The following is a 72,089-nucleotide window of genomic DNA, read 5'->3' on the forward strand; positions in this document are numbered from 1 at the left end:
TTCTTCTTCACTAAATCTTGAAGTTGAGATTCTTTTTCTTTAAAAAGGATTTGTTTTTGAATCTCCACTTCATGACTAGTGGCAACGTGAGAGAAAGAGTTAAGGTCTTGATGAATGAAGAAAGTCTTTTTAAAATCATTTTCAATGGGAAAGTGACTCTCTTCAAGCATAAGCCCTTTGGAAGAAACATTATCCTCCTTACTCTTCTCTAAGAGTGTTGGTTGTTGTTTTTCATTTTCTAGCCACTCTTTAACCTTCTCTATACTTTTCTTTATTTTTTCTTTCTTTTCTATTTTCTTTTCTTTTTCTTTCCTTCTAAGTTCCTCCTCTCTTGTTGTATTTTCTTGCTCATGCAAACTCCCAGGAACTCTAACTTCTTTGCCTTTTTGAGATCTAGTTGGAACAATCCTAGGTTGGGATCCACTAGTTTCTCTCCTCTCAACTAATTTTGCAAGTAGTTGTTTTATTTCCTCATTATTTTTTTCAAACTCTTTTTCTTTTCTTCTCAATTCTTCCTCTCTTTTTATATTTTCCGCTTCTTTTTTTCTTAGGTACTCTTTGAGTTGCCTAATTTCTTCCCTAACACTAGACCTAGTACTACAAGAGTTATGACCATGGACACTAGAATGATCACTCATCTTTGATCCAAAAAGGTTTTCACAAAGTGTTTTCAAAAAGGTTTGAAAAAGTTTTCACAAAGAGTGAGTGATAAAAGGGTTTTCACAAAAAAGGATTTTCAAGGTGCAAGATAGGTATGAAAAGGCCTAAGTGTACAAAGTGAACTATCAAGGGAGGTGGACTACTAAGAATCACTTAAAAACCAAGCCTTTTCAAGTAAAAATCACTAAGCCTTTTCACACTTTTCTCACAAAAACAATTTTCACAATACTAAGGTGTGTGATGTGCACGCCCCCTAGTAGGCAAATGAAGCCTTCTAAACGAAACAAATAAACAATGTAAAGTCCTAGGCAAATATACTACCAAAGCTTTAAAGAATGCAAAGGAAAGCACTTAAAGCATATGCTAGTCGGTTTCCTAGGTGAAGGTTTTCAAATCACCTTCAAACTACACGAAATTACTACCCAAAAAAATGAAGAGGTTTAAAATGGCCAATTACAACCCAAAATGGAAGAAAGCAAAGGCCAAATACAAGAAGGCCAAAAATAAAACAAGAACGAAACAAGTAAGAAAAAGAAATTGTTGAATCTCCAAGTCTTCAAATCTCCACCCCTTCACAATGAACACCCAAGGTTAGCCTTTCAATGGTGTTTGCACTCTTTGATTTGGTGTGATCCTCCAAAGTTCCTTGAACTTAAATCGGACAGCCCCTCCACTCAATCCACCAAGAAAGTGTGTGGTGTTTAAAAGCTTTCCTCACCTAGGTCAAGAAGAAAACACAACCCAAGAGTACAAGAGGCCAAGGAAGAAAACTAAAAAGGCACAATTAAAAAGGCTAAACTCAAGTGGATTTGTTGAGACAAACTTAAGAGTAGAGAGAAAGACTCAAAAACTAAAATTAAGGCACATTAACAAAAGGCAAGCACACAAAAGAGTAAGTCCTAGAATGACACTAGAATAGAATTTATCAAATAGGCTTAAAAGAAAGTAATGCACTTAATGTGTTTGATTAAATGTCTCATAAAGTCAATAAGCATTGTCCAAAAGTCCAAGAATAACTCCAAGTGCCAAGGTATGAAAATTTGGTCCAAAACTCCACAAGTCTAGCAAAGGTTCCCTTTTTCTTTTGTCTTTGATTCTTTTGATTTTGTTTCTTTTGTTTCTTTTGACACTTGACTAGGTCACGGTTTTGAGGTCCAAAAGTCCAGCCAATACTCTTTTTTTTTTTAATTTTATAGTTCTCCTTTGCTTGGGTTTTACACTTGTGTTTGTTAGTTTGATGAGTAAGTCCTTGGAGTATCCTTTTAGCAACTTACAATGGCTTAAAGAGACAAGTTTTGAGTGTCTTCTTAAGGTTTTTAATGTGCAATGTCCAGCAACAAGAACTTGCACATAAAAGGAATTTTCATACTCAAAACATCAAACAATACATAGGCATGTTAAGTGCACCAAGGAATATACAAAGTGGCCGAAAATTTTAAAGCAAGTATGTACAAAGAAATTAATCACACATGATATTTTAGGAATGTAGAACATGCTAGAACTAATTAGCATGCATGATTGACTCTCTAAAGCACATCAAGGACTCACGGCCATTTTATCAAACAAGTGGCGTGCATGTCATTTTTTGTTCATTTCAAAGGCTAAACATAAAAACTTGGAATTTCTTTCAAGGTAGTTCAAAGGAAACAAGCTTATGACAAATCCATATGGATTATAAAATGAAAAACATCATTATATCATGCAGCCCAAAAATTTCCAGCAACTCAATTTTAAAGAAAAAAATGGTAGGAACCCTAGCAAGGAAGCCTAAAGCACCAAGATGATTCACAAGAATGATGAGGCATGAATCAATACATGAAAAGGAGGAATAAGAATCATGACATATGACAAGATGATGATTCAATCATGCACAACAATTTAGACATTCAAGGAGACACAAATGACATGACCGAAAATACCAAAGATGGAAAAGTTACCCTTGAAGAACCAAGGCTCTAGATACCACATGATGGCATCCTTACTTGCATGAACTTGAGATGATGAGCAAGGAGGAGGACGCCTTCTCCAAGGATCAAGTTCTTCAAAGGTGGACCAAGGTTTTAGGGTGGATGATGATGGAATGGACGAAAATGAAGGTTGGGTAGAAGGTGTTTGAGGAAATGCTTGAGAATGGTACTCTAGGGTTGGCTCACTTCATGATGATGAAGGCCACTTCTAGGGTTGTTTCTCTCAAGGTGGAGATTGTAGGGTTTGGCCAAAAATAGCCAAGGGTGACTAAGGAAAGATATAAAGGCACTAAAGGCTCTCTTTATATTCAATATCCAAAGTATTTACAAGGTGTGGAGTGTTGGGTATTTATAGGAGGGGAGGCATCTAGGGTTGCATTTGGAGTAGGCAAATGCATTCCAAATGAAATACAAATGAACCCTAGATGCAACTTGGTGGCCAAGGATGGAATCTTTGGGTTTAGATTGGCTATATCTAGGTGCATGATAAGACCATGCAACCTTTGCCCTCCACTTGGGCCTAAGCCTTTCTAACACCAAAAATAGATCCAATGAACACCAAAAAATGTGTCACCCTTCTAGTTAACACCCTAGCCCAAAATTAAAAACCCTAATCATCTAGAGCACCCCATAATACAAGGGTAAAATTGGAAATACAAGTAAAATAAATTCTATGATTAAAAAGAACTTAGGAGCTAAGGTCCAAAAGTGGTTTCACTAACCCATTCCTCTTGCTTCCTTTAATATATCACCTCTTGGTCTTCTCGGCCTTAGTGTTATTCCATCAGAACCCCTAGTGCATAACTCAACCACCAACAAATCCAATAATACAACGCGAAATTAGGGATTTAGAAGGGTGTCAGTCAATATGCACATGACACAGACACAATGCAAGCTTCCTTTACCTCCTTAGTGAATCAAAATGTGCCAAAGAGAAAAGGGAAGGAAGAAACTGTGCACTACTCCGTACGATTCCACTTAAGTCCTCTAGGTTTCACCAATGCAAAAGCCTCACAAATTAGCACGAATTAGCTACACAAAGGAAGAATGGTCTTAGGAAGGAGAAGAAAGGAGAAAAACCCTCTCACACTAGCTCTCTATATTAAAATCCTTCTTAAACCTCTTAGACCCAAATATAGCTAACTCAGCCAACTAAAGACGCTAACCCAGCAACACACTCAAACTCAAGATGGGCCCACTAAACTAGAGTGTTACACAATGGGTTTCTTTTTATATGTTTGGTATTAAAAGAGCTTACAATATTAATCGAAACTAAACAACATAATTTAGGATATTTAGCCGCTTTTAATAATAAATGTTTGAATTACACTATTTTTATATATTTTTAAAAACCATAATCAACTTTGTTAAGAGATTAATGTATGTTATATTTATTTTAATGTAAATAAGTCTCTTAGAGACTTTAAGATCGTTGACTTTGTTAATTTTAAATGAGTGATGTTTTAATGTTATATATACCCTCCAACTTACAAATCATCTTCTTACGTCCTAATTAAAATATAAAATAAAAGAATCAATGTATTTAATGAATGGGCATGGTGCGTGCTTTTATTGTGTGAATTATTATAATTTATATAAATAAAAGAAAGTTAATTATTTCATGAGTAGTCATCGTTGTAGATTTTTTACATGAACTTTCCTGCATAAAAAAATAAAGATGAAATATTCCTTCTATGCTATTAATAATGTAATGATATATAGATTGGAAAGTATAATTAATAATTTATTTATATTAAAAATATTATTTAAATTTTTCATGAGTCCTTTTCAACTAATATGCAAGCACTTGTTATATATATAATTATTATCCGTGTCTGGAAATACTTATAGCATACGAGGTTATAAATTCTTGAAGGTAAATAAAAGACTGGCTCCTATAAGTCTTACTTTAAACTTTTGGATACTTTATTACATATGCAAAATAAGTAAGAAGTAGATGAAAATAGAAAAAGAAATTTATGAATCCATCTTAGACTTTTAATTGATACTCAGATTTCTTTTAAAATATCGAATTGAGAAAGAATAAAAGAGTCCATGATAAAGATATCTCAAAAGGAAAAGTAATTGTTAACCAAAACATTGGTCAAAAGTTTTGTGTATACAAAATTAGAGAAAAGGAAATTATAATAATTGAGCATATACATAAAGCTTAATTAAGGGATCGTGGATTTTGGACCCCAACATGTCCAAGTTCAATATTTAATTACTTATATTAAACTACGTACGCCATGAAGGTAAATGATAAACTTTTTATGTTGGATATAATTAATATTTTTACGATATATATATATATATATATATATATATATATATATATATATATATATATATATATATATATATATATATATAGAGAGAGAGAGAGAGAGAGAGAGAGAGAGAGAGAAGAGATCCATTTATTCCAAGAATAAATCTCAATTAACTTATTTTACATAATAACTTTTATTATACAACAAATTTCAATGATCCAACTGTTAAATTAAAAAAATTTAATGCATAGACTATGTCTACAAATTTTTTTAAAAAATTGAAAACTATTTTATATAATATTGTTGAATGGATTAAGTCTATCAAGACTTACTTTTAGAGTAAGTGAATCCTTTAATATATGTGTGTGTTACACTATACTTATTTTTGTTAATTATTGTTATTTTTATCAATGATTATGAGGTTTGGTGATTTGGAGTTTGTTGTTAAGAGACTTTGTGAATTAAGGAATTTGTGAGGAGTTTTTAGGCATTTAGGGGGATTTCTCTGGACAGAGATCTGATTTGACCCTAAGATTTTAAGACTTGCGCCTTATAATTTAATTTCTTAAAGAACTTTGGAAAGAAGGAAGATTTTAGCTCTATTGGCCTTGAATCTCAACTTGATTGATCTATAGAGCTAAGAATCTAAGTTGGTGCGGAGCTTTTGGAGATAACTCAAAGTCGTTTCTTTTTCTTCCTTGTTCCTCATTCTCTTTAAATTCGAGGTAAGGAAAGATAGGACATGAATTGTTGTTAAGGGTTGAGTTTCTATGTATGAATGATTTATAATTATGTTGTTTAATATGCATGATGTTGATACTTTTTTGTTAAGCATTGGTGTTCTTAGTTTTCAAAGAAGATAATTCAATGAACTTGAATGATTTTGGTTGCATGTTGATTTTGAGGTTGGATTTGAGTTATTTAAGGAGCTTGTGTACATTATGCGATGTTGCATGCTTGGAATCTTCTAGACTTTAGGTGGTTTGGGCCAAAATCGTGAATCTTCTAGACTTTATAGCATCGACCATGGCTCAAATTAGGGATCCTTTGTCTCACTTGCATCAGGTGTGAGGAGAACGAAAAGCCTTTAACTTGATCACATCAGGTATGGGTTGAATGACGTTGGGCGGAAAGTGAGAAAATTGTCTCTGACTTGGTAAGGTTGGGCTCCAAGTTATATGGTGCCTAGCACGACCAAGACAGAAGCTCTCTACTGAGTTACATTGGGTGCCAATAAAGTGACATCGGACATGGGGAGAAAGAATCGTCTCTACCTAAAATAGAGTTGGGCATGATTTATCCATGCTAGGTGTGATTGACCCAAGTGTCTTTTGACCTCATCCATGTCAAGTGCAAGTTGAGTGGTGTCAAGCATAAAGTGTCTTGTAAAATATGTTGTTTGGGTGAGAAAATGGTGAACATGTATAGGTTTGTTGAATCTATTGCATGTTGTATGTGTATATATGTTTTTAGTTCTTTATACATTGATCTAGGATAATGTATATTGATGATTAAACTATTGAAAGTGTTGAATAGTGTTAGTTATATATACATTGATATGAGATAATGTATGTAGATGATTAATTGTTGAACTATTGAGGCGATGATGTTGAGAATTCTCAAGGCATTAAGGCAATAGGGTGTGTTGTGTTGATCAACTTAGGACTAGAGGTGAGAGTGTTTTAGAAAGTTGGATCTCCCATTGTGAGGATATTGGTGTGGTGCTCTACGAGCCCAGGTGTTCAAAACCTTTCTTGAGTAGTTGACACTTGAAGTGGATAGTTAAGTCTCCTCGAAGATCTTAGATGATGTGGTATGTAGGAAAAGTTAAGGCATACCAGCTATAAGTGACCACAGTATAAGGGTTAGGTCGAGGTATATTGATTACAAGTGACCAATGTTGATTTGTATATGAGCAAGGCCAAGGAATACATATATAAAGTTACCAACTGAGTAAGATACAAAGTCGGGGGCCAAAATCCCAAATTGAGTACTAGAAGGGCTTGGTATGGTCATTGTAGTTTAAGCTTGAGGAAAATGCAAGGGTAACCATAAAAGTCGTGCTCATCCTCTAACTTATTATTGGCATGCTCCTATGACAAGTATAATCATTGTAGTTTAACCATGAGGAAAATGCAGGGGTAACCTTAAAAGCTAAAATGCAACACATAATATAGAAGCAAGATACAACTACATCCACAATTTCAAAATGTCAACACTCCACAACATATCATCATATCAACACAACTTTGGACCATTGTCTAGTTTAGCATCATTTATCAGTATACAACATAAACTTACAACTCAACAACTACTCAACATACAACATAATATACAACTCATACACATACCTAACTTGATACATAGACCACACAGCTTAATAGCATACCAAATTAGTATATATATATATATATATATATATATATATATATATTTGTGTGTGTGTGTGTCTATGTGTGTGTGTGTCTATGTGTGTGTGTGTATAATACAAATTTTCAACACAATAACTCACAACACAACAACTTAAACAACATTAAAACATAACAACACAATGTGCTGCCACATATTTCAACTAACAATGAGGTGAGAAATCTAAGTGGTTTAACATTATTGAACAAACTTAACAATGTGATCTTTTTAGGCTTGTTAGATCAACAAAATATTTGGATGTCAATCTACAACACAACATGATTTCTCAGATTTTCCCACTTAGATTTGGAAAGTCCAATATTGCTATCAAGGATAGCATAACTTGGGTGTGAGCCTACCACGACCTTAGCTAGCATGCATAAATAAACCCATATGGAGCTAGCTCGCCGACTATCCTCCAAATATTGCCCCCTTCCAATACTAAGTTAGGGATTTTATCCTCTAATCTTGTACTTTACTTGGTTAGTTACTTCTAAACTAGTATGGATTGACCTCGTCCCTATATAATATCAACTAGGGACTTAGGGGAAACGTAACACTCCACTTTAAGAGACAACTTTACTCAAGAATGGTTTTTCAACAACTAGGCTCTTAGAGCACTACAACACCATATCCTCACAAATGGGATATTCATCTTTTAAAGACAACACCTCTCCTCAAGTCATAAGTCAATCAACATAGTACAACTACATGCATCAAGCATTCACAACACAAATCCTTTTAACACTACACATCTTATCATCATACAAATTCACTATAATTCAACTTTCATTCATAACCAACTTGCAACTTAAGCAACTTAAATATCATTATATATCATCATAGATCAATGCATAATGAACTAAAATCATAAAATAACATGCCCAACACTTAGTAAAATAAACAATAAGTTTTCATTCAATAACTATTTCAACCATAAGTTTGTTGGCATTGTTAGGTTCATCGCATTTGAGATGTTATCTGTTTGGATTCTCATTGAGCTATCACGGTTATTCCCTTGAAAAAATGCCTTGGTGGATTAAGGAGGGAGGGTGTATATAAACTACCCTTAGCCTTGATTCTTAAGTGATGTGGGACGTTTAGGCATACCAAAACAATTTCCCTAGTCATTAGTGCTAGAGGAAGGCCCTAGAGTCACTCTTGCTCCTTAGCCTTGATTGAACAGCTTGTACCAGTATGCCTAAAAGTCCCACATCACTTAGGAATCAAGGCTAAGAGTAGTTTATAAACCTCCTCCTCTCTTAACCTATCGAGGCGCCTTTTCAAAAGACAAAACCATGACACCCTAGTGAGTGCCAAAGTAGACAATACCTTAGATGTGGTGACCCTAACGATGCTAGCAAACTTATGAAACATTAGGGCTAGAAGGAAGGCCTAAGCCACTCTTTCCTCTTAGTCTAACAAGACCCATGTCTTTCAAAATATGCTAGCGTGACTAATAATATATTTTTTGACAATTGTGAAAAGTACAACTTTCAATGACAATTTTAAACCTCTAAATTTCATATTAACAAATGATGTTTCAAAATATGTTTTGTGATGGTTTTAAACCTCCAAAATATGATAAATCAAAAATAAAATAAATGAATGACATTTCTCATTTAAACACTGTGTTCGCACATGCAAGGACATATAAGTCCCAAAATAAAATGCAAGCCCAAACCCTATCCAAGGTAACATGAAGAAGAAGAAAAAAGACCACTAAATATGAAGAGAATGTGAGAAAAAGAGTTAAATGAGTAGTAAAAAGATAGACGAGCATGAAGAAGATAAGATGGAGACACCTTTGTTGTGGTACCCAAGCAACAAAGGGGAAGAGAACAACAAGAAAGAGATATATAACTAAGTGTTAATTGTATATAATTAGATTTTATATACATTAGTAAATTTTGGCCTACAATATACAAGCTAAATGTAACATTGTAGCTTTTTGTTAGTTATTGTCTTTTAGCAATAATTAAATGTTGAGTTGTTTTGAGGTGTGGTTGGGGGACTCTAGGAGTTGAGGAAACTTTTAAGGAGTCTTTAGGTGTTTTAGAGGATTTCTCTAGACAAAGGTCTAGTTTGACCCTGATGGGAAAAATATTTGTTTCTTTTTAGAATTGAGCTTTATAAGTTCAGTTCTTAAGAATCCTAGAAATTAAGACAAACTAGAGAGGGAGGCTTTGGAATGTTGATTTTTTTTCTTATTCTTTCTAGACTCCGCAAAGGTGTAGACAATCCTTATTGATTAGTTGAGTGGCTATTTGAAGTTGTTGGAGTTGAGAATTTGTGTTGGTAGGAGTTTTTTATGGTGAGAGCTTAGAGTTCTTTTTCCTTCTCCCTCTTGGATTAGAGAGGTAAGGGAAGCTAGAACTCAAATCTTTAATAGATTGATGATCTATATGTGCCTTGAATTTTATAAATGCATGATTGTATGGATGATGCTAAGGTGGGGATTATTTCCTTATTGAACTGTTTTGAGTTCATGAAAGTGAATTCTTGGTCATTGATCCAAATGGTTGTTGCATGATGAAATTCTTGTAAGAAATAGGTTGTAGATGATGCATATATATGGATTGTTGCCTTACATGTTGATTTCCTAGCTTTCAAGTTATGGGAATTCATAAGTTTGTAAGTGTAGAACTCATCGTCATATCTGGCATGCCTTCATAGTGTTAGGTGCCACTCATGTTAGACGTTCTCTGCCTCGCTTACACTACGCACATGATTGGTGGCATCAGGTGTGAGAAAGTGGAAAGTATCTGACTTGGTCGCACCAGGTGTGTTTGAATGGCATTGGACAAAAGGACAAAAACTCATATTTTCTTGGTCACTACCTCCTCCATGTCAAGTGTGGGTTGAATGGCGATGGCCATGGACGAGGTAGAGGATTTCCTACCTCAATGGTGTTGGACAAAAGTTGGTTAGCGTTAGGTGCATGTTGCTTTATTTTAATTCATTGTTTTCATGATTAATTGGTGAACATGAATAGGTTAGATGAATCTATTGCTTGTTGTATGTTGATTAGTGATATAGTTCTATGTATATTGATTTGGGATAGTATATATAGATGGTTGTATTGTTGAATTTGTTGAGACTCATTGGTATGTTGTAAATTGATATATGTTGTTAGATTTGTATACATTGACATAGGATAATGCATATAGATCAAGACTATTAAGGTGTGATGCTGAAGATGCTATAGGCATTTACACATGTTGATTAACTTAGAACTAAAGGAGAAATTGTTTACAAAAGTTGGATACCTCATTGTGTGGATATTGGTGTGGTACTCTATGACCACAATTATTGAAAAATTATTAGGTTAAAAGACAATCTTGGATCCCTCTATTTTAATGTTTTGTTGTTAACAAATAACAAGATTTTTTATCAATAGAACAAGTTTTCAAAATAACCAAGATGAATCTTCTGAGAAGACACAACTTTTTCACTAAGACTTGACTTTTCATAAGACGAATCTTTGTATAAGACAAAAGTTGCACTAAGACGAAGCTTTATTTATAAAGATATATATATATATATATATATATATATATATATATATTAAATATTTATCATTTATGATCTTTAAACAAGAAAGTGACTATGTCTGAATGTTTCCTTAACAAATCAAATTCAATAAGGACATAATGCTTGGAGTTAATGCCTAGAGAGGCTTCATTAAAAATAATACTTAGGTATTTGCTTGAAGAGACAAGTCAAATAACACTTAGGTTGAGCTAGAAGTGACTTTGTAAAGAATAATTGTATCTTGGAAAAGATAATGGAACTTAATCTGATTGGATCAAGAACTAGATGTAGTCTCAATGATTGACACAACCAAGTATAAAAATACTTTATGTTCTTTCCAATTACCTTTTCATCTGCATTCCTTACTACAACATTATTACTTCATTATTTCACAAAAAGTGTGAGTTTTTTAGTAACATTATTCAACCCCCTCTAGTGTCTCTCTTTTCTCCACAAAACCCTCCTTGAGTAGGTGTTATCTCTTGAAGTGGATTGTTGAATCTCTTCTAGGACCTTAGTTGATGTGGTATGTGAACAAGATCAAAGCATACCGACTATAAGTGGCCATAGTATAAGAACTAGGTCGAGCTATACTGATTACAAGTGACCATTGTGGATCCGTATGTGGGCAAGGTTGAGGCACGAATGTATAAAGTGACCAACTAAGTAAAGTATGAGGTCAATGACTTAGTTCCTAACCGAGCATCGAAGAGGCATAGTATTTGGAGGTAGTCGATGGTAATTCCATATGGGGCTCAATGTTATAAGTTAATGTCGTGTAGCTCATACTCAAGTTGTTAAACCCTAACAAGAATACTAGACTTCCTAATTTAAGTGGCGACATTCGAGAAACCATGTTGATAGGGATTGGTATCCCATTTTGGTTGTTGACCTAGTAGGTGTAAAAAGGTCATGTTGGTTTGGTAGGTCAACCTACTTAGACTACTCACCCTATTGTAGAAGATTTTCATAGGTGAATGCATGATGACTGTAGACCCCTAAAATTGTCCGGGTCGGAAATAAGACTCGAAGACTCTCGAAGACTGAAGGAAAGTCAGCCAAAAGGACTCCTAGAAGACCCTGGAAGACTTTAGGATGATTGTCTGTAGGTTTAGAGGTCTTAGAGTAGCTTAAAATAAGAATGTGGGAGGATTGAAGATCAATACGGCCTCCTAGAGGTTCAGTACGGCCGTACTGAACATTTTGAACTACAATACGGCCGTACTGAACTCAATACGGCCGTATTGAAGTTTTTGAACTTCAGTACGGCCGTACCAAATTCAATACGGCCGTACCGTAGTTCAAAATTTCGGTACGGGCCGTATTGATGTCAGAGGCCGTATTGCGCCTCACTCCTATATATAGGACGTCATTTGGACGTTCCTCCACACTTTTTCACTCAGTTTTGACTCCCTCCTTGAGTATTCTGGGGTTTTTGAGCAGTGTTCTGCCCTAGAAATCTCTCTGGGAGTCGATCCGACGAAGTTCTGGAATTCCGAGCACTTAGCTTGGAGATTCGAACCTAGTCGAAGGGAAATCCTCCGGATTTCCGTAGTCATTTTTGTTCTAGGAGAGCGAGGAGCGGGCTTGTAGAGCGAGGGAACGCCAAAACGCTTCCCAGTTCTTTGCAATATAAAAGCACGCTTCAAGAGGTTTCCCTTCAATCCTTCCTTTTACTGCTTTCTGTGTGCATATTTAAAACTGTCATCATGTAGATAGTCAATTTATAATTGCTTAGAATAAATAGGGGTAATTTAGTAATTTTATACTGTTCTTTTAAAAATAATCTGTCATAGGGAACCCGAAAGGGGCGCTGTGGGGTGCTAACACCTTCCCCACGCGTAACCGACTCCCTTACCCAACTCTGGTTGTAGTGGCCAAAGTTGATTTTTAAATCAATTGCCTTATCCCTTTTTCCAATGTTTTGAGTAAAACATTGGTGGCGACTCCACGAACCCTCCTTTTGCGAAAACCACCAGTCCATGGAGGGTCCCGCTTGGGATTAATATGGATTGGTGAGACTTTTAATAAATAAATTGGATAAGATCGACAAGGTCTCAGTTTGAGAACAAGTCGTTCTAATAATCCAATACATTTTCAAAACCAAAATAAAAAGCGAGCTCGACCGTCTTCGCGACCGCCGAGGCCCGTTTGGGCCGGTGGCGACAGATGGCGACTTCACTGGGGAAGCCTCGAGAGTCAGTCCCATTTAGTGATGGATTATTTTCAAAATAATAGTCTAAAATTACTTCACTACCCCTTATTTGTATGATAACATGATTTATTATATGGCTTTAATAACTGTTGTTTGTTTAATTTCCGCAATTGTTTGAAATACAAACTGTACACAAACCTTTGCACACAACAGTTCCCTCTATACCCGGGGGCATGAGTGGTAATCCATAGGGAGTGGATGTTAGTACGGCCGGTTGATGGGTTTATAGGAGCCTATGAGACCGTTGTCGGAAAGCATCACTCAAGGTGATAACCATGAACTCGAGTCCGACAGTGCGTTGGAGCTTTCCATCGGCTTACGACAAGAGGAATTGGGTCCCTATAATGGGGGCACCTTGGGGGCCTCAGACCGGTGAGAACAGTTAGAACCACCTTGAATATGCACTTTTCTGCAGGATACCCCTACCTCGTGATTCGCTCGTGACTGTTCGTGGATGAGTGAATTGTTTGTGCATTCGTTATGTGACATTGTATGAGCATACATTTGCATTCTTTAAACAAACAACATTCCTATTCTATTAAAATAAGAATAAATAGAAATAAGGATCTTCTAGTACATGGTGTTAACATCTACCTTCATTGCATTCATATAGGTAGTTTCCCTTTTCACCCAAAAAATACAAAAAAAGATACAAAATATTCAAAAGAAAAATATGTATTTACCCAAACCAAGCAATATCATGCATCATCTTAGGAAAATCCTAAAAACATGATAATGCTTAGTTCAATAAACACAATGCATGCATATTCAACATCATCATCTCATGCATATAGATCATGGAGGGATCTAAGAATCATTCATTTCATACATCCCTCCTAGTAATTCAGTAATAAACATAAATAAAAAGAAAGGATTAAATCGATGCGTATGTTCAAAAATGGATCGCACGCCGTTCGTCATCAAGTGTAAGCCAACAACCGCGCCAAGCGAGCGCACATCAACTCCGTTGTTGGTAATCAAGACGAATAAAGGGGAAGGTCCGACACCATTAAGGATCACCGCTCCAAGACCTTTCCCCTACGAATCAAATAAGGCTGTGCCGTGGATATACGACATCCACTCTTCTGCCGACAGCGATATCTCCAACATCGCTGGACTTGGGGGCATGACTAGGAGTGGCAGGATCTACACTCTCGAAGATCTTCATGATAAAGCCCCCAAGAATAAAGAAAAAGAAGAAAAGAAAACCGAGGAAAAAGAATCCGAGGAGGAGACAGACGAGCTGTTAAAGTTTATCCGACAGAGCGAGTACTCCATCGTGGATCAACTTCATAGGACGCCAGCAAAGATTACGCTGTTGTCGTTGATCCTAAGTTCCGAACCGCATCGGCAAGCTCTGTCGAAAGTCTTGAACGAGGCATACGTGTCGCACACTATCTCCCAAGACGAGTTTGAGGGGATTGTTAGTCACATCAAGGCTAATGATCACCTCACCTTCATCGATGAAGAAATCCCCGCCGAGGGATCAAACCACAACAAGCCCTTGCACATCTCTACAAAGTGCAAGGAGTAGCACATCGTTAAAGTCTTGGTAGGTAATGGATCTTCCTTGAAAGTGATGCCAAAAAGAACGCTCAAGCAATTGGCAATCAAGGGAGTCCAAACGCGCCCGAGCAACATGATCGTTCGAGCTTTCGACGGTTCTAAAAGAGAAGTAGTGGGAGAAATCAATCTTCCAATCCAAATTGGACCCACTATCTTCAACGTCGAATTTCAAGTGATGGATATCACTCCCGCATACAGCTGTCTCCTCGGCCGACCTTGGATTCATGATGCGAAAGCTATTCCTTCTACGCTCCACCAGAAAGTCAAGTTCATAGTGGGTGACAAACTGGTGACCGTGCAAGCTGAAGATGACATACTCATCAGCAAATCATCCACCATATCTTACGTGGATGCAGCGGAGGAAGCTTTAGAAACCGCCTTCCAAGCATTGGAAATCGCCGATGTCGAAATGTTTCCCCGAGAAATGAAGAAGGTAGCCTCCATGCTCACCAAGAACGGATACTTGCCGGGACAAGGATTAGGCAAGGACTCCCAAGGAATCCCGGAGCTACCCATTATCAAGGATAATCCGGGGAAACAAGGGTTAGGATACAACCCTAACAAAGATCAAAGAACGAAGAGGAATCAAGATCCTTCTCGACGTTCTTTAAGCCAGATCTTTAGGAAGGCCGGTTCACAAGCGTCAAGGCCGGTCGTCGTCATCAAGTGTTCTCCTCCTTCCGATAGGGATGTGTAAACCCGATGACTATTAGAGATTACTCCTCGGGGACAGCCCGACCCCCGAGCCTCGATAGGGCACATGTTTCCATCATGATTATAATAAAATCATTCTTCATTATTTCTTATTGCTTCTTTTCTCGCTTGCAATAAAATTCTAGACCACATTATTTTAACCCTGTTTGAATGAACATAAGTGAGGTTAAAATCGTCTTAATAAAAATAAACCCGCATCTTTTTTATGTGGAAGTGTGTGACAACTTGGAGCACCTTTCCTTGGCCTCAATAAGTGCCATCATGGATAAAAAGAAATCCATTCAGGACAAAAATCCTAAAAATAAAAGAAAGCTCGGCAGGAAACCCAAAAAGGGGGCTGCGCAAAAATAAGAGCAAAGGACCCGCTAGGAATCCCACAAAAGGGTGACCTAGGCAAAAATTAGGGTTACAAAATAATGAACAAAAACAAAAGCCCGCTAAAACTCCACAAATGGATGTTTTAGGCAAAAGTTAGGGCAATCGAAAAACAGAATAAATCCATGATGGTACCACCAACTGAATTCAACAAAGGGGCTCAAGAAAAGCTATCCAAGTTGTCAAATCACAAATGTTAATAACCTAGACGTGCTTAACTTCATAAGTGTTTAATCAAACAAGCCTAAACACTTAAGCCTACCATTGGCCAAGCCATTCTTACAAAATCCATTTTTCAAAAAATAAATAATCCCCTCTAAAACACAAACTTTCGAAAAAAATATATCCTTTCCTTCTTTTCTCTCTTGTCCCAAACGATTTTTGAATAATCTAGTGGAAACATGGAGATATAGTGGTCAATAGGAGGGTTGACACATCTCTTAAAGAAAGGGAAGAATCATTTGGTCGATGACACCAAAATCAAAATACGCATCATTCCTCGGTAACAGAAATCGGCAGAGCACAGTCCGTCTGGAGGAATGGCAAAATCCAAACAGAAAAACGCATCGGTTAATTCTTTTGAAAAAAGAATCAAATAGAATTAGGTGCATCATACCGCATACATGCATACAGATGATAGGTGTACTGGAAGATCACTTATTCTCTGTTTATTGAAAAGAAAAAAAAAAAAAAAAAACAAAAAAAAAACAAAAAAAAAACAAAAAAAAAACAAAAAAAAACAAAAAAAAAACAAAAAATATAAACTTCAGAAAAAAACAATGCGCCTGTACCATGTTCAGTACACCCGTACTAAAATTGGGGTTATGAACAAATTTTCAACTCAACATGGGCGTACTGAAATGGATACGGCCGTATTGGCCATAAAGAAATTTTCAAAGACCTCGTCATGAGGCAATTGCATAAAATAGAAAATAGGAAAAATTGATTGTGTATGACAGCAGTCAACAAAAAGCCGAAAACGGAAAAGAGGCATGGGTACAAAAAATCCAACAAGAAAATTGTACAGAATAACTGAGCCTGGAGAGGCTCGCCGAAAGAATACTCTTTCAGAATAATTGAGCCTGGAGAGGCTTGTCGAAACAATACTCATACAGAATAACTGAGCCTGGAGAGGCTTGCCGAAAGAATACTCTCAGAATAACTGAGCCTGGAGAGGCTTGCCGAAATAATACTCTCAGAATAACTGAGCCTGGAGAGGCTTGCCGAAAGAATACTCTCTCAAAATAATTGAGCCTGGAGAGGCTCGCCGAAATAATACTCTCTCAGAATAACTGAGACATTTCTATACAGAAAAAGCCAAAACCAACAAAAAAGGCAAAAATACAGAAATCAACAAAAATACAGAAAAAGCCGAACTCAACAAAAAAGGCAAAAACACAGAAAAAGCCAAAATCAACAAAAAAGGCCAAAACACAGAAAAAGCCAAAATCGAAAAAAGGGCAAAATACAGAAAATCCAACAAATCATACAGAATAACTGAGCCTGGAGAGGCTTGCCAAAAAAAATACTCGTACAGAATAATTGAGCCTGGAGAGGCTCGCCGAAATAATACTCTCTCAACATAACTGAGCCTGGAGAGGCTTGCCGAAATAATACTCCCACAAAATAATTGAGCCTGGAGAGGCTTGCCGAAATAATACTCCCGCAAAATAATTGAGCCTGGAGAGGCTTGCCTAAATAATACTCCCGCAGAATAATTGAGCCTGGAGAGGCTTGCCGAAATAATACTCCTTCAGAATAATTGAGCCTGGAGAGGCTCGCCGAAATAATACTCTTTCATCATAACTAAAGCCTGGAGAGGCTTGCAGAAATAATACTCTCTCAGAATAAATGAGCCTGGAGAGGCTCGCAAAAATAATACTCCCCAGAGAAACCTCAACTCAAGCTCACGGAACGAATCCCCAGCGAGAGCTATCAAAGCAAGATCGTCAAAATCCCCAATGGAAGCGCGATCATCCAAGCAAAATATTCAGTCAAAGGACTTGAAACTTCCTCAGTGGAAGATAGCTCTCTGACTCAAGCGCTGAGTGAGGCTAAGCCTGCAGAGGCTTCCTAAATAATACTCTGGGATACATAAGATCCCCAAATCCCCAGTCGCCTACTCAAGAGGCATTCCTACAAAAAGAAAAAAATCAAAAATATCAATAATTATTCCCCAAGCGGAATCCGGCACTCAGCCGAACACTAAACATCAAGATAATTCGCCTACTCAGAGGCATCCCTGCAAAAGGAGAAAAATCAAAAAACATCAATAACTATTCCCCAAGCGGAATTTGGCACTCAGCCGAACACTGAACTTCAAATCCCCAATCGCCTACTCAAGAGGCACCCCTTCAAAAAGAGAAAAATCATAAAAAGATCAATAATCATTCCCCAAGCGGAATCCGGCTCTCAGCCTATCATTGAATATCAAGATAATCTGCCTAACAGAAGAGGCCAATCACAACCAATGACAAAATCCCCTGGCGGATAACAGCCTACACAGAGGCAACGAAATCAGAAAACTCAAAAAGAGATACCCGAATAAGGATGAACCGGGATACTCCACCAACGTCAAAGGACGTCAGCCAAACATAAGGCATCGCTCAACTCAGAGAGAAAGAGCATCTGTGTCTACACCCCAAGGAGTCAAAAATTCCCATGGGTACCAACTAAGCAATGCAAGTTGGGACACAAGAACCTATGAATGACTGCACATCCCCTAGACGGATCCCTGCGTTGTCCAGCCCTCAGCGGCACAAAATCAGAAAAACAAACCGTCGAAGCAGCATTGTGGACTGTGGAGACAAACTATACTCAACTACCTCATTTTGAGAAGCAAAGTCTGGAGAGACGATACTCAAACAAGGTCTGGAGAGACAGTACTCAAACAAGGTCTGGAGAGACGGTACTCAAACAAGGTCTGGAGAGACAGTACTCAAACAAAGTCTGGAGAGACGATACTCAAACAAGGTCTGGAGAGACGGTACTCAAACAAGGTCTGGAGAGACAATACTCAAACAAGGTCTGGAGAGACAGTACTCAAACAAGGTCTGGAGAGACGGTACTCAAACAAGGTCTGGAGAGACAGTACTCAAACAAGGTCTGGAGAGACAGTACTCAAACAAAGTCTGGAGAGACGATACTCAAACAAGGTCTGGAGAGACGGTACTCAAACAAGGTCTGGAGAGACAGTACTCAAACAAGGTCTGGAGAGACAGTACTCAAACAAAGTCTGGAGAGACGATACTCAAACAAGGTCTGGAGAGACGGTACTCAAACAAGGTCTGGAGAGACAGTACTCAAACAAGGTCTGGAGAGACAGTACTCAAACAAGGTCTGGAGAGACAGTACTCAAACGAAGTCTGGAGAGACAGTACTCAAACGAAGTCTGGAGAGACAGTACTCAAAGAAAGTCTGGAGAGACGGTACTCAAACAAAGTCTGGAGAGACAGTACTCAAACAAAGTCTGGAGAGACGATACTCAAACAAAGTCTGGAGAGACGGTACTCAAACAAAGTCTGGAGAGACGGTACTCAAGGTCTGGAGAGACAATACTCAAAGTCTGGAGAGACGGTACTCAAGGTCTGGAGAGACAGTACTCAACCATCAGCGTCGTCAGAGGCACGTCGGTGTTCAACTTCTAGCTCGGGCGTCGAGTGAAGTTGACCCTGGAGAGGGTAAACTTAGCTACCGAGGTTGTCAGAAGCGCCGAGGTATGCAACAACCTGGAGAGGCTACTCAACAATTTTCCACCGGAAGACGCTACAAGTCAGAAGGTTGGCATATTCCCCGGACAATTGGGTCAACTCCTTTACTTATCAACCGGTGCACAAAAAGGCCGTTTGACTAAGTAAAGGGGGGGCAGCTGTAGACCCCTAAAATTGTCCGGGTCGGAAATAAGACTCGAAGACTCTCGAAGACTGAAGGAAAGTCAGCCAAAAGGACTCCTAGAAGACCCTGGAAGACTTTAGGATGATTGTCTGTAGGTTTAGAGGTCTTAGAGTAGCTTAAAATAAGAATGTGGGAGGATTGAAGATCAATACGGCCTCCTAGAGGTTCAGTACGGCCGTACTGAACATTTTGAACTACAATACGGCCGTACTGAACTCAATACGGCCGTATTGAAGTTTTTGAACTTCAGTACGGCCGTACCAAATTCAATACGGCCGTACCGTAGTTCAAAATTTCGGTACGGGCCGTATTGATGTCAGAGGCCGTATTGCGCCTCACTCCTATATATAGGACGTCATTTGGACGTTCCTCCACACTTTTTCACTCAGTTTTGACTCCCTCCTTGAGTATTCTGGGGTTTTTGAGCAGTGTTCTGCCCTAGAAATCTCTCTGGGAGTCGATCCGACGAAGTTCTGGAATTCCGAGCACTTAGCTTGGAGATTCGAACCTAGTCGAAGGGAAATCCTCCGGATTTCCGTAGTCATTTTTGTTCTAGGAGAGCGAGGAGCGGGCTTGTAGAGCGAGGGAACGCCAAAACGCTTCCCAGTTCTTTGCAATATAAAAGCACGCTTCAAGAGGTTTCCCTTCAATCCTTCCTTTTACTGCTTTCTGTGTGCATATTTAAAACTGTCATCATGTAGATAGTCAATTTATAATTGCTTAGAATAAATAGGGGTAATTTAGTAATTTTATACTGTTCTTTTAAAAATAATCTGTCATAGGGAACCCGAAAGGGGCGCTGTGGGGTGCTAACACCTTCCCCACGCGTAACCGACTCCCTTACCCAACTCTGGTTGTAGTGGCCAAAGTTGATTTTTAAATCAATTGCCTTATCCCTTTTTCCAATGTTTTGAGTAAAACATTGGTGGCGACTCCACGAACCCTCCTTTTGCGAAAACCACCAGTCCATGGAGGGTCCCGCTTGGGATTAATATGGATTGGTGAGACTTTTAATAAATAAATTGGATAAGATCGACAAGGTCTCAGTTTGAGAACAAGTCGTTCTAATAATCCAATACATTTTCAAAACCAAAATAAAAAGCGAGCTCGACCGTCTTCGCGACCGCCGAGGCCCGTTTGGGCCGGTGGCGACAATGACACATTAATTCAGGTGTATGCATATGATGTGAAGTGGTTTGATATTGTTCATATGCTTGGTGATTATATTGTTGAATGACATTGTTGTGGTATAAACTTAATATGTCTGAGTTGTTTGTCTTTCAAACTTGTTAATATCATGCTAGGTGTTTCATTCTGTTGATATGTTGTGAACCATAAGGTGCTTCTATATTGGTTTGCATGTTGGTGTTAGTGATTAGTATAGTTGTCGTTACTTCTATACTTGTTATTTGTGTATTCTTTTGAAAATCTAGCCTAACCTTGTATGCTTCCTGGTGGTTTTACTATGATGATTATATTTACATGGTAATAGGACAAGGTTAGATGGAGGCAAGTTGGAGCTTTGGTGAGCTATGTTGTTGGCAATGTAGCCTTGGCTACTTTTATATATTTTGTTGTAGTTACTTGACCGGAACCTAGGTCATATACTAGTAGATGATTTCATTAAGTGTAGAAACTATGGTGAGTCAATTACACTAAATGTTTATTATATATAATTAAAAAAATTAATAAATTATATATACATAAATACTATATTTGAATATATAAATCATATTTAAAATTTAAATAGATATTTTTAAACATATAAAATATATTTTAGATTTATGATAGATATTTTATATTACAATATTATTTTTATATATAGATATTTATTTTAAAATATTAAAATTTATTTTATAAATAAATTTAATAAATAGTTATTGAATTGGGTAACAAGTTATAAAAATATCTAAAAACCTTCTCATTAAAAAAAATTCTTTCTAAGATATATAAGTTTAAATAAAAGAATATAAAGTATAAAGAAAGGTAAATTGGATCCTAAGTCCTTTATGTAGGATGTAAACTTTATTATGTAGCCATTTATTTTATTTCTCACTCATTACAAATTATTTTCATTTTTGGCTAATAACAAGTTAATTATCATCCACGACATAGATCATTTAATTTAAAATTAATTTAGCTTAATGTGCTGAGTTGAAGTTTTGGTTGTATAACTGCATTAAATATTTAAATAAAGAATTTTGTCACTTATAACATTCTTATGACACTCAAATTGGATTGTAGCCTCTAATAAAAAATACTTATGGTTCATAATTTAATATATATATATATATATATTTCTCTTTATTAGTCAAAGTTTATGTCACTCATATAAAATGAATTTAAAAGCTTATCACTCAAACAGATATTTTGAGACACAGCAGCATGAGGGTCCAAAACTTAAAAAAGAAAAATGGAAATGAAAATGGTGAAAAAAGTTGTGCGTGGAACAGAAGAGAAGTGAGTTGCTATTCATCACATTTTTTGATTTGGATTCCCCAATTGCCACATGATAACTTAATTAAATGGAATCCTCATCTTTTTAGCGTTTCGATGTCTACACTCCACCGCCCCAAGAATCCTTTTGAAACCAGAGTTAATACTTTAGATGGTTTAACTTTCCATGTTCAATTCTTGTTCAATCATGCCACTATATAAAGGACCCAACTCCCATATTTTTCACAACCATTAACCATCACCCAAACACCCTTAATGTGTCCCTAGCTACCACTTTCATTTGCTTCCCAAAACCACCTTTTCAAATACTTGAGGCTTATCCAAGAAAAGCTGAAAGATCAACACTGATTGGACTCATAATAGGTACGCATGCTTCGTTTCATATAGCTTTTGTTTTTTTGGGATGCATGGTGCTTAAATTAATTTTTTGTCAAATAACATGTTGCATGGAAATAATATGATTTTAAGAAATGAAGAGCCACACATATGTTGTTTTTCATTTCATAAAATTCAGGTCTTGGGTATGCTTGAGGATGGAGAATTTTTCTTTTTCTTAACATGTAATTTTGTTTGACTTAGGTACCCCATTTATAATATTTCTACATTTCATGATTAAAATTCTATTATCAAACAAAAATCATTAAGTATAAGTATTTAAATTATTGCCATATTTTTAGGTGATATAGTAAGGAAGAGAAAAGGAAAATTATTGTGCTGTCCAAGTTCAAATTTGAGCGGGATTTTCAAATAATGTTATTTTTACTGATAATATATTAATATAAGTATACCAACAAGTCCTTATTACCCAAAAAATAAATAAAAATACTAGCAACTAGCAAGTCTCTTGATCGGAGGAAAATTGGGTTTGGATCCATTAAGTATTATCTTAAGGTTCAAGTTATTTAGAAAGAACACTTGTTTAAAAGTAATGAATGAATTACAAAAATTAATTATTGATAAAATTGCTAAATAATTCGTACCGGTAAATATGATTATTTTAAAAAAATATTATTGGTGCTAAAATAAATTAATGATTTTATTATTTTGACTCATTTAATAAATTTTAACAAATTATTACTAATTTTTTTTAATATTACTTGTATTCAAACTCTTAAAAGTTGATTAACACTAGTTGACACAAATAATAATAAATTATATTTATTAATTAAGTTATTTAAAGTTTGAATCTTGACTTTAAATATAAAATAATGTATTAAAATAAAAATATTTATTTTATATGTACTCATACTAGTTATATTTGATAATAAATATTAAAGACAAAGTTTTTTATTTTTTTTAAAAAAATATCTTTAAATCCCTAAATAATTAAGAAAAGGTGATCTAAATGGTTTACTTTTTTATTTTTATTTTGAGAGAATCTAACTGATATACCTAAAATCAAGAAATTTAACATTTTTCATTTGTCAAAAGAATGTTCTCTAATTTACACATGTGAGGTGACCGGAGAGAATTTGAAGTGCTTCAAAATTCGATTTTAAATAATTTATTTGAAAAATTAATTTTAATTAAAAATAACTTTAGAATAAAAGTTTATAATAAAGTTTAAAAGGTATTAAGTTATTATAAACTTATTTTTTATGTTAGCAAACATATATCTTAAAGTAAAATTACTTTTATTAAGAAGTTTAGATTAGTTGAATAATTTGTAGATAAGTTATTTTAAATTTTATTATATCCTACTAATAAAATAGAGTAAAATCACTTTTGTCAATTAAGGCTCGAGACGTGTATGGTGTACTACTAGAATCAGCTTACTAGTAAAGAAAAAAAATTGGTTTATCCATTTGAAGCACATACAATGTTGTAATATTTGCGATTCAATACGAACTTTAAGATATGTTTGATTTAAAATTAAAAGTTAAAAATTAAAAATTAAAAAACTAAAAAATAATATAATTTTTTAAAATGTTTGATAGAAAAATGAAATATTAAAATTAAAATCAACGAAATTTAAAAATATATGACATTTTATTTTATCAACTGTTTTTCTAATATGTATTAGCTTCTTGTGTTAGACCTAAGGATAGTAATGGAACCTTATGGGATATTTAGCCACGTTATTATATACCTATGTAAATATTAAACAGATATCTATAAATTTTTTAAATACTTACAAATATTTATATATATTTGTGAATTTTTTTAAAATTAGAAAAAAGTGTTATAAATATATTTAAGATTTTATTTATGTTAATTTTATTAAAATATTTAAAATAAATAATTAACATTTTTAAATTTTTATTTAATTTTAATATTGTTAAAAAATATTAAAAATAAAAAAAAATGTAAGATATACATATGATAATTTAAACTATGAATCTATTATTTGTGACAAATTTTATTTACAAATATTCGAAGGTGTAGATTTTTTTTTTTTTTTTGTTATTCCTAGTTAGAAAACCTAATTTATTAAACATGCGAGAATTTCTAAAATAAATTTCTTTAAAATAATTTTTAAGAACACTCTCAAACAAATAATATATTGTACTTATATAAAGATGAATAATCTTAAATTGATCTATAAGTATCAATGCTCAAATTAAAAACGTTGCCATACTTAGTAGTAATTTTATATGAACATGTAAAAAAAATTGTTTTTATCTATAATTTATAACATTATATAAAGGGAATATGTTTATTTGGTGTCCACTTTTTTAAAGATATCTATTCTCCTATTTTATATTCAAAGAAAAAATATCAATTATGAATCTAAACATGCATATTTAAGTCTCATATGGGATTAGTCTACCAACTATCCTTTAAATATTACACAAATTTTTAGCAATTAATTACGAATTTTATCTCTCGTCTTCATACTTTACTTAATTAGTCACTTTATACACGTATGACTCAACCTAACCCTCATACAGATTTCACATAAAACCTAGAAAAAACAACTTAAAAATAATTACTCATTCACAAGCCAACTTATTTATTGAAGGGTTCTCAACTTGGACTCTCCAAGCACCACAACTTATATCCACATAATAGAATATTTTAATTTTTAAAGTAATTTTACTCTCCTCTAATTTTTATATATCTTATCTAAGATATATATTTTCACCATATGCCTAACAGCTCATCATCATACAACTGTTGAAGTAAGCAACTTTTAACTTAAGCAACTTAAGGTTATAAACAACTTTCAACTTTAACAACTTAAACCAACATCATATATCAACATATAACAACATGTTATGAATTAGATTAAATTATCATCAACTTACAAGTATTTCCCAACATCATGAGAAACTTATATTCACAACTTAAGCACCATGAAATAAATCAACAAAATTTATACAATAATTAGAATATTATCTAATTCAACTTAAACAACTCAACATACTTCATTTCAACATCTTACAACATGATTCATCAATCATAAATAACATAATACAATATCATTCCATAATTATTCAACTTGGAACAACAATATGATAGGTAAAAGCATAAATATCTTGCATGTCCCAAAATCGTCCAACTAACTTATTTTGGCCCAACCAATTTGTCTTTAAAATGCTTTTGTAAAAATTTTGTCTGGCCTAGCCAAATTAATTTAAGATTAGTCTCGATCCCAATTTCACCCAACCATAATATTTTGGCCCAAGGAAATTGTGTTGATCCTACATGCAAAAATACCATTTTTGAAAACTCTTACCTCATCAACTCAACTAAACAACTTAGATTACATAAATCCAACCTTAAACTCAACATGAAACCTAATTACATCAATAAATAATGAAATATTGGATTTTGATTCATCAACCCTAAAACCCCAGCTTCACCATCTTTAACAATTACCTCAAAAACAACAAATTAAGCCACCAATGGACAAATTAATTAATAGCAAATACAACACACAACAACTTTAAAAAATCAAACAACAAGTTTCCATTACCTCAATTGTTCTAGAAAACAAGGAAGAAGAGAAAAAAACTCAAGAATCTCAAACTCTTGTATGATGACTTTTCTCTAAAATTCTCAACTCCTTAACTTGAATCTAATCTTCTATCACACCAAATAATGATCAAGAAAAGAAAAGAGATCTTTTGGTGGATTGGATTGAAGACCGAACATCATTGACTCTAGAACACTTTTCTCTAATTTCTCTCTAAGATTCTAGAGTCATAAACTTATGAAATTTATTTATCAAAATCAATTTTATATATCTCAACCTTCCTCGACCAAATCTCACACACTTAAGTTATGTCTTATATAACTTTAGTTTAAAGTTATTTCAATTCTAACTTTCACTCTATAAAAACTAAAAAAAAACCAAATAACATTAAATATAATTATTAATAACAAAAACATATCACAAAAATACAATTAAAAAAGAAGATGGTGCTACACTTTTTTTTCATGTACATATTTTCTTTAAAAAATTATTTTTTAATTGCATTTGTCGATTAAAGAATAAAATTAAAAATTAGAACATCACAAAAGTTTAGAATAAAGTAGCTGTGAATAACTGGGAAACTGTGTTTAACTTTTTTATATTATATTTTATATTTAAATATAGAAACAAGGAAAATGCATTTTCTTTAATTTTAATAATAAAAAAATTAATATATCATTGTCCTCAACTCAATTTAATTTAAGAAATGTAATTTAAGAAGTTAGTAGGCCTAAAAAGTAATTGGAAAGTGTGTAAACCCAACCCATTTAGAAGATGGAGTGAGTGACTTGACTTAACGGTGGCGTGGCCCAAAAGTGATGTGGCGGAAATGAGCAATCAATCAATCAAATTTGAAAACTGAAAAAGAATAGCTGCACTGCCTTTTGTTACCCCATTAACCAACACCACCTCAAGCCCAACACAACAACATAATAATCTTTCTTCTAATTTAGATTAAGAATAAAATATATATATACTGTACAAAAATATATTACTAGTATTTGGATCAATTAAATAAATAAATATTTATGTCAGTATATTTAGATCAATAAAAAATATAACGAAAAAAATAAATTATATAAAAATATATTTATATTAGTTATAACTATTTTTAACTAAATATAGGATTAATGTATTGAATTCAAAGTTAAATTGTTTAGGTAATACTTAAATTTGATTTTTAAAAAATAATTATTGATTAAATTTTACTGATAAAATTTTAAAATAATAATATAAAATAAAAATAAAATTGTAGGATTAAGTATTCTGATGGATCGGATTGATAGTGTAGCACATCACTTCAATAATAAAATTAAGAAAAATATGATAAAAGAATAAAAGCTCGATGGTTCGAATTCGAATATTAACATTCATGAAAAAGTGAGTACTAAAATTAGAGCGGTGTCTTTAAAATTAATTGAACTGACTTTATGATAACTGGTGTAATACTTTGTTCGGAAGAAAGAAGATTTCGAAAAGAAAAGAGTTAAAAGAAGTTGGAGAAAAGATAGTTAAATTTTTTAATTATTTGAATCGAGAAATAAAAAAATAAGGAATAATGAATGTGTATTATAAAAATATATTCATTTAAAAAAAATATTTACATAATTCAAAAATGAAAAGGGTAAATTTATCATGGTCCTATTATTATTTTTTCGGTTCTTCCAACTAATTATGATCAATTTTGACAGTTTTTATTTTATATGGACCCACTAAAGAATTCTTTCTTTTTTCCACTTTTCACTTTTCTAAATGATAAAAGGGAGTTGCTATGGTATTTATGAAAATTGAAAGGTTTTGGTACATCAAATTATGTGAATAAATAAATTTTAAAAAATAAATTTAAAATAATATAAATTTTAGATTAAAAATCTGTATAAGATAAATTAATTAAAAAGATATAAATTATTAAATTAAAATAAAAATAAAACAAGTAAGTATGATAAATAAAAAATAAAAATAAAATGATTGTTCCGATACCCTCACAATTATAGTGGATACTATAGAATTTCTCATGATAAATACTGCACTTCTTTCTGGTCTATTTCTCTCTTTCTAAAATCACCATAGGAAAAAATAAAATATCAGAAAAAATGTTTTAGAAGTTAAGAGAAAAAAAAAATTCACTAAATGAGTACACACAAAAATATATATTATTTTACAAATAGTATATGTATGTATATATATATATATATATATATATATATATATATATATATATATATATATATATATATATATATATATATATATATATATATATATATATATATATATATGAGGAGGGTTCAAACGACACCGGTGTAACTTTTATTAAGTGTTACATCGCTCAATAACTTTATATTAAATGTGAATTTTGAAAATCCAACTGTTAGATTGAAAGTTCATATCTCTTAGATCATATATATCAAATTTTATATTAATCTAAGATGATTTGATACCTCATTCTTATAAAACAAAATTGACGTAATATATACATTTCAAAATATACTAAAATATGAACACTTTGATTACCTTCAAGTTGTTGTTCAATTTTAACAAAATTTGACATATATGATCTAAGAGATATGAACTTTCAATCTAACGATTGAATTTTCAAAATTTACATTTAATATAAAGTTATTAAGCGGTGTAACACTTAGTAAAAGTTACACCGGTGTTGTTTGAACCCTCCTCTATATATATATATATATATATATATATATATATTTAACCTACATGATATTCTCTTTAGAAAAAACTTTGTTCTAAGATAAAATTATTATAACAAAAATTGTTATCACTAATGATTTGATATTTATGTTTTTTTTTATAAAAGTAAAGTAGTTAGTATCTTTAATATTGTCTTCTGGCCTAAGTTTAAAATTGAACTTAATCCTTAATTAAATAGAACAAGTGTCTAATCATTAATTGAATAGAATAAATGTCAAATCATTTTATTTAAAAAAATGTTAAAATTTATTTGTAATCTAGACTATTATTGAATTGTTTCGTATAATCATCATATTCGATCATTATCCACATTAGTAATAAAGTTAACTGTTACGATGAGTTAATAAAGTACATGCACATAAATTTTTGTTGCAGAATTTAAACCCTTTTATTTTAGAAACATGTTTATTATGAAGAATATCCAAACAAATATGAGTAGGCGATAAAAATCCAGTTAATCAAGTTAATTGAAACATGAAGTTATAAGGTGAGAATTCAACCCTTATTATGAAAAAAGATACATATATTATTAATGTTTGAATTGAATTGAACTTAATTTTTAATTATAATACTATTTCAATATATTTATTACAATTATTTTAAATAATTTAATCTAAATTGGCAAATAAATTAATATCTTGATATATTTTCGTTAAGAAAATGTAATCATAGACAATTACATATGATGAAGTTGTAATGAGAATAATATTTTAGTTCACGTACTATAACAAAATTGTCATATAGTGACACACACTCTATAGTAATACTATACATGTTATTAAAAATTATTTTTACCCACACAATAACTACAATATATGTTGGTATATTATTAAAAAGTGTAGATATAGATTATAGTGACATATAAAATATGTTGTTAAATCTCATTCAAAATCAACACTAAAATTATATGTAACTATATGTCAAATAAACGTATACCTACATATATTGTACTTATAATAACACTTATTATATGTCACTATATGTAATATTTCTTGACGTTTGAATTAATTTATTTTAAGGAGAATTTTTTTATACTGCCTATAAATGTATTTAATAGTTTTGTATAACTTGCTTGCCTTGTGACTTATTTATATATATCTTTTAAAATAAGATTTAATTACACTTTACCTTAGCTTTCAACAATAAAACTCAACCATTAAACTAATAAATTTTTTCACATATTAATGAAAGTTATACATATATATAATTTTTTTCTAATAGAAACTAACACTACACGTACATTTATTATTAAATATTTATATATTGTATATTATTATTATTAAAAATGTTATTGATAATTTAATTAATTTATTTGTATCAACTACTTTTAAAAATTTGTATCTATGTTTTGTCATATAATAAATTATAATTTCTTTTGAATTTGATGTTAAAAGGTGTTAGGAATAAAATAATTTTTTCTTTTACATATAAAGATGAGAAAACACAAATAAGTCAATAATAATAAAAAAATCACAAAATGTTATCTAACGTGATTTAGTCATTTATGCTTACATTTACAAAAATATTCATTATTTCAATATGTATATATTTATATTGCTCACAAATTTTATGAGTAAAACTATGAAATTCTTTTTTCGTAAGTTTTATAAGTGATAATTTTTCACTCACTAATTTTCTGACAAAATTTAGAAACTTTTATCCACAAATTTTCTGGCAAAATTTTAAAATCTTCTTTCATATGATCTCTTTTTTCATTTAAGAAGAATAACTCTTTCTACAAGTATTATAAGTCAAGTGATTTTTCTTATTTTAAAAGTATTTATTTTATTGAATTTATATCCTAAAGTAAAGAAAAAAAATCTATAATTTTTAAAAAATTTACAAAGTATATCATATATTTAAATTCGAAAATATGAATTGTTTATGCACAAGGAAGCTGAAAAGCTGAAAACAAGCGTAAGTAATTCAGCTTTGTTTAATTAATGAGTTTATGAAACAACTTGTGTCTGATCCCATTGGCATTCAGAATCGTGTCGGCCACACTTTGAAAAGGTGTACGTCTTCGAATATTTTGCAATCAAAACCAATTATTAAATTGCATGCAATAAAAGAAAATCCCAATACATGATCATGGAAACGCTTTACTACCTTCAGAGAATATAAACGATTCTACCAATTTTTTTAGGCCACATATTAACATTTGTCTTCATTAACTTTTTCCTCCAAATATAACTATACTATACAATTCAATTTGGTAGCATGTGTTATTAAAATAAAGTTATTAAAGAGGTTACAAGAGATACTCTAACTCTTACATCTAAAGTCATATCCTATAACACATTTACACTCTAGTTAAAATCTTAACACCAAAAGGGTAACCAAACAACCTATAACCTTACTCTAATTGTCTAAGAGCATATATCTAAACTACTTTTCAAAATCCAATACATCTTTCTTGAAAATATTATATTCTTATGAAACCATAATGACCCAAAACCATATATACCTACCTAAGTTTTTGCCCACCGGACAACATATTGAAAAAAGTGCACTTTGCAATCTACATGTAATGTCTTATCATGAGGAGTGATATGAGTGGTGCCATGTATAAATATTTTTATAACTTTGTTTAGATAGTTTTTTCTATAAATATTTACAAAAAAAATTTAATAAATAATTTAAAGTTATTAAATACATTAAAATCAATTTATATGCTTCTACTTCTGAAGTTCATGAGAAAATTTTGGTTTATCCAAGTAGTATAACTGTTTTTTATTTTATATTTAACTCTCTTGTTTTGATAATACTTATGAAAAATTGTCCAGATGAAATCTTCTTTGATTAATAATTTTGAAGTTTATCGTTGTTATTATTGTAATTCCCATCTACATAAAAACTTTGATTTATATTGTCTCAAAATGTTAAAAGGTATCCATTGATTATTGCAAATATTTGACTCAACTATAACATAATTGTATATATATACACACGCTGCTGAATTAAGTCTCAAATAATAAATAATAAACTAAATTTCATCCGTTGAATATGTTATTTTAATCTTTCATTAATTTTCGCATAATGTTAAGAGATTATATTAAAAATATATTATGTTGATAGTTATACTATTGAACATAATTTGTTTAAGTATAATTTATTTTACATTTCTAATATATTAATTTTTAATTATATTCTAAAAAATTACTAGAATCCAAATAACATTTCATGCAAATTATGAACCGACATGAGTTGACGTTAAATTCGTTGAAGATTTTTATATTGGTATCAATTTCTGCGGTTGAAACGGATTTGAAAATTATTTAAATAACACCAATTATTTACTTACCACGAACACATGTTGATTATATATATATATATATATATATATATGAATTGAACAAAAGTCTTTGCTGAGTGGGTTGAACTGAATAATAATACATGTACTTTATATCTTTCAATCAATAAAATATTTACACATTTTATAGAAGAATTTAAGTTTCATCGAAAATTTTATACTATAAACTAAATAAAAAGTATCATAACCATAACTTTTAAGATAATTATTATATAAAAAATATTAATCTTATATCATTATTTTATATAATCATTAATATATCATATATGATTAGATGAATTAGTTCGTATAATCTTCTACATTATCCATACTTTTTAATTAAATTCTTTTATAAAATTAGATTAATATGTTTATTTTAAATGCCTAATTCAGGTGTATTATTTAATGTAATTTAAGTTTATTTTTACTTCAATTTTCATTGATTCTCTGATTGTTTTTTTTTTTTTTTGAGTGGGTTTTATTGTGAACAGTATACGTTTGAGTATAACTTTTGAATTTTGAAAAATAATACATTTTTCTCTTACAGAAGTGATAAAAGTAATGAACTATTCTGTTAAAATAAATTAAATTAAATATACAATAAATATTTGACAAAAAAATTCCAGGTTCATAATATTTTTATCCGCCGTAATCGAACTTAAGCAAATAAGTTAGACTGCGTTGATAGATACATAGTACAATATATTTATGAGATGGATAAAAATATTGGGATACGTAACAATTTAAAAACATCATGATACATTTTTTATTGTTCTCACATGTACTTCTTTCGAAAGTAATCGTGTTTGAGATGTTATTGGGTATTAAATATGAACATCTCTTCTGATGAAGATAAAATTACTGTATTATATATTTAGTTTGATTGAAATACGTTAAACGTTAGATGCATGCACACACAATTTTATATCAAAATTTATTGTTAGATTTAAAGTTTTTTTTTCATATAGATTATATTTAGTTACAAAGTTTATAACACATACAATTTTATATCGAAATTTACAGTTGGATTGTTTCTTTTGTATAAACCATATTTGCGGAAATTTATAACAAATATATAAATATATCAATGATCAATAGATGATGATCACAATTTAAAATATATACTTATGATCATAATAAATAAGTATTATATATCTTTATCCCGAATATATCTCTTTACTATGATTCGTGAACATGCCACAAAATATACAGTTTCTCTGTCCAAATTAAAATATTACAGGAAAAAAAAATGTCATTCAAAACAATAAAGTTATCAATAGAAAACTACAACAAGTAGCACCTTAAACATATAAGAGTTCTAACAAAACTATATTCGACCCCTAGCTACCTACATTAGAAATAGGCTTTGACGAGCTTGAATTTAGTTTACGAAAAAAAAAAACTATTAGATTTGAGTCTGACATATGTTAATTTATTGCAGGTATTTTTAAAGTTTAGTATGTCATATTTAAAAGTTTAATTTAATAAAAAAAATTATTTACGTAACCTGTTTTATACGAAGTTTATGGATAATATAATAGACTTAATAAGTATATTATTATTAATAATTCAATGTATCAAATATAAATTATAAATTAATATATAATTCATATATAATACTATATAGGTCATATTAAACCTTTTTTAAAAAATAAAACTTAACCGTTTTAGATGAAAAGATTTTCTAAAAAGTTTAAGTATGATTTTTAATAAATATATTAGACTTTAAATAAATTAGATTGCATAATGTAAAAAATATTGATTGATTGATATCGATAATATTTGCATTTTTGGGCACTATTTTGCAAATATTTTTAATGAATGAATGACAATGAAGGGTGAAAATATCTTGCTAGTAACATATTGGCTCAACCTCGCAAGACCCATGTCTTTGAAAAAATTGTCATTAATCATTATATTTGTAATTTATTTATAAAAATATTTTTTTTGAGGCTTAAGTACCTCTTCAACAATCAAAAGTCTATATATGTGATAGACTGATAGTCGTGTAGAACCTAATTGTGCTTGTAACATATATATCAACCTTGTTTATTTGAGTGCAGGATTTGAATATATGAATCGAATCATTATGACGAACAACTAATAAGGTTCCCTTCACTTATTCACAAATCTGAAGATAAGGGAATCAAAGATTCCACTGAAATAGTAGCAATGCGCGGATTGGTGCTTTGGTCAAGGTACGCTTACTAAAATCAGCAAATTGTGAGCGATTATTCTATATCATTTTTGGATTGCAACAAATAAAGTAAAGAAGGATTGTGAAACAATTAGCCTAATTCATGGGAGATTACAGTTAAGCACTTGTAACGTATAATTAAAAAAATTGAAGAAAATATAAGTATGGATGTAGTTGACAACTCATTTTTTAATGACAATTAAATATAAGTAGTTAATATGTTGAATCCAATATCAAGTCGATCGAATAATATTCGAGTTTGATTTTTGGTGGAAATAATCCTTAGTCAAATTTTACTTACCTCTTGACCAAACCAAATTAATTTGAGAAGAAACTTTAAAACACTTGTGCGAAACAAAAAAAAAAAAAAAAACTTGTGAATTCATGTATATTATTACTTCAAGTTCTCAATTTCTACGGTGGATTTACCTAATGGGTCATTATAGCAATTTATAAGTTAATGTAATTAGCTTGTATTTTTATTTGACCAAAATAATAATACTTGTTACAAAGTTTATTTTAATAGTTGTATTTTATTTTTGTTATAGGAATTAGAGGGTTGTTAGGGTAAGAGAACTTCTCAATTATCACATCCGGACTTACCTAATGAATTATTATAGAAAATTATAAGTTATTGTAACTAGCTTATATTTTAATTTGACCAAAATAATCTTATTTGTTACAAAGTTTATTTTATTTTTATAAGAATTAGAGGGTGACTAGGGTAAGAGAGTTAAAGATGTCTCTCACCATAGGAAACAAATGTTCACTACTAAAAATGTTATATAGTAATACACACTCTATAATGACACAATATTTACTATTAAAAATTATTTTTACCTACACTATGGATAAAATATATGTTCGTATATTGTTAAAAAAAACATAGGTATAAGTTGTAGTGACACACAATATATGTTGTTAAATCTTATTTATAATCAATACTAAAATTATGTATAGCTATATGTTAAATAGATTTATGCCTACATATTTTATACTTATAGTGACACATTTTATATATGTAACATTTTTTGTGCTTACATTATTTTTTAAAATGAATGCTTGAAACATTTGTTTATCTCTTTTTTCCTCATTTTTTGATTTGTCCCTTGACCTCTTCCCCCGTACTTGTATCTCACACTCAAATTCTAGAGACTTTTTCCATCCCTTTCTTCCTTATCAACCAAAAACCCTAAGCCCCATAATCTCAAGAACCAAATTTGCATTTTTAAATATAAACATAGATAAAGTTGGAGAATATATCATTTTGGCTATATTAAACTTTTGTTTTTTTTTTTTATTTGGGTTTTACATTGAAGCATAAACTATCCACCTATCTTAGTTGTTGTTGCTTGTCAGTAATACCATTGTTAATTGACAAGAATCTTCTTCTCTTTCCTATTTGTGGACTTGAACTCCTCCCTCCTTAAAACTTGTAAAAGGAAATGATTTTTTTTAGGGATAAAAAGATACTTGGTGAACAATTAATTGAAGTTATCTGGACATCCCCAATGTGGAGATTTCTAGTGGGAGAAGAAGTGAAACGAACACAAACAAGAAGGGGTGTTTGTTCGAAGAGATCAAATAGATTAAGAAACAACATTTTTATCCTCCAATCTCTCAAAGTATGTTGTATGCAACGGTAGAGTTTAGCTTGCCAAGCACATTCACTTTGACACCACCATCGATATGAACCTCCATTGGAAAAGTTATCATGTGGGGTTGTAAGCTAAAGAACCTTCATCGTCGATATGTTGTCTCCCACTCTCTTGCGTTTGGTGTGGCAAGATCCCATGCCCAACCCTAATATGCAGGAGTCTCTACACAACTCATGCCCCTCGCTACTCCATTAGTACTTGATGTGATTTTAACCTGAGACAATTTTCTTTTCTCATGTCTAGTGTCATTCAAATAATGTTCGACGTGATTCCAATATGAGACAATTCTCTCTCCTTATGTTTAGCGCCATTCAAATTATGCTTGACATGATTCCAACTCGAGACAATTCTCTCTCCTTATGTTCGACATGATTCTAACTTGAGACAATTTTCTCTCTTCATGTTGGACGTTACCAATCTTGTGCCTAACATGGATGAGATAAAACCACTGTGCCTGACTCCTTAAAAGGGTGTGCTTAACATAATACCACTTCTGCACCTATGCAAAACTCGATTTCGATCCTAGGCCTTCTGAAACTCGGTCAATTTCAACATGCAATGCACAAAACAACATATAGGCATCACAAACAACTTGGAAACAACTTCATTTACAACATGCAACCACTCTAAAGCAAGGATCATCATATTCAAACACATAACCACTTTAAGAGAAATCCCAACTAAAAATCATCAACCTAATGAATTTAACAATAACAACGCGAGTCTAGTAATTATAGGTAGCAAAAATTAACGTCCATTGAACACAATAAACGAAGTTAAGGTTCATCTAATACGTAATTGACTAATTTTTTAAGTAATGTATTTTATATTGTTAAAATAAATTTATAATATTTTAATTTATACTTTACAACGTTAAATATTTTAAGTATGAAATGTTTATCGGTTGAAATTGAAAGCGAGATAGTATGCTTTATGAGTAGTTAAATGTAATTTTTTATCTTTCACCTTTTATTATTTTAATAAAAAAATATTTTCATCTAATTCAAGCTCACACAAACATATACGAGTCTTTGAAGACCGAGTAAAATATGTATATGAAAAAGTATATATTTAACCCTTAAAAAAAGTTGAAGAATAAAAAATAATAATCCAAGTGCACTTAGAATTTGAACGCCCGTGGAACAATTTCCTTTCAAGGCAGGGAAGGTCATAGATTACCATGACCTGACCCCGCTGATTGGCCTACACAACCCAAATGATGTTTCAATTCATCCCTTTAATTAAACCCCAAGCTATTATGTACCAACATTTTTTCTTTCTACACAGAACAATTCATATCAACCAAATTCTTACTATTTTAAACTAAAATTGAACACACAGAGAGAGAGAGAGAGAAAGGTTTAAGGTGTTACGTCACTTACGTGCCCTTCCAAGCTGTATTATATTAAAAATAATAAATAAATAGAAAATCATCCTCTGAAGCAGAACTTCAGTCTCTTTCTATTTCTTAATAATTTTCCGTTTTGTTTTGCATCCCACTCACTGCAGTTTGCTTGCTTCCCCACCAAAAAGAACCCTCACGCTCCCCAACACACTTCTTTTCCGTTACTCGCCCCAAAACCTAAACTCTACTTCCACCCATCTTTTATTTTATTTTATTACTCAGAGATTTATTTATAATAAAAATATAAAAATATGTGTAATTTAGTGGTAAGGATTGATTAGCGTATCTTGTGTATGCAGACGCGTTAAATCATATTCTTTGACGTGTCTCTAACCTAACAAAAAGAATAGTCACTACTATTAAAAATAAAAAAATAGTGAGAATAACAAAAACAAGTCATCATTGTAAATCGTTAATACCAGTATAATAATAAAACTGGTGTGTGTGTGTTGGCTTTGTTCTTCTAGAACACCACCTCTGCCACGCTACAAAGACGCGACGCAAAGGCGAAGAAGAAGAAGCTAAACGACGCCGCGTCATGGAAGACGAAATGTACGGCGTGGCCACGACGGCGGAGTACTCGGAAAAGGCGCTGATGACGCCGGAGAACATATTTCCGGCCGAGTATCACAGCTTCCTAATGTCCTCCGGCGGCCGGATTCCGATGTTCGGATCCGACGAGTTTCTCTCCGCCGCCGTGGCCGAACCCTACCCGAGCGTCGCCGCGCCGGAAATTCAGCGCCAGCACGACGCCTCGTCTCTCATCAAAGCCAGAATCGCTTCGCACCCTCACTACCCTCGCCTCCTCGAAGCCTACATCGATTGCCAGAAGGTAATTAAATAAATAATTATTCGGTTATTATTTGTTATTTATTTATTTGTTTGAAATTGATAACTGTTGGTAAGAAATGCGGTTATGAGAAACGGTTTTCAGGTGGGAGCGCCTCCAGAAATGGCGTGTTTGTTAGAGGAAATCCGATTAGAAAACGACGTTTGCAAGATGGACGTTGTTTCCACGTGCGTTGGAGCCGATCCCGAACTCGACGAGTTCATGGTCCCCTCTCTCTTCCCTTCTGCGCACGCACGTTTTTATATATTTTATTTTTATATATATTAATTAATATATGCTTTGTTTTCACATTTACATAATAATGCAACTTTTCTCGCTGATTTATTTATTTATTCATTCATTTATGTTTCAGGAAACCTACTGTGACATGCTGGTGAAATACAAATCTGATCTGACGCGGCCTTTTGACGAAGCCACCACCTTCCTCAGCAAGATCGAAACGCAGCTTAGCGATCTCTGCACTGGTTCTTCACTTCCAACCCTTTCTGGTTAGTATTAGTTACTAGTTGGTTTCTGTTTTTTGTTTGTTGATATCTGTGCCACTCTCTCGCTTTAGCATTAATTTGTGTAGGGAGAAAACTAAAAGAGAGGTTTACTAGATAGACCCTTGATTGGTTGAGACTTGAGAGCATGAATAGAACTAGAACTCGTATGATAATCGTAATATATGCTTGAAAATAATACGCGAGGTGCAGCTTTGGAAGATAGGTAAGGGAAAAGAAAACCCTAATAAACCCATTGGGATTCTCTCTCTATTTTCCATTGGTTTATGCAAAACTGCAGCACTGCTTTCTGCAGTTAATGTGGTGTAACTTTAAAAACCCCTTGTTTGTGGGTGCTTTCAACGTGAGATTGCAACCACGCACGCTTCTTTCGTTGTTGGAGAAAGAAAGTTTGAATTGTTTTGGTCATTCATGGGCTGCCATGTGTTTAGATCTTTAGCTTTGTTTTTTTTATTTTTTATTTTTTTATTGCCCTTCTGCTTGTTCTTCTCAGTTTCATCTTTATATGAGTTTTTGAATTAATTGCTAGGATGTATGGACCTGTCTCTTGGTTGGAGTTGTTCTTTTCTCACGCGCTTTGTTTACTTTTATTTTCTTTATGCATCCATCCCGTCAGTGAATTTCCAGTTTGATGAACATGGGACTTTGCATCTGGCTTTCCATTTTTGTTCTTGCAAAAGTGTTTAGTGTTGTAGACCCGATACTTGAGACTGACCTAAGAATAGATAAATGATGTTTTCCAAACACCCAGTGGACTTAAAGGGGGCATTTTTTCGTTCTCACAACTGCCACCTCCCTTTAAATGGTCTCTTGTATTCTTATTTTTCTGTTTTTGTGTCTTCCAGCTCTTGACTGAGATTTATTTAAAAGTCTTCTACAGACAAGTTAGTAATGGTTCTAGCCTCAAAATACTTGGTTTCTAGTTACTATGAGTTATGATAATGACGCATGACTTGTATTTGATCCTGTCCTCGTTTGGGGACATTTTTCTTCTTGTGATAATGACGTTGTTATCTTTTCCTTCCCTCATTAACTCCTTTGTTTCCCTTATTAACTTTGGCCGTTATCAACTTTTGGAAGTTGACTTTTCTCAAACAAACTTGTGCACTTCATCAAGACAACTTTGTGTAATTTCTTGTTAGTTGTTGGCTGGTATTTTAAACGTGATGGCGTTGGTTTTATTTTCCTGATGACAAAAACTAGCTATACGGATGACTTTTGGGTCTTCTAAATCCTACTTGTTATCTGAAATTCACGCGTCTGTCATTCTTTAGATCATATAACATGTGATTCAACACTATGAGTTAATGCTTCAGGTAAACACACTCCAAATGTCGTGGTATCTTATCTCTTTATCTCTTTTTAGGTGTGTCATGTATAGATGGAGAATTTTCTTCTTTTTATCCTTGCTGTATACACGAAATTTGTGGCTTTATATGTCTTATAATGTTGTACCTTCCAATCTGCCCATTTATAATATTGGATTTAAGGATCATATATAACTCGAGTACTATATTAGCAATAGCATATATAATGATGTTTGTTTTCATACTTTAAAGTATTCACTGCTGAGCGTGGGTGAAGCAGGTTGTTGATATTTTAAGGTCACCTTGGAATTATCTAATAATATTGTCCTTCTGGAGCTAAAGTAATACTACTATTAGATTTTTGCAATTTTATACAATAGAAAGAACCTGTATTAAGAAAAATTTATAAATGAACCTAGCATAATTGTGATTAGGTTTATTCTGTTTGACCTTACTTTCAAGGCATTAAATTCGTAAAGTTCCAAATTGTGTTTAATAAGGGCTGAATGCATTACCCAAGTAGAGGGCTCAAACTTGGTGGAAAATGATGGCGTTTTCATTTTTTTTTTCTCATTGCAAACAAAGATAAATATTATGAAGTAGATGTAGATATGGTATGACTGATTTCTTTTTGGAATTAACCAATTTGCTTGGGAAACTTACCCTTGCCATATTTCATTTATGCTATAACCCAATTGCGCACTATGCTGAGGCTGGCATACTGTGGGTTGTGGTGATTAATAATATTTTATTTGAAGCAAAACCGTTGTAAATGTGTAACGTATGGTCAGTTGGGTTATGGTTGGCAGCTAAGATAAATTTATAGTTTATGTTTGGAAGTACAGATTACCTTTTAAGGAGTGATGCTTTAATTTTAAATGGATTTGTGTTGCATGCTTTGATGGATTCTCCTAATCATTCTTTTTGCAAACGCATCTTTCTTGAACGTGTGTCTGAACAGGACCTGAAATTCCTTGATTTCTTTCTCCTGTGATCTTTTGATTTTTTATTTTCCCTTGTATTGCAAATTGCAATCGCTGCAGGCATCAAATTAGGTCTTATATTTATAGAAGCAGATTTCCGGTCCCAGCTTGCATTTAAATAAGCTGCCAGTTTATCAATTTTATGTTTTATTCTCAGCATTGGTAGGGCATTCAATTCGTTTGGGTTGATTTAAATTTACTGACATCTTGAAGCTGATCTTGCTTTTTTTTTTTTTTTTTTTTTTTTTTTTTTTTTTTCTTTCCCAAATTGTAGCTTTTCGAAATTGTCATTGTAGGCATTTATGTCATGTATTTCAACTTGTATCACTCGTTATTATTCACGAACTACTTGAACGTGTAATGTGGGATCAACTTCTGGTTTTGACGGTATATATCCCCTTAAAAACAATCCATTTTCATCTGATTTAAATATCGTTACAATTAGAATCCTTGTATCTACTGAATATGTCATGTTAACTTGAAACTCTGGTTTTAGCCTTCATTAGGCATCTGAGGAACTTGCCCATTGTTAACTTTGTTTCTGATATGTTTGACTGTTGATTCCGTTCTTTCGGGATTAGATTCTGATCCATGGTTTGATATGAAATGGTGGATGCATGGGACGTGAGGGAATTAGAGCATTACTGCCTACCTTTGCAAATTATAATTTAGCCATACACATGTTTTGCCATATTGTTGAAATGCTGCGAAATGGTATCCACAGATGGTACTTATTTGTTATATTGGTGGATTATGCAGTTATTCTTATATTGTGCCTGTGTTCTATTGGGAAAAAAATAAATTACAACAGGGCAATGTCAAGTTGTGTTACATTACATGTTTTTTTACGGGTAACTAGCGTTGGAGAGTTAGACAAACCCCAGGTCTGGCAGGACGGAGAACGTCCTGTTGTTTATCTGTCGTGGTTTAATATTTACTCCTGGATGTTTGAATGTTTTTTCTTGTAAAAAATTATATCGTTTCTCATTTATAAAATTAAGCATTCAGAGATTTAATAAAGTAATATATAGGGTGAAGAATTGTCACGCAGGTATGCTGCAAAAATTTGATGTCATGGTCATGGCTCTTTTCCAAAGCTTGTTGGGTTTTGGAATAAATGTAGAAGACTAGTTGAAGCATAAGTAATTATATGTGTGGAGAATTAGGTAGAAAAAATGGAAAAATCCCGTGTGCAGCGGGTGACTTAAGAGTAAAAACTTTCACATGCACTCCCGCAATTGTCGCTGAGATGAAAAGCAGCTTTTATGTTGATAGACGTTCAATACCATTTAGATCTTCCCCACGCACTATGCCCTCCCTACGCAGTACGCACTGCTCACTTCTGCGTAACATTAACATAACGTCTGCCATTTCCCTTGGATATTTTGTTCTCTTCTGCCTTCTTGTGGGTCTCACTCTCACTCTCACTCATTCACCCCTCTGGATCTTGCACGACCCATCACACTTGTCCATTTCCAAATGCCATTTCTTTTTGGGGAACGGGCCCCTCCTTGTAAGGAAAACAAATCTATTGTCTTCACTCCGCTTAAAGTTTATACCTTCAAAATTAATTCTACCCCATTTTTTTCTTCATCAGTTCAAATCTAGTTATTTTCTTTTTTTCATTAAAAAATAGTTGATGTTTCACTATTGGGACAAGAATTATTATTAAGCCAGTGATATCACTTTCTTAAATCATCGAACTGGAGTTCAGAATTTGTATTTCATATTGTAGCATGAAGACCACCATATGAAGAAAATTTACCAAGATATCTCAAGTTTTTTTATTTTATTTTAATTCAGATTGGTCCTTTAAAAGGTGTTTCTACTACACAAAATTAGTTATTCCGATAATTTTTTACACTAATAAGAGGCTGGTGATTTAGGCATGTGATTTTAAGCGATTGACTGACATCCATATAATACGACATTTCTCACACTAAGTTGATTAAGTTACTGGGTCTAACTGATGTATTAAGACACTAATAAAGCATTTTAAATTTAGAGTACAGGGTGAGATACAACAGACGAAAGATACACCGATATAAAAGAAAGGATACATGTATAATAATTTCTATTTCTACAAAAAAGGGAGAGTGGAAATACATTTTTTATATATATATATAATCATACTGCTATTAGTATCTATTAATTTTGTTGAGATTAATGTTTGTCGGATAAATTGATTGGTCTCTTTTAACGGATTTTTTCTTCTAATTACGTTTAAATTACAATAGATGATATGGAGACAGATAAACATAAAGAAAATAATATTGTATAAATGGTTATGTGAATTATCATGAATACTCCAAATATAATTACTGATGAAAATAATGGGAACACTTGTCCGATTTTGTCCGGTGATTTTAGAGGACAAAAGAGAAAAAAATTGGATGTTTGGGCCCTCAATTGATTAAGGCGTACACTTGCTATTTTGGTTGTAGTTATACCGTAGCAAAGTGTCCGAGTTTGTCTTCACTCCTGAGTTAGGGTCAATAATATGGTTTTATACTTGGTTTTAGGGAAGGTCGTTTTGTTTGCTTCAATGTAAACTTTTGAGTCTCTCGTCGTTTGGTACTGATGACTGACAATGGATGGAACTTGGCTCTGACGATGATTTTCTTTATCATTTTCGTTTATTTCTTCCAACCTAGGTCAGGTGTGTACAGTGTACTCCTATGTGGTGGTCAAATCCTTGTCGGATTGGGTGGGTGTCTGTAACTTCTACCTGCCCGTGGCCTGCTGGCTCATCACTAAACAATTCGTTTCTTTTAAGAAATAACATGAATAATAATAATAAAGTTAATAAAAATATGTAGGAAATAGAGCAAAAATGATGCTTGATTTAATAAGTATAAATTTGCAACAGGTAAAATATAAACAAGTGATTGAAAATAGATGAAGAGATAAAATAAATAACTCGTGTATTTTTTTTAATTATTATTTCTTTTCTCCCTTAATTCTTTTTTATGTATCACTTATTTTTCTTTCATCACAAACTATGAAAGCAAAGAAATTAAGGAAAAAAGAAAATATTAAAAATGAAAATTTTGAATTATTATTTTCTCTATCTTGGTAAGAATGCATCAAGTTATAAATGCTTTTGTTAATATCTTTCCAAATATTATGTGTCACCAAAAAAAAAAAAAAAGAAACAACTTTTATAAAAGCGATTTTTTCTTTTCTTTTCATACTTTAATCCTTGTTTGTATAGTGAAAAAAATGAAAGAAAATAAAATGTATTAAAATTTAGTTTAGAGAGAAATTTATTTATGATACAAAGGACTATGCACATTCACACTATCATTCAATCACAAACTTCTACTACGAATAAGTTTGTTGATATTTATAATAATTATTTTAAAATACAAACAGTGATTTATGAGTGATTAACATTTTATTTTATTTTTTTACATTGAGAGTATGATTAATAAACTCTTTGCATATTTGAAAAATGTTTTTGTCTCATGACTAATGATGTGATTTACAGAAGAAACAAAAGAAGAACATAATGCGAAAGACGACTGATTGGTTTGGTATAGAAAATTAATTTCATTCTTTTTTTTAAAAAATAAATGAAAAAGGTTAGTGATCGATATTTATTAGTGGTGGTAAATTTATTAAAAAAGGACGAATTGTGGGGTGTGTGGGTGGTGCTTTCGTTTTAAAATGACATGATCATGTTATTGACTCTTTTAAGCACTTGATTTTTAAAATACCAGCTAGCTTATATGAATTTTTAGATTGCCGAACATCTGAATGTGTTGAAGAAAATATATCTGACAACGTATTGTTAATTTATACTAGAAGTATTGTTCATAAATTTTATTCTTAACTTATGCTAGATGTATTGTTCTGGAATTATTTTGGTATTACTATATGTGTAAGTTAACAATTTTGGGTGTGAAAATAGGATATGATACTTATTATTATTAATAATGTTTTTTCATTTTTGTTGTCATAGTTGCAGCTTTTGATTAAACAATATGTTTCTTAAGAGATTAAAAAAAACACTTTTTTTTCCCCTCATAGTTAAGATAATACCCACACAGATACATGTTACTTTTATGAGTTATGACTTTGGTTTTGCTTCTATTTTGGCTAGATGATGGAGGTGTATCTTCAGAAGAAGGTTTAAGTGCTGGAGATGGTGATGCACAAGATCAATTACGGGGTGAAGATCGAGAGCTTAAGGATAGGCTTTTACGTAAGTTTGGAAGTCACATTGGTTCTTTGAAAATGGAATTTTCAAAGAAGAAAAAGAGGGGTAAGCTGCCGAAAGACGCTAGGCAGACACTACTACAGTGGTGGAATATTCACTACAAATGGCCTTACCCTACGGTAAATATTCGTCATTCGACCTTCATTTACATGGTACATATCTTTGGAGTAAAAGATGCTAGATTATGGTTGATGTTCGTAAAATTTTATAACATTATTACATTACCTAATTAAATTACGAAGCATGCTTGATGGCAATAAGTGAATTCAAGTCTAAGCTTACGAATGAAAGCCTTGTTTGTGGTTGGTCTTCCAGGAAGGTGATAAGATTGCACTAGCTAAATCAACCGGGTTAGACCAGAAACAAATTAACAATTGGTTTATTAATCAAAGAAAGCGTCACTGGAAACCATCTGAGAATATGCCGTTTTCTATGGTGGATGGTCTGACTGGTCGGTTCCTTACTGATGAATGAGGTGTGTGCATGTGCATGGCTCACGATCTCAAATGTATATCCTGATTAATTATTTTCTTCTGTAAATTCTGAAAGCAGAAGGGGTTGACAATGAAATATTGCTTACTTCCCTGCAAAAATTGGGGAACGATAGTGTAATTTATTCGCTTCACTTGTATTCTTGTTAAATAACTACTCATAGTCATGACTCTAAGAATGGAATGCTATTGTTGTTTTGGTTCGTAGTATCATCTATCGTTTATGATCAGCAAATTTTGTATTTGACACTTTTTTTAGATAGGGGATGAATAGGTTGGAAATAACTAAAAGATAGAAACATTGTTGGGATTTAATTAGTTTCTGATCAGTTTTGGTGACTTAGTCAACCAGATTTTATCACAATTTAATTGGTTGTTGCTTATTTTAATAATGTCCTGGATTATGGGGATTTAGTTTACATTTGATTATGTTTGTCTCACCGTTTCTTTAGCTTGGTGAACGTGTTATCTTTTTTAGTTTTGTAAGTCTTTATAAAAGCCATATCAGTATCATTTCAATAATATGCAGACTTGACAGTTTGAGTAAATATATTATTAGTATTAATAATATTAATAATATATTAATATTAATATTATTGAGTATTTATAAATAAAATAATAATTTAATAAATATATTAAAATAAAATTAACTAAAAATATATGATATAAGCCTTCCAATAAATTTGAAAATATATCATATAAATATAACTTTTATTAACTAAAATATATAAATTATATAGTCGATATTTATATCATATAATATAGTATATGTTTATATTTATTTAAAAGTATATTAATATATACTAACTAATATTTGTCAAATTATTAATTCATCTATAAATATTATAATAATGTTATTAATATTAATTTATGAATAATAAAAATTAATAATAATATTAATAATAATAATATATATAAGTTTGTTTATTTAATAATAATAAGTATATGTTGTTTGATATATGAATGAAGTTTATAATTAATATAACGTAAATGGATCAGTATTACAAAAATAATTTATTAATAAACTAATAATATCATTGGTATTAATTTATCAAAATACTTCAAATATATACAATATAATATATTTTTATTTATTAGTAGTAAATGAATGTGTAATTTTGATTTTCATTTGAAGGTAAATATATTATAATTTTTATTTGTACATTAAAGAAACTTAGTGATGTAGTTATCATTGAAAGTAAAGAGGAGGACTAAGTTCTTATTTTCTACGTTTTGACATCTTATTAATCTTATTCTCACATTGCAATTGATGGAGGGATTTAGATTAAGATTATTGTTATGTTTAGTTATTTATGGCTTTTCAGAGAAGAGTAAGTTTTATAAAAAATTATTTTTGCTGTGCTTGTTTTTGTTTTTCACCCTTGGTCTGTGGTCCTGCTCAGGCGCATTATTATTTTTTGGTATATTCAGGGTAGTCCTGCTCAAGAGACACAAAATAATTTTTCTGAGATACTAATATACAATTAAGGATCTGACTTCCTTCAATGCTCTTTCATATAAACATCAAACACTAACCATATACTTATCAGAAATAATTATATGCCAACTATATCATACCATGTTTGAACTGCAATTTCTACGGATGAAAAAAATTATATCATACCATGTGAAGCTTGTTACTATTAAAACACATTTTACAGATCAAGGCACGAGTTTGTAATTGTCAATTAGTAATACAATCTTCAATTTTTCTTCAGTAAAAAAATCATACCTATTTATGTAGTTTATGCACCATTTGCTTTCCATTTTCAAAATTTGGCGTAGTAGCTCTCCTTGTGTGCAGACATGAAGTTCACATGGTACATATCCAAAATTTCAAACACATTGGTAGAGACCTCCATCTCCATGGCATAAGCATAAGCCTGTCCATGTTATTTGGCTTGCACAAGTGAAGCCAGTTTGCTTAGTTATAGTGTCTTTTTCTCTGCATTTTCTTGGTTACCTGGGATAAAATGAGCTATGGGACATAGTAGCCAATGAGTCTGCTGCATTGAGAGGGTAAAATGGGTCATCATTTTGGTCATGGAGTTCCATGGTACTTTCATCTACAAAGGGTGGATTAGAGGGAGCTTCCAAGTGCTCCTCCTTCTTTGTCAGCATCTTTAGTGCCTTTGACATTGATGGTCTTAAAGAAGGGATTTCTTGGGTGCACAGAAGTCCTATGTGCAATACTCTTAAAATCTCATTCTGAACATTGCTTTCATGGTTGTCATCCAACACTAAATGTGGATCAATTAATTGTTCCACAGTTCCTGACTGAAAATGCTTCCATGTCTGATTTTGTCACAAGAAATTCAAGTCAGTTCACCATGCAATATTGTCTTAACTAAGGGAAATGAACAGGTTAAAAACAATTAGGATATATTTGAATAAACTACTTCAGAACATTTTTAGGAGAAAAAAAATATGAAAGAAAATGAAAATGAGCTTCTTCAAATCTAAAACTAGCTTATACATAAAATAAGATTAGATTTTGGAGAAGTTAATAGGAAATAATTTATACACATTAGTAATATACTAATATGTATAAGTTTATTTAATTTTATGAACAAACTCATTTCATTTTTCTTTCTTATTTTTCTCTTAAAAATTCTTTTGAAGAAGTTTATCTAAACACATCAACAAATTAACTCATATTATATTACCATTATTATTAGGCTGTCTGAATATTCTAATGCTTTGCTCCTGTTGTTCTGTCTCCCGGTAATTATTTCTAGCAGTAACACTCCAAAGCTATATACGTCTGCTTTCTCTGTTAACTGACCATGTGCTAGGTACTCAGGAGCCATATAACCCCTGCAGGTCCACAAATACACACACAAAAAATGAGAATGCCACTATTAAGGTACAGTATATAGTAGCCCCAGGTACCAAGGTAACATTATAATTACAATACCCCTTTTAGAGAAATACGAAATGAAATATACACCATTATGTAAATACGCATAGTAATTACTATTTCTGTCCTATTATAATTGTAGTGTTAAAAAAATAAATTATATGTTAATTTTTCAAAGTAATATTAATTTTTTTTCTTCTATTTATACACCAAATAATATTCTTTAGAAAATGGTTATTATGTTACATTGTTTATAACAAAGAAAATTAATCATAAGATTAACTTTATAAAATTATTATTATCTCTCATTGATTTATTAATTTTTCTTAGTATATATAAATTATTAGAACGACATTTCTTATGAAACACATCCTATAATATATTTTCTATAATAGGGCTTGGTTTCTTCTAAAATTTGTTCAATTTTAGTATATTATTAGTTGTTGAAAAAGGCATAAGAAATACTTACAAAGTTCCAGCAATAGCTGTACTAATGTGGCTTTTATCTTCTTGAAAGGACCTGGCCAAACCAAAATCAGCAATTTTAGCGCGAAGTTTTGCATCCAATAAGATGTTGCTGGCTTTTATATCTCTGTGAATTATCCTAATGTTGGAGTTCTCATGTAGGTAAACCAATCCTTCAGCTGTACCGATGATAATGTGATATCTCTTATCCCAGTTTAGTTCTTTACCCTTGTTCTTATCTAGCATGTGCAGAAAAAGATATATTAAGTTGACATTTCATGATCAACCATGAAATGGAGAGATTTTCAAATCTAAAAGGAAACAGCCTATTCCATGAGTTCAGTTATTACCAAATATGAATCGATCAAGACTTCTGTTAGATAGATATTCATATATAAGCAGGCTTTCAGGTCCTGAACAACTGCATCCCAAGAGTCTGACTAGATTCTTGTGTTCCAAACTACTAATTATGTTGACTTCATTGTAGAAATCTGCTGCTCTATGTCTGTTGTTGAAATATAATCTCTTGATAGCAATCTCTCTTCCATCAGCAAGAACTCCCTGCAATAAAAAATTTGTTAAGAGTGGCTTTGGAATGTAAAATATGGTGGGGATGTAGAGGCAAGAATTACTTTATAAACCGTTCCAAATCCTCCTTGTCCAAGCTTGTTGGTTTCATCAAAAGAATTAGTAGCCTTCTCCAGTGTAGAGTACTTGAAGTTCAAGCTATTGTGGTGAAGGCTCTTAGCTAACTTTTCTGCATCATTAGAACCTAGAAAGCAGAATGACAATTCAGACAAGGATCTTGTTAAAAACAATTGTGCTATAATCGAATGATGGTTCCACATTTTATTAAATAGGACTAAGAGGAAAATGAGATCAATTACAAAGTTATTCGGCTTTGTAATTAGGAAAAATGTGACTTCTGTGTTTGACATATTTATTTCAAGCAAATGTATAAAAAATTTGACATTTACCTCTTCTTTTCTTTTGAATATATCTGCGTTGGCGGATATAAACCACAAGAGCTATTCCAACCACCAAAACAATCACTGCACTGACTATTGCAATCAATATCACTACTACATTACCTGCACAGATCAGAAAAATGAAATTATGCATAGGATTTACCACTATTGATGTAAACTTTTCATAATGCTAAAAGCTGGATCCTAAAAAAATATTGTTCACTTAAAGTTCACTCACACATCTCCATATACATATAATATTGTTCATTTTGTATTTAAAACTCATGGTTTTATTTTTGATCATCACCCAAAATATCTTTTATCAATAGATACATATTTCTTTATAAACTCATGTTCTTTCTCTTATTATAATATTGTGAGACTTTGATTGTATCTAACATAAAATTACCATAATGCTCAGTTACAGTAGAGAATAAAAATACAATTTATTTACCTTCCGAGTTTTCATTTTCTTGTTCCTTGTTAAGAAAATTTGTGTCTGAGTACCTCATGAAGCATCCAGTGTTCAGTGCTCGCCCTTCTGACCAGGGCAAGCACCCCAATATGGAAGAAGATGCATTCTCAAGACAAGCTATACAAGACCTTGTGTCCAAACTCCTCCAACAATTAGCCAGAACATAAACCGAACCATTTGCTGTTCCTGCTACAGAAATCTCCTCCCTAGCATACCCTTTATTGTTTGGTGCATTTTGAACTGCACTCAAAACAGCCTTCTTTGCTGCATCTTGAAAACTTGTGTTCTTCTTTCTTATGTTAAGGCAAACAGCCTTGTCTCCTGGCCCTGTGTACTCATCATAGAAGCTATAGTTCTCAGCCCTCATGAAGCAACCATCAAGGTATATGCGACCACCATTGTAAGGGAAGCATTGGGGAAGAACCGTGCGTGCCTCGGCATAACATAACACACAGTCAAGTAATGAGAGATCTCCATAGCACTGAGCCAACCCATAATTAGTGTCAGGTCCTCCTGTCCCTACAACTGCTGTGCCATAACCGTTGCTACGCATCTGTTCACTGATCTTCTCCATGGTTGCAACAAAATTTGGAACAAAGGCGGTGGTGTTGTGCTCTAGCTTATGGTTGCATGTTATATTGACAGTCTTGGCCCTTGGTTCTGCCATCACTGTTTTTGGTAGCAATACATGCTTCATGAGAAGGAAAACAAGGCATTGGAAATAGACAAGAGGGAATGTTCTCTCCATTTTCGACATGATTTGATCTGAATCACTTTCTCTGGTACTGATGATAGTTGGGCTTCTCAACTAGGATCTGCAGGATAGGAGGGTTTAGACTATGTAGGTCATACAAAACTTATGATTGTATCGTTTACTATGGAAGAAAAAAGAATATTTGACCAAAACCAATAATGCGTTTTAATTTAGTGCATGATTGTTTTTAACTGTTTGAGTTTTCTGAAAGAAATATTCCTAAATACCCTGAAAGTATATTTTTCTTTATTAACTCTGGCATCTCACAACCTATTTCCTGTTTTGAAATTCTTCAGCTAAGATTAACGAGCACATAGATCAACCAGTACAAAACTCTTTTTCGATTAATCAGCAATTTCGAGTTCATATCCTGAATATACAAATGTGTTAAATATTCGAGTGAAAACTTTGTTGTCCTTAATAATTTTATTTGACTCAAACAAGATTATCTACATGTGAAATATAAAAAATATAAAAAACACTTCAGCCAAGCTTTCAGCAATTCCTTTCTATTCCTATGAACTAGTATTCTAAAAGTTTTGTATTCCTTGAGAAGAAAGAGCACATGACAAGGAACGGTTTTCAAGTTGTGTGAAAAGGAGAAAGTGGTCCTTTCGCTAACCCCACTATTCAAAAAACAGATCTTGGGGGAAGTTTAGTTTCACACTTGCACAGTGAATAATTTCGTGAAAGAAACGTAAACTATGAGGCGTGGATGCCAATCCAAACTCTGCTTTCGGCAAACAATACAATCAATATCGAAAGGTTGAGGAAAGCTTTTCTTTGACTCTTATCACTCATCAGGGACTCATTGAGCTATCAAAATTGAGAAAAACGCGTGTGGACACTAAAAAGCTTCTAGAGACTACGTCGGTGTTGCATCAGAATACTTTCGAATTCACATGCCAGTGTTCTTTACAAGGAAAAATGAACACAACATCATAGCTCTATGAAAAAATGTCATTAAAGACAGCCAACCAACTAAGGTGAATCAATAATAAATTAAGAATAACATTTATTCACGTGTTTAGCATGTTCCTGATGTAAGTTCAAGGTTCCTTAATCCTCACACATTACAACTTCTCAAATCAGAAATTAACAAAGCTGTAGAAGTTTGTGTAGAAAATAAGTGAAGTGAAATTACCTGTGTTCTTGAAGACATGAATCGAACATGATCAATTAAGCTGTCCACGTACGAGATCTCAGTCTCACATCACAGTTTCCATGTTCCACTTGTGATTTGAGTTTGGACCAAGTCAAGAAGAATGGCGAAATTATAAAGCCAATGATTATATACAGCTTGTATGGAAGAAATAATGTGGTAGCTTGAATGTTGGTTGAAAGTTGAAAAAGAAGAGTTGAAAATAGTTGCACTACATGACATTTCTCAAAGTGTTTTAAGACAGAAAGATAGACAATGCATCTACGCGGTTACGTCGTGCTCTGACCATTGAATCAATTATTATTTATTTACCTTTTTGCCCTGCCATGCCAATAATATCCTTATATGTTTTTCTTATTTTCTCATTTTCCATAATTTTCATTCCGCGTAGTTGATTCTTGTGAAAAAAATGAATTTTATGAACAATTTATTCTTTAATGGTATGTTTGGCAAAGAGGAAGTAGTAGAAAAGAGAAAGGGAGTGTAGAGAAGTGTGTGGAACTTGGTTTCAACTATGTTAGTCCCTATTTTCTATTGTTTTTTGGGGTTACCTTTCTCTTGGTTTATATAATTATTATTCATATTAAATATAAATTTTACTCTATTTTTTTTATCTAATTTTAATCATTAAATAATTATAAATTTTATTTTATTACACTTTATTTTTTATCTATTTTTTTATCAAATCAATTTTCCTCTATTCTCTTTTATTTCTTTCTATTCCTCTTCTTTCCCTAAAAAACATAAGAGTTGTCTGAATGAAACAAAATTATCACTAAAATTATTTTTCAAGGATTACCTCCTATAAGAAACTGGAGTCAACTTTTACTATGAGTACATGAGTGTCAACTCATGAATAATAGTTATACTGTTATTTTTTAAATTAAAAATTATTTTTTTTAATAACCATCATATATTGTGATTTTTTAATTAAATTTGAATTTGATTGTAGGATAAGTTATAGTTTCTCTCTTAAACATGTTTAAAATTACATTACTTTTCTTTTAATTTTAAAGTTATACTATTTAATATAAAATGTATTATACTTTAATTTATATTAAATGACCTTTTTTTTTACAACAATGTTAAATGACCTTTTAACAGTCATGATCTCAGTCCTTTAATTCATTAGAGTATAAGGTCAACCTAGTAGGGGATAAACTCTAGAAAGAAACATTATTTGTCAAATCCAAATCTGCTTGATGTTGATATTGTTAATTTATCTTCATAATCCAACCCCACTAACCTTTGACTTTCAACGTTTATCAATCGTAAATAACACCCTCCCCCCCCCCCCCCCCCAAAAAAAAAAATATAAACTATGCTATTATTAGGGGAAGCTTTTTATATTTTTTATTTATCAAGATTACAAAAATAATACAAAGACTCAAATCTAAAAATCTTGTTCATACTATCATAACTTGCCAACCGTAGTAGTTTCAAGTGTCAAAGACATTAGTAATAAAATTAAAGGAGTTTTTATTAATGAAACCAATAGTTGTACTCTCTTTGCTCTCTATTATAAAAAAAATATTTTTAAATATAGCCACATTTTAGGTATTTTTATCTCATTTAATGATACTCTTATTTTTTATTTTTTTTTTACATTTATAATAAGAATTAGGAAGTATATTATAGGATTAGTAAAATTTAATATTAATAACCAATTTTCTTAATATGTGTGAAATTAATTATTATTATTATTATTTTTCCTTATTTTTGCAGCAAATTTTACAATTGTCTACAGCGGCAACCATTGAGGAGGAAGGAGTTCGAGAGTTTTCCGTAGACTAAAAAGTAAAGAACAATAAAGCAATAATACAACTAACTTCAAATAAATTACTATTACATAAAAGAATAAAATGTAAATAAATAATTACTGGTGGTTACATGTAAAATTCTCAGAATATCCCTGTACCTTGCATTCTAGGTGCCTGGTACAAAACTCCAATCAAGTGTTACAAGGCTTCCATACATAACTTGGTAGAGAACTCAAATATAAAAGCATATAGCATAAATTTTGCATAGATCAGATCAGCCTACTATTGATTCTATTGTAGAAAAAGTTGACCTGTGTGATATGTAATTTACAAGTTCTTCAGAAAAACTCATCCTTTTTTTTCCTTGCAGCTTTTTGTGTAACTGTAATCTATACAAAGCAATCGGTCCTAACTGTTGGCCGATGGTTCATATGTGGAGTTATGCCACTCATCTCTTTCAATTCAGAGATGTACGAGGGCAATTCCGTGCTGATAACTGAAACCATATTTTCTTGAGAATGAAACAAAGCCAACAGCTTTAACGCGTACTCGGGGATAATTTTATGTGCACAAAAATGATCCAGGAAAAAGGGTGTGATGTAATTCATCTAGGCTCAATCTGACTTTCAGTCATGGTGTTCCCTGAAGACTGAGTGTTGGATCCAGACTGAAATTTATATCCAGGTAAACCAGATTTGTTGAATTCCACACTACCAGAATTAATAAATGGTGGTTGTGTTGGCTGAGGAATTTCATGGCTGTTATTAACCATTTTAACAACTACTGACATTGATGGTCTCAACTCTGCAGATGCTTGTGCACAAAGCAACCCTATCTGAAGCAGTTGGCATGCTTCCTCTACAGGAAAGGCACCCTCTAGGGTCGGATCAACAACTTCAGATAGCCTATTTGACCCGTAGTGGCTCCAAACCTTGTATAAAAGGAGAGCAGAAAAATGATCTTTAACTGGGGTAAGTTCTTAGAATTATGAGAATGCTAGTTTTGTTTAAGCATCAAATGAATTGGTATTAGTAGCAACAATCCTGACAAAAAAACAATTACCATTTGTAGGAGAGAGGATGAATTCATAACAAAGGAACTGTTTCTTTTGCCTGATACAATTTCAATAACTAGAACTCCAAAACTGTAGACATCTGCTTTCTCAGTCAACTTCCCACGAACAATATACTCCGGAGCCATATAGCCCCTAGTTATGAACAACATAATAAGATGTAAGAGAATCGCACATGAGTCATTAATGAACTATATTTCAAATTCGTAGGATCAAGAAATCAATAGAAGGTTTCATTTTTATTGTATTTTTTAACAGAAGATATAGAAGTGCTCATTAATCATGAATAATTGGACCATAAAACATGATTGCCAATACACACCACATAACACTGATAACAGTGATGCAAAGAATACATATTAAGAATGCTTATGGAAAGAAACAATCATTTAGATAAAGGAATTATCATTGTTAAAATCCATCTTAAACCAATTGGCAGAGAATCAGGAAGATGGAATCTAACCTATATCATGTTAGTTAGAATCTATCCTAAAACCAATTGGCATCAAGTGAAGTGACCAAATAGATATATAAATCGCACCTAGAGAATTGAGAGAGGATGTGGGATTTCCCAACAATCATAACATAATGCAGAAGAGATTAAAATATCTATTAGAGTGTAACCAACACAAGTGTTGTTTACCAAACATAGTAACCAGATGGTCTTTCACAAAGTTCTAAAACAGCAATTAACAGAAGGCAGCCAGTATTTTGATTTTTTATTACAAAAAATTCACCCTCCAGTCATCTAAGATTCTAAGGCCCATGCAACATGTTTCCCTGACGGCACATACAGAATAGCATTAATGTCGGCAAAAATATGAGATACAGAAGAGGGTCCATGCACTTACAGTGTGCCAGCAATGGCTGTGCTAATGTGAGACTTGTCTTCTGGAAACAATCTAGCAAGTCCAAAATCAGCAATCTTGGGTGTGAAGTCCTCCTCAAGCAGAATGTTGCTTAATTTTATGTCTCTATGAATGATTCTCACATGTGATTCCTCGTGAAGGTAGACCATGCCCTCTGCAATTCCTAATATAATCTTATGCCTGATTTCCCAATTCAGCGGTTGAGAAATCCTTCTACCTAGAGAAGTTCATAGAAAACATAATAAGCAAAAGTTAATTTCAAGGAAATCTCTTTAAGACTGGATATCAGATATAAAGTTACAACCCGAAAGGTGATCATGGAGGCTGTAGTTAGGCACGTATTCATAAACTAAAAGGCTTTCAGGTCCTGTAATGCTGCACCCTAAAAGCTTTACTAGATTTTTGTGATGAATACCACTGATCAAATTGACCTCATTAAAGAAATGATCTGCCCATTGTGTAGTGTTAAAGCTAAGCCTTTTTATGGCAACAGTAATTCCATCTGGCATAACTCCCTATTTTAGAACAAAAATTACGGTCAGGAAAAATGTAAGAAAACAATTAGGTCGTCCAAAAAGATAATAGCACATAAAATCAGAAAATACTTACTTTATAAACAGAACCTGATCCCCCTTGTCCTAGCTTGTTGGCATCATTGAAGTAATTTGTTGCCTTTTCGAGAATCTCATATGGCACATTCAACTTGGACTTATTCACTGTGTCCAGAAGTGCACCCAACTGTCTTCTTTCTGAATTAAGAACAACAACTCAACAATCTTAGTATTTACAATTTTAACATTGTCAGTTGTAAGTATAAAATATCAATACCTCTTCTTCTTGTCACCACATTCTTCCTTACAAAGAAAACAACTGCTGCAACAACCAGCAGAAGAGCCAGGGCCGCAGAAGATGCAGCCAAAATTTTTGCTAGACTTCGTCTTCCTAACATAACATACACAGCAACACAGCTTAAGTGACGTTTTATCAGAAAAGGTGATCTTCCCGTTTATTTTATACTTTTCACAATGCCTATTTCAAATTAACAAGAACGTTAAATTCCATAACAAACACACACAACAAGGGCCACTCTTTTGATCAATGGGCAGGCTCAACCTCACCACGTTCATCTTCATCTTATTGAATGGCTACAACTATTCCTCATTCCTGGCAGTCTTTTCAGTTCCCAGTTCCCAACTAGCAGTATAGTTAGATGCCTTCATTTCATTCGATAGCTCGTCTGCAATATCAGGGCTTTTGGGTCTCTCCAGCCACAATTGTGATCTCATCAACCACATTTGTCCACAATTTTCTACATATGAAATATCTTTGAGGGTTACCCCACTTAATACTCCATTTTGTCTTTACCTCTTACGTTTATCCAATAAACACACACTCTCAACACTATTGGAATTGGTGTATAAATAAATGATGACCGACCATTTTAATGAATAAAGATAGACTTTGATATCATCTTAGGATAGAATTTGAATCAAACTCAACCTAACAAAATGGATTTCTACTTTCTAGGATAAGGATTAAGGATCGTCTCTGCTTATATACCAGAGTCTCATAATGAAGCTAATTAAAAAGCAAGACATGAAGCAGGTGTGAAAAGAGAGATGATAACTGACCATGATGTGCAGGTGTTGTAAGATCGGTTGAATTGTTGAAGAACTTGCGCGCAGAAAACCTCAAGTAACAACCAGCATTCAACGCCCTGGCTTCCTGCGTTTCACAGGAAGCAATCCGAGAAACAGCATGAGCCAAACATCTCCGGCACGCACTCCCATTCACAAACTCCCAGCACTGAGCCAACCCATAAACACTCACGTTCCTTCTCTCCACCGACCCCACCACAAACCCATCGTTTCGGGGCGCCACCTCGCTCAGGTTCCGAACCAACTCCAAAGCGTTGGCCTTATAAACGCCACCACCAACAGTACCATTAGTTCCGCACACCGCGGAGTCCTGGTCGCCGAGGGTCTCGTTGAAGAAGTCGTAGTCGTCGTACCGGAGGAAGCAGCCGTCGAAGAAGAGGGAGCCGCCACGTGTCCCTTTCTGGAAGGGGAGGCAGGAGAGCAGCTGCGTCTTGCACTGCGCCAGGCAGACGTCGCAGTCGGAGGGGGAGAGGTCCTTCATGCACTCGCCCAGGGCGTAAACGCTGGCGTTTTGGGAGCCCTTGACGACGCCGCCGTGGCCCTGCGCCCGCGTCAGGGGGGTCAAGGCGTCCATGGCGGCCAGGAAGTTGGCCACGAAAACCTGGCGGCGCGTGAGGGAGGAGACGGTTCGGTTGGTGCATAGGAGAGCCACCTTCTGGGCTCGTGGGTCGGAAAGTGAGGGAGCTGGCAAGAGAGAAAGGAAGAGGAGGAGGAGCAAACAAGGCATGGAAGTTGGTAGGTGAGGATTGATCATTTGAAGGTAAACTATGAACTATCTAGTATGAACCATATATAGTCTCTAGATTACTTGTTTCAATTACTAATATCTATCCAACATTTAATTCACCATTTATGAACTATGTACTATCTTCCAACTTTGACTTCTCACTTCTTAATGTCCCATGTCTTTCAACCCTCTAGTTGTAGTTGCTGTAACTTTTATCACACCTTTGTTCCAATAAAATTAAATACGAGAAGAAAAATAATAAATAAATAAATAACTTTTAAATTGTTTCAACCAAGATTCAAATACCCTGTGAATATGTTCATAAAAAAAATATAATAAAATAAATATTTTCAATAAAAAAAATTAACAATAAATCAGTATCTTCAAGACTTCAACGCGCAAAATAATTTTTCTACCATTTTCGGTCCAAATCGGGAAGGATGAAAAATGTTGGGGCGCTCTTAACTTTATCTCTAATCTCCTTCCCTCTTGACTCTCAGTATTTTTTTTTCCTGATTAATCCACTACTCTATAAGAAAAATTTATACTTCAATTATTTGTGTTATCAAATATTTCACTAATTAGACTGTAATTTATTATTAATTAAAAACAATTTTCTAATATAATTTATATTATTTATTAATTCAAAATGTAATTTAAATATTTAAAATAATTATTTGTTATAAATTAAAATTATATAAAATAAATAAATATCTATATCACCTTATCACTCTCTCTATATATAAATGAGAAAAATTATCCTACACAAGAATATTTCTTTAATTACATGAACTTTTTACCCTCTTACTACATAGTTTAATCTATCATTTTCTCATTTATATCAAGTTAAATTATTTTTAACACAAAATATCGATAATAAATAATAATTTGTATTATAATATAAGTTATTTATCATATATTTAAAATATTTATTTATTAAAAATTAAATATAATATTATAATTTATATATTCAAATATAATACTTATTTATATATATTATTATAAGTTTTAATATATGAAACAAATATAGTTATTTACAATTTTATTTTTATATATTATTTTGAAATTTAATATATGTATCCAAACAAAAATAAGTATCTTAAAATTAGTTTATAGTAAATTTATCTACACAAATTTTCATTTTAATTATAATCGAATATAATTTTCACATCATACACTCTAGGTTCTGTAAATTTGAAGCATGGGGTTTTTTCCCTCGAGTACTTTTTTCTGTAAAAAAAAGAAAAATTACGGTTTAGGTCTTAATTTTCACAAGTGAAAATATGTATGATTTTGTAACAAAAGAAAAAGCTATTCAAATCCTTATTTTTACTTAGAAGTATAATTTTTCTTAATCATGGGACCTCTATAACTTGTATTAAACGATTTTAGCATTTAGAAATATAATTTATTTATCATTGGCGTGTACTTACGGATAGAATAGAACACATAAAATTGCGAATAATAATTTATCAAAAAGTTGGTGTAAAAGAACATGGTGTTTGACGTCGAAACCGAGTGAAGCATGGCACTCTGGTCAACGGGTGGTGCAGACAAAACGGGTCATGTCATTAGCATCGCACACCAAAATCAGAAAATACAGACGTAGTGAACACTGCACTCTGGGGTCCTCTCCATTGAAGCCAACTTTGTCACTGTTTGGATAATAATGCTAAATCAATATCATGGAAAAAAAATACTATATACATTTATATTCTCTTCTCTTTTTTTTTTTCCCCTCATTATCTTATGATATTATTTATTCTCCCTTCTTTTGTTTTTCTCTATATATTTACCTTGTTTCTATAGTTCTATCAATGTAACAGAAAAAGAAATGTACGTTTAAGATTAGTTAATCAGTGTGTGAAAATTTGTAAATAATGAACATTGGTCACGGAGTCCATAGGGAATGTGGACTGTGATTGTTATAGGGGATGATAGCCTGTCTAATGCTGATGTTCATTGCATTGATTGATTCTTGAACCTAATAATTTAAGATGAATTCTATGTGGTCAACTATGTTATACGGTTTACTATGATCAATTAGGCATTGACCAATAAATATATTATTCAAAATTAAATGATGAGATTTTTTTAATATATGAATTACAATCAGGATAATATGATTTAAATTTAAAATTTTAAGGGACATAATATTTTATTACTAAGTGAGATTAACTACTTGTAATATAATATTATTTTTATTAATTAAATTACTTTACACACCGTAAATCCTTTTCGTTTTACTTTAATATCTTCTACCTTCATCTTTTCATTTCAAATTTAACTTACCCTTTCTCAAAAAAATTTCGTGTAACACTCCAAACTTTAGAATAAACTAACTGCGACCCATATAATTTGGAGAAGAAGTTCAATAATATAATATTCACGTCTAACAATTGTTTTTGTGTCAGAATCAGATTTTTAAGATCAAAATAACGTTTTTATACAACAAAGAAAATAATTACCAAAGAAACAACCAAAGAGAAACACCGTTGATCAATGAGAAATCTAGAAATTGATCTAAATTTAAATATCGAGAAAAATCATTAAAAATATGAAAAGGAATCGTGGTGGTTCATTTAAATAAATAAATTAAATTAATTTAATTTTAGATTTCTCAAAACTCGTAAAATTATCTTTTAAATACTAATTATCTAGAGGTCTATTTAGATAATCTTCTCCAAAAACACTTCTAAAAAATAAAAATGAAGAAAAGATGAAAAGTTGAAATAGCTTTTTTCAAGTTAAAACTAATTTATGCATAAGTTAAAAATAAAATTTTGGAGAAGTTAATATGAGAAAAAATTTTCCAGTTAACTTATGAAGAAGTTTAATTTGTTTTTTCTTCTTAATTTTCTTTCTTTAAAGTATTTCTAGAGAAATTTACTCCAACAGATCCTAAGTGATAATACATAATACAAATTACATTTCTAACACAACAATTGAATGTATAAAACATATTTAGTGGTGGAGTAGCTTGTAGAGCAAGTTAGAGGGGACAAGGTAGAGACATTAGATCTAGATTGGTCAATCCTAGCTTACCAAGTGTCACCTTGTTTCTAGAGGAAACAAGGAGGAGAAACTTATATCTAGAAGAGCCAATCAAGGGATGTCATGTGTCACCTTATCTCATAGGCTAACTAGAAGCAAGTGTGTTCGAGAAGCTTTGTAAAACTTGGCCAAGTAAGAAAGCTAGGAGCCTTGCTTGTTTTCCTTCACTTAATCCAATCCAAAATATTGGAATTGGTTTAGTTAGGTACACCACATGAAGGTGAAACCTAGCTAAATCAATTCCTTGGATTAAATGGAGCAAAACAAACCTAATATGTAAAAATTAGCATAGGCCCACTAAGGGCTCAATTGCTAGCTTCATCTACACACTTGCTATTTGCCACCCCACTACTAAAACTAAAAATATGAAAATCAATGATCCTTGATACAAGGTCAAATGGAGCAAAAGTCTCCAAGTAACATATCCTAGAATCCTAAGGGTATGACCTAAAAAGAAAGAAGAAGATGTCTCACAAATACAAAGGCAAAAATACACCTATACAAGTATCTACTATGTACAAGTACTATACAAGGTATTTACAATGGAAACTAAGAGACTAATAAGAAGAATCATACACAATGCTCATGAAAAGCATAGGTCTAAGAAGCATCTCCTCTGTAGAAGTCTCTTCTAGCCTCCTAACCATGAACCTAGTTAAAGGCCCAATGGTCTTCATGTGTGTACTCTCCTATATGATGGTCCTCCATCACTTTCTCTTTACATTACTCATTTGTTCTTTCATTTATTAACTAACACACTTAACAAACATGGTTGAAAACATTTAGAGAAAAAAATTAAATACAAAATTCAACCTCTTTTTTGTGTTTTACTTTGTTTATTTCACTATGATTATATACATTTTTGAATGTTTCTTATGCTATATTTCTTGTTCTTTGTTGTTCCTGAAATTAGGGATTTAGGAATACTTAGAATAATTGATTAAGTTGATGATAATCTAGAAAATTATGATATGTGGTTAAATTCATGTTTAATTCCATGTTAACTACTATATTGGAATTATAGAACCATACGAGACCCCTTAGGAATTGGATTAGTGATTTTTTGAGACCTTAGAAACGTTAAAAGCACCATAGAACCTTGAAAATCATGATATTGCTATAATTGAGGTTTCATTGAGCAAAACCATTTGGTTGAGTGAAATTGAAGAACAACGAGGAAATTTAGTTGAGCACAACCTTTAGTCTAGGCAAAACTAAAAATAGAAAGGAAAATTAGCTAAGCGAGATCTTATGGTTGAGCAAAACTAAGGAACAAAAAGGAAAATTAACTGAGTGAGCCTATTTTGTTGAGCAAAAATTTGACAACAATAATGAGATTTAATGTATATAATTGAACAACAAACATGAGAATATTAAGTTATTGAAAACCTGGAGCACTTGAGGTTCACCATAAGAAGAACCATTATAGAGGAATGAGATCCATCATGAGAACATTTGAACTTGAGCATTGAAAATTGAGATATTGAAAATTGTATGAGACATATTTCTTGTGGACATTCATCATATGCATAATATTGAGTTTTGAGGTACTAGTGTGGAATCCTAACCTTGAGAGTCAACTTAGTTTGGGAACCTTAATGGATGAACCTAGTGCAACTTTGTAACCCTAACAAGTCATTGGTAGATATTCCTTTTAGTTAAAAGTATTTGGTGTTGGGAATTAGTGTTTGGGTACTCCTAGGCTACAATCTTTGAGATGAGATTTTGAGATGGTTCCACATGCATGATTGCACTAGAATATAAAAAAGCATTACATAACATACTTATTACCTTAAATATGGTTGATTTATTATGGGCTAAAACATATATTTAGTCCTTTGACTTAATTTTTGGTTTCACTTTTGTCCCTTATTTTTAAAAAGTTTTAAAATGCTCATTTAAATAATTTTTTGTTAACAACCTGATTCTTTTATTAGTTACTATTACATTGTTGGATGGAAAATACTATTTGCCAATAATGTGCAACATGAGTCTATTATTGTACCCAACATGTCAAGTGCAAATTTGATCAAAATAAATGATCTTACTATTATGTGTAGATTACTAATGACATGGTATATTTTGTTCATAACAATAATGTTTGGGGTTAAATGAACATTGTCTTGTTTGCCTAGGGTTGTTACTGTTGAACCTTAGCAGAGATGTGAAGATTAATACAAATGTCAAAGTAGTGGAATCTTACCATTGTTTTTTGGGTTAAGTGATTATATATGCATAACCACTTTTTCTATTGGAGACTAGAGTTGTTGCTATAAGTATGTGATTGTACTACACATGAAGCTAATAAACTCCATGTTTGCCTATTTGTTTGTTTCTTTGACCTATGCATGTAAATGTCATTTAATCCAACTTGGTTGTATATTCATTTTTTTCCTTCCTATTCTGTCTATTCATATAATATTGACTATCATTTAATCTATCTTTTTGTTGGTTGTATTTACAATATTTTATTGCTTATCTTGACTATTCTTTGACCCACATTGTGAATCTGACGTCCACTACATTCAAATAAATTAGAATTGTTACTTAATTAGTTCCATCTAGTCTTTCTTGGTTGCTTGCATCTATCATTTAACCATGGAAGTAAATATAATTATCAACTAATTAAGATCTTATACATTTAACTTGAAGATGTTGTAGAAGAAATAAAAGTAAAATAAATGAACTTTAAGTTACTCAAATTTATTGTAAAATATAATTAAACACAAGCCCAAATATAATTTAAGTTAAACATAATTTAAGTTAGAAAGTGGTTTTTTTAGCCAAGCATATTGTTCAACTGTTGTGCACCCTCATTTTGTGTAAAGTATATTAGTTTCTTTAGTTTCTAAACAATTATTTTAAATAAGCCATGTAAAGTTTAGTGTGTGACATAGTGTGAAAAAAGTAAGTATAGGAAAATAGTTTTCAGGCATGCATTGTGTGTGTGTGTAAGACACACTACACTCTAGTCTCACTTGTTATGAGGGAGGGGAAAAAGTATGAAATTTGGAAAATGTTTAACATCATAGTGATCGTTCTTCTTTGAAAATGACTTAACACATTTAACACCTCGATCATGTTTGGCAACTAGTCATGCTACTTAAATAGAAAGTCACATCAATGTGCTTGCATGACATCAATATTTACCTTCCAATTTTGGAATATAATTATACTTTTTATGTATGTAAATATTGATCTATCTAACCCTTATGTGGTAATTTACTTAGGATTATTTGTTATAATGAATAGCTATTTTGAAGTTGTTGTCCATCAAAGGGTAAGTTTGTTAATAGGGAAATCTTATATTACTTGGGTTATGAGCCCATGGAAATGTGACCCAAATAGTATTTTGAAATATTAGGCATTTTGAAATAGACATGTTATGCAGAGGTTCTAAGCATTTGGTATCTTGATTCAAGTGAATTAGATAGGTTGCCACATATAGGCCAGGGATTGATGTTGTTGGTTGATGATAAAGGTGTAGCTAATATGGTTGATTTGGCTAAAGCTTATGGTAAGGGGTACATGTTCGTTTTGCATCCAATTTCTCAACATGTAGATAGGTCGCTTAATGTTGCAAATGTGCAAGGTGATATTGGTGAATAGTGTGGGCCCAGATTAGATGATGGTCCAATTGAGCTACCACATGTTTGTTAAAAAGATGGAACAAGAGATGAGTTTGATTCATCCAAGAATGAATCTGATTGAGAAGATAGTGCAATGAATATTAGTTTTGTTGACTTTAAGGAAGAAATAGATGGGGAATATATGCTTGGAGGAAGTGTGTGGTGTTGGTGCTATCACCATGGAACATATCAGTTCAAAAAGACCAAGTGTGGAGACAAGATGTGGTATAAAAGAAATAGCCGAGGGAACAATTAAGAATGTAAGAAAAAAAGGGGGGGATGGTCAAAAAAGTGCAACATGTTTGCATATGGTCCCCAACCAGAGTATGTTAGTCATGAGTTAAACAACAATAATTGATTAAGGATGAAGGACAAAAAAGAAAACAAGATAAGTATAAAGGCTGATTTGATGACAAGTACAACAATAATGTATTGGACATTGGGAATGATACAAGTAAGGAGGACGGTGATAAAATACAAAATTTCCCTCTTTGGATTACCAAAGAATATGGAATATTGTAAGTAGGATCTCGGTATGTATTTTAATGTAAGACTTTAAGGATGCAATAACAAAATTTGCAATTTATTCAAGAAGAAATCTCAAGTTATATTTTGAAATTTGTCATGAGATGTAACAAATTAATGTACCATCCATCTTTATTTTTATTTAATATAATAGATCAAGAATCATATATGGTTTATGATAACATTTTAGAATATAAAACAAGGAAGATCTGTTGTTTTTAATGAAAGTAATGTAGTGATAGTTTGTGATGTCCAATACTTTGTAAAATCCCAACAATCTATCATGAGCTAGGATTTGCAAAGAAACTACATTTTCATATTATATTTCCTGCCTGAGAGAAATGAAACATGTCATTGGTACATTTAGTAGTAGTATTCCATATCCTTCATATTTAGTCATTTTGAACAAACTGATTGTTGCTTAATAAAGAAGTATCTCACAATTTGAAAGTTTATTATAATTGCTAAACTATTATTTGTAGCATTTGTCAATGACCTTGTCATTTGCTAAAAAGGTTGATAATTGATCTTATCTTAGTACCTAGTATAAAATTGCAAGCAATGTTCAAAATTGCTAATTTTATATTCATTAATAAAGAGCAACATATTTTACTGACAAAATATCATGTTGATAGAATCATAAATGTGACACCCTATACCCCACATATATGTATAACTTATACTTAGGAAACAATAGATATAAGAATATTAAAATTCATGCATAATTAACAAAACGTAAACTCCAACATAAGGTAAAGAGTGTCACATAACAATCTCTCAAAACAAATCATAAATTACAAAAATCCAACTCTAAACATAAGTCCTATTATATCATAATGTTAAAAGAAATCCTAGTCTAAGTCCCGATGTTACATATCCTATTAAAGCATTCCAAATTCAAGGTCTAAGTCTCGACTCCTCAATTATCTTTTAAAATGTACAAATAATTATTTAAAATACACAAAATAACTATTTAATATGTACAAAGTTATTATTTAAAATATACAAAATAATTATTTAAATTGTACAAAATAATTATTTAAATAATTATACTTTCCTCAACCTTTCATACAAACACATCAATTATTTCAAATTATCATTACTACATCCTCAATTTAATAGATTTTAATCCAAAATTCATACATGCACCACATAGACATACAACCTAAGGGCCTTAGGGATCGCCCCCGACCCTTATCCCTCATAAATGCATAGGATCTGAAAGTTTCTTCACCTATCTGGAGTGACGAGTCTCAAGAAGCGATGTGCCTCTAGTAGCTTCTACCACCAATCTACGTTTTTCTCCATGGCCTCCTCTTATTCTCTTCATGTGTCCTCTAGGTTTTAATGAACTCATAATGACCTAACCCTCACTATTTTACTCTTTTGAATTAGTCTTTGGTTGGACCCAAAATCTAGCCCAATTATTTCTAATGAGTTCTCACCATTTATTTTAATAATAAAATATTCCTTTTTTATTTCTAATTTATTTTTTAAAATACAAGATGTTACAAAAAATTATCAATTTGCAATGTGTATATGTATTATATATATATATATATATATATATATATATATATATATATATATATATATATATTAGTGCACTCTATCTAAATATTCAGTCTTCACATATTCCATATCATCAAAACAATAATATTTTATAATTTATATCTTACAGTATAGTGATGGAAGTTCGAGGAATTCTTTTTTTTTTCTTCTTCTAATTGTCTATCTATTTACGATTGATATAAAAGAATAATATTCCAATTACGTAAAACAAAATAATATTTTAAAATATAATGTATAGTTTTAGGCAATAGTGTGTCTTGATAATCTTTTCGAACATGAATTTGAATATCAAAGATTGAAATTTAAGCTCACATACTAATGCAATATGAAAAGTGTTGATTCTTTGAGTAATCTAAATATTAGTCAATAGTTCTAATTAAAAAGATTAATTAGTAAAAAAATTGATATCTTAAAATGGATACCAATAAAAATCATAAAAGTTATATATTATAAAATGTTAAATAAACAATATATTAATCTTACGGTAAAAATATAAAATATTAATTTATTTTATTTATATTTAATAAGTCAAAATTTTATAAAAAGAAGAGATAGTAGTTTCATGATGAAATTGATTTTAGAAAAATCTTGACATTGCTTTACCCGAAGCAAGGGGGTTGTCAATGGAGAGCTGAAACTATTTTTATATGATAGTGTTTCTATTAAGTCAGACGAAGCAATTCCCAGCAAGGTTTTGAATGAGACAAATATAATGCATGTTTTTATTTCTAACAAGTGTGTTAGTGTTTCAGAAAAATATAAGTACAGGCAAGATGAAGAATAAAACATGTACCACTTCGTACACCAAAATCAAGATAAAGGGTAAAAGTTTCATAGTGTGTTTGGATGAGAAATTTTACAAATTCAAAGAATTTTAAATTCTTGGTATTTGAATTACTTTGATTTCAATTTCTATCATTCTTAAAATATTTTGTTTGCATAAGTCAATTCAAATTTCTCAAATTTTAAATTATTTGGTTGGATATGATAATTTGATTCCACCATGGTAAAATTGATTTTTAAAATATATTTATATGTTGAGATTTTTAAATTAAATTTTATAAAAATAAATATTAGCTAATTTTTAAATATTTAATAATTTTAAAAAGTAATATTAGATAATATTTAATAATTTTAAAAATATTTTTGAATATTCAATAATTAAAAACATGAAGAGATAAGAGATAAGATAAAATATATAAGTGAAATAGGAAAAAAAAATATAAGGAATTTCAAATTCTTACTTTTTTGGGAGAATTTAAAATTCTACTATTTCAAGAAATTTTGCAAATGCTTGAATATCAAATTCCTTATAAATTCTCCTTCCAAACAAGGTATTTCACCTCAAAGAATTTGAAATTCTTCAAATAAATGAGTTACTCCATTTAAATTCTCCATCCAAACACACTATCAAGCATCAGATGGAAAGGTCAAACGAAGACAAGCCTATCACAAGAAGGAAAATGATCAAGCTTTAGAAGATACAGGCCACAAACGAAACTTCTTCAAGTACAAGACGAAGATTAGTCAAAGCAAAGCACATCACGAGGATCAGACAAAGCAAGTCAAATGATAGATAGAGTAAGACATGAGCGCCAGACGATGATAAATCAAATATCAGACAAAGGTGTGTCAAGGACAACCTAGAGCGCAATATAAGAACTCAGACGAAGGTTGGTCAAAGATCATAAGAAAGTCAACTAAATATCAAACGAAAGACAGCACAGACTGAAAAGTATTCCAAATGAAAAAAAGTCTGTCCATCTACAATGATGACCAGATCAAAGAAAGTCAAAGCATTAATGACAAATGCTTACGAAGATTAAGACTTGAGATGCACATGGACTGTTAGACACAGGCGAAGACTGCCAAGCAAGCATTTGAAGAATCAAGTCTCAAGGGATAATTCAGGCATCATCTACAATCATACAAAAGCTCTCAACATGATCACGCGATGGAAGGAAGAAAAGTAAAAGAAGAAATACAAGTGCAAAAGTAAAAAGCATGCATGTGTCAGAAAAAGTACATCACTTTTTCATATAAAGACAACGCCTCTACAGCTACGTGACTGGAAAAGGACAAAAAAGTTTCTAGGTCTCAGTTAAAGTCAGACACTGCTACTAACAAAATGAAGAAGACTTCACGTAATGTCTATAAACAGGAAGTAACATTTCATGCAAGATCTTGTGCATTAAATGAAAGATCAAACTAGTCATGAATGACTACATCCTACTTCAACGGTGATGGTCCTCCATCAAACGGACACTTACAACAGGAAAATTTTACAAGACTATATATATGTCATGACTTCAAACCTGAAAAGGTTGGCAAAGAGTGATTTCAAGTCCAAGAAGCAACAAAACCAGAGACAAAGCATATATATATATAGTCAAATGTACAATATTGTATTGTAGTTATCTATGTAGACTAAGGAGTTCTGACTGTAACTTAGGAACATAAACCTTAGTGAGTGTAGCAAATCTTTATATCCTCTCTATGAGAATAAACCACACATTCAAAAACAAATTATCTATCATTTTTAAAGGCTAAAGAGGCTAGGGAAAGAATACTTATATAAGCCTGGAGAGGCTTGTCAAAGAATCCTCACGGAGAGCTTGAAGAGGCTGAATAAAGAATACTAACGCGAATGAGTGAAGTTAGCGAGCTATGAGTGATCGATAATCCTCACTAAGAGCCTGAAGAGGCTGAACAAAGAATACTAGAGCTAATGAGTGAAGTTAGCCAACCAGGAGTGGTTGATAATACTCGGGACCAGGAGTGGTCGAGAGTACTCACTGAGAGCCTGAAGAGGCTGAACAAAGAATACTAGAGCTAATGAGTGAAGTTAGCCAACTAAGAGTGGTTAATAATACTCGAGACCAGGAGTGGTCGAGAATACTCACTGAGAGCCTGAAGAGGCTAAACAAAGAATACTAGAGCTAATGAGTGAAGTTAGCCAACCAGGAGTGGTTGATAATACTCGAGACCAGGAGTGGTCGAGAATACTCATATGAGCTTGAAGAGGCTGAACAAAGAATACTAGCGCTGACGAGTGAAGTTGGCAGGCTAGAAGTGGTCAAAAATACTTAGCAAACTAGAAGTGGTGATAATACTTGTACTTAATTGAAAATCTAGTGGAACCCTTCAATTGAAGCAGACTAGATGTAGCTCAGTCTGAACGAACCAATATAAAAGTCTTTGCACTATTTTTCTATGTTTCAGACGCACTTTCATTTAGTTGATATATCATATTGAATATCTCGTCCATTGTTTATTCTTCGCTATGACTCTTTTCAAATGTAAAATACACGTGCTCAACTTAATATTTCTTAAGAAACATTTTCCTTGTGCAGATGATAAACTTTCAGATGGAAAATCTTTTGCTAAGCCAATCCTGCACAGTCTTTAAGTATTCAAAATAGTCTTTATTGGACAAAAAAAGATCTCTTTGCGAAAATGATGTCAAAATTTCTTCATTCACACACACGTATCTAACCCCCTTCTATGTGTTTTTCGTCTAACTTCAGTTTCGACTCAAGTGGGTTTCATCATGATCCATGGGTGAGTTGAAATTCTTATCTGAACAATAGAGATATCATTTCTCATAAAATGCATGTAAAGATAATATGTGTTGTCTTGTAGAATTTTCTTTAAAAGAATAAATGTCGTTTGGATTAAATGTTATGTAAGGATGAATGTGTTAACAAAAAAAATATTTAAAGGAGAATTTTAGAACTTTTTAAAAATAAGGGACAAAAGTGAAACCAAAAGTTAAGTCAGGGGACTAAATATAATTTAGCTTTTATTATATGATGTTTACTGTAATTGTTATATTTGTGGTTGTTTATCTTCTGTTTCACAATGGGAGTATTAGTGAGATTTATCTCACTATCTACTTTGTTTTATTTGTATTTGGGATGAATGTCATTTTTAGGTGAGGAGGAACTTGGTGTTATTGTTAGTAGAAAGGCTTAGACCTTCCTTTATAATCAAAGTTTAGGTACCTTAGTCTAATAGGACATGACATCAGAACTTGATTTTGTTTATGTTAGACTTTGTTCTTATTTCACTTATATTCAATTGACTTTAGTTTTGAATTGATGTATGACGTTTGGAATGCCAACCCCTTTTATTAATCATTATTCATCTTTTGATTTTGTTTAAAATGTTTGACTAATTTTAATATGTGATTCCTTTACTATTTGTGAAGTGTATCAGAGACTTGAAAATCTTACTTTTCTTTAATTGTGATTTTTTAATTATATTATATTAGTCTAGAGGGGTAAAGGGTGTCACAAACACCATTACCCACAATTTGACTCACACTATGAGCGAGATAACACACTTTTTCCTTACTTGAAAGACATCCTACAACCTCAATGGTACAAAGCTTTGTTTTGTTCCTCCAACTTCTTACTTCTACATTTGAAACGAGAAGGATTCCAAGAGGCAAAAGCAAGAAGAAGAGTATTAGGGAAATACCAAGTCTTAAAACCCTAATGATTATAAAGAAAAAGTTATGCTCATGGAGACAAAATCTCACACTCTTACTTTTAATAAAAACCATACCAACTTATTTAAACTCATTAAAATGCTCTCTAAATTTTTAGCTAACTAGTTCCAAAATATATATTATTTAATTAAAAATCCTAAAATAGCATATTTAATAAATATTATTAATATTTATAAATTTTAATGGGGTGTTACAAGTAAGATAATTTGCTTCCCTTTACCTAAAAAACACTTTGCAACGACATGAGTGCAAAAACCTCAATTTGCTCCTCAAGCTTCTTGCTCCTCCATTCACTATTTTAAGGGCATAAGATTCCAAGAGGCGAAATGAAGAATATTAGGAAAAGATCAAGTCTTAAAATCCCAATAACTTTAAGGATGAGTTGGTCTAACAAAAGAAAATTTCCAAAATATTGTTTTAAGAAAA

General features: G+C 32.0%; 3 protein-coding genes across 6 annotated transcripts; 1 reads left to right on the plus strand and 2 right to left on the minus strand.

Annotated features, from left to right (window-relative positions):
* The first annotated feature begins 22,273 nt into the window (after positions 1 to 22,273).
* LOC109816766 (homeobox protein knotted-1-like 6) lies at positions 22,274 to 45,810 on the plus strand. Of its 3 annotated transcripts, none has more exons than XM_083074952.1 (7): positions 22,274 to 22,424; positions 34,048 to 34,182; positions 37,712 to 38,076; positions 38,179 to 38,298; positions 38,447 to 38,582; positions 44,993 to 45,261; positions 45,425 to 45,810. In XM_083074952.1, exons 3-7 carry the CDS (start codon positions 37,783 to 37,785, stop codon positions 45,581 to 45,583), a joined length of 978 nt encoding a protein of 325 aa, XP_082931078.1. In that variant the 5' UTR covers positions 22,274 to 22,424; positions 34,048 to 34,182; positions 37,712 to 37,782; the 3' UTR covers positions 45,584 to 45,810. The 3 variants fall into 3 exon arrangements, with proteins under 3 accessions (XP_082931078.1, XP_029130937.1, XP_082931079.1); XM_029275104.2 differs by having other exon boundaries at positions 44,993 to 45,228; XM_083074953.1 differs by lacking the exon at positions 38,179 to 38,298.
* Positions 44,993 to 52,500, minus strand: LOC109816764 (cysteine-rich receptor-like protein kinase 2). Of its 2 annotated transcripts, XR_003805835.2 has the most exons (9): positions 52,267 to 52,500; positions 50,348 to 51,183; positions 49,903 to 50,016; positions 49,558 to 49,697; positions 49,276 to 49,486; positions 48,930 to 49,164; positions 48,267 to 48,417; positions 47,333 to 47,895; positions 44,993 to 45,693 (listed from the first exon to the last, which is right to left on the minus strand). XR_003805835.2 is itself a non-coding variant. In XM_020381878.3 (8 exons), the coding sequence occupies exons 2-8, from the start codon at positions 51,123 to 51,125 to the stop codon at positions 47,560 to 47,562; spliced, it is 1,965 nt and encodes a 654-aa protein (XP_020237467.1). In that variant the 5' UTR covers positions 51,126 to 51,183; positions 52,267 to 52,500; the 3' UTR covers positions 47,144 to 47,559. The 2 variants fall into 2 exon arrangements, 1 of the variants encoding a protein (XP_020237467.1); XM_020381878.3 differs by lacking the exon at positions 44,993 to 45,693 and having other exon boundaries at positions 47,144 to 47,895.
* Positions 52,501 to 54,082: 1,582 nt separating this feature from the next.
* CRK3 (cysteine-rich RLK (RECEPTOR-like protein kinase) 3) lies at positions 54,083 to 58,612 on the minus strand. Its single transcript, XM_020381893.3, has 7 exons — positions 57,617 to 58,612; positions 56,814 to 56,927; positions 56,595 to 56,734; positions 56,290 to 56,500; positions 55,968 to 56,202; positions 55,107 to 55,251; positions 54,083 to 54,975 (listed from the first exon to the last, which is right to left on the minus strand). Exons 1-7 carry the CDS (start codon positions 58,395 to 58,397, stop codon positions 54,649 to 54,651), a joined length of 1,953 nt encoding a protein of 650 aa, XP_020237482.1. The 5' UTR covers positions 58,398 to 58,612; the 3' UTR covers positions 54,083 to 54,648.
* Between the last annotated feature and the right edge of the window lie 13,477 nt (positions 58,613 to 72,089).

The sequence above is a fragment of the Cajanus cajan genome, chromosome 5, assembly GCF_000230855.2.
Source record: "Cajanus cajan strain Asha chromosome 5, NIPB_CcT2T_4, whole genome shotgun sequence".
NCBI lineage: Eukaryota > Viridiplantae > Streptophyta > Magnoliopsida > Fabales > Fabaceae > Cajanus > Cajanus cajan.

Excerpts from the sequence above, each read along its gene's own strand:
- LOC109816766 (XM_083074952.1), top strand. The coding sequence starts at position 37,783 with ATGGAAGACGAAATGTACGGCGTGGCCACGACGGCGGAGTACTCGGAA. Across the intron at positions 38,077-38,178 it reads CCTACATCGATTGCCAGAAG|GTGGGAGCGCCTCCAGAAAT; the intron begins GTAATTAAATAA and ends AACGGTTTTCAG. Across the intron at positions 38,583-44,992 it reads TTCACTTCCAACCCTTTCTG|ATGATGGAGGTGTATCTTCA; the intron begins GTTAGTATTAGT and ends TATTTTGGCTAG.
- LOC109816764 (XM_020381878.3), bottom strand. The coding sequence starts at position 51,125 with ATGTCGAAAATGGAGAGAACATTCCCTCTTGTCTATTTCCAATGCCTT. Across the intron at positions 49,487-49,557 it reads GATTTGGAACGGTTTATAAA|GGAGTTCTTGCTGATGGAAG; the intron begins GTAATTCTTGCC and ends TTTTTATTGCAG. Across the intron at positions 47,896-48,266 it reads CAGACAGCCTAATAATAATG|ACATGGAAGCATTTTCAGTC; the intron begins GTAATATAATAT and ends TGACAAAATCAG.
- CRK3 (XM_020381893.3), bottom strand. The coding sequence starts at position 58,397 with ATGATCAATCCTCACCTACCAACTTCCATGCCTTGTTTGCTCCTCCTC. Across the intron at positions 56,203-56,289 it reads CCTCCATGATCACCTTTCGG|GTAGAAGGATTTCTCAACCG; the intron begins GTTGTAACTTTA and ends GAACTTCTCTAG. Across the intron at positions 54,976-55,106 it reads CATCCTCTCTCCTACAAATG|GTTTGGAGCCACTACGGGTC; the intron begins GTAATTGTTTTT and ends CTTTTATACAAG.